General features: G+C 46.2%; 1 pseudogene; it reads right to left on the reverse strand.

Moving 5' to 3' along the window:
* Positions 1-19,376: 19,376 nt before the first annotated feature.
* LOC128687813 (uncharacterized) lies at positions 19,377-36,470 on the reverse strand (annotated as a pseudogene).
* Between the last annotated feature and the right edge of the window lie 35,619 nt (positions 36,471-72,089).

Raw genomic sequence — 72,089 nt, forward strand, 5'->3', positions numbered from 1 at the left:
GCACGCTCTTGAGCATTTGATGCAGCTAGTGAGTGCAGGTGTTGCACGCTCTTGAACATGTGTTGCAGCTAGTGGGTGTAGGTGTTGCACGCTCTTGAACATGTGTTGCAGGTAGTGGGTGCACGAGTTCACTCTCTTGAACATGTGTTGCAGGTAGTGGGTGCAGGTGTTGCACGCTCTTGAACATGTGTTGCAGGAAGTGGATGTAGGTGTTGCACGCTTTTGAACATGTGTTACAGGTAGTGGGTGCAGGTGTTGCACGCTCTTGAACATGTGTTGCAGGTAGCAGGTGCAGGTGTTGCACGCTCTTGAACATGTGTTGCAGGTAGTGGGTGTCGGTGTTGCACGCTCTTGAACATATGTTGCAGCTAGTGGGTGCATGTGTTAAACGCTCTTGAACATGTGTTGCAGGTAGTGGGTGCAGGTGTTGCACGCTCTTGAACATGTGTTGCAGCTAGTGGGTTCAGGTGTTGCACGCTCTTGAACATGTGATGCAGTTAGTGGGTTCAGGTGTTGCACGCTTTTGAACATGTGTTGCAGCTAGTGGGTTCAGGTGTTGCACGTTTTTGAACATGTGTTTTAGGTAGTTGGTGCCGGTGTTGCACGCACTTGAACATGTGTTGCAAATAGTGAGTGCAGGTGTTGCACGCTATTGAACTTGTGTTGCAGGTAGTGGGTGCGGGTATTGCACGCTCTTGAACATGTGTTGCAGGTAGTGGGTACAGGTGTTCCACGCTCTTGAACATGTGTTGCAGCTAGTGGGTGCAGGTGTTGCACGCTCTTGAACATGTGTTGCACGTAGTGAGTGCAGGTGTTGCACGCTCTTGAACATGTGTTTCAGCTAGTGGGTGCATTTGTTGCACGCTCTTGAACATGTGTTGCAAGTAGTGGGTGCAGGTGTTGTACGCTTTTGAACATGTGTTGCAGGAAGTGGGTGCAGGTGTTGCACGCTTTTGAACATGTGTTGCAGCTAGTGGGTGCAAGTGTTGCACTCTCTTGAACATGTCTTGCACGTACTGGGTGCACGTGTTGCACGCTTTTGAACATGTGTTTCAGCTAGTGGGTGCACGTGTTGCACGCTCTTGAACATGTGTTACAGGTAGTTGGTGCAAGTATTGCACGGTCTTGAACATGTGTTGCAGCTAGTGGGTGCATGTGTTACACGCTCTTGAACATGTGTTGCAGCTAGTGGGTGCAGGTGTTGCACGCTCTTGAACATGTGTTGCAGCTAGTGGGTGCATTTGTTGCACGGTCTTGAACATGTATTTCAGCTAGTGGGTGCACGTGTTGCACGCTCTTGAACATGTGTTACAGGTAGTTGGTGCAAGTATTGCACGTTCTTGAACATGTGTTGCAGCTAGTGGGTGCAGGTGTTACACGCTCTTGAACATGTGTTGCAGATAGTGGGTGCAGGTTTTGCACGCTCTTGAACATTTGTTGCAGGTAGTGGGTGCAGGTGTTGAACGCTCTCGAACATGTGTTGCAAATAGTGGGTGCCGGTGTTGCACGCTCTTGAAAATGTGTTACAGGTAGTGGGTGCACGTGTTGAACGCTCTTGAACATGTGTTGGAGGTAGTGGGTGCAGGTGTTGCACGCTCTTGAACATGTGTTGCAGCTAGTGGGTGCACGTGTTGCACGCTCTTGAACATGTGTTGCAGGTAGTGGGTGCAGGTGTTGCACGCTCTTGAACATGTGTTGCAGCTAGTGGGTGCACGTGTTGCACGCTCTTGAACATGTGTTGCAGCTAGTGGGTGCAGGTGTTGCACGCTCTTGAACATGTGTTGCAGGTAGTGGGTGTATGTGTTGCACACTCTTGAACATGTGTTGCTGCTAGTGGGTGCAGGTGTTGCAGACTCTTGAACATGTGTTGCAGTTAGTGGGTGCAGGTATTGCACGCTCTTAAGCATGTGTTGCAGCTAGTGGGTGCAGGTATTGCACGCTCTTGAACATTTGTTGCAGTTAGTGGGTGCAGGTATTGCACGCTCTTGAACATGTGTTGCAACTGGTGGGTGCAGGTGTTGCACGCTCTTGAACATGTGTTGCTTGTAGTTGGTGCAGGTGTTGCACGCTTTTAAACATGTGTTGCAGGTAGTGGGTGCAGGTGTTGCATGCTCTTGAACATGTGTTGCAGATAGTGGGTGCAGGTGTTGCACGCTCTTGATCATGTGTTGCAAATAGTGAGTGCAGGTGTTGCACGCTCTTGAACATGTGTTGCAGGTAGTGGGTGCAGGTGTTGCACGCTCTTGAACATGTGTTTCAGCTAGTGGGTGCAGGTGTTGCACGCTCTTGAACATGTGTTGCAGCTAGTGGGTGCACGTGTTGCACGCTCTTGAACATGTCTTACAGGTAGTTGGTGCAAGTATTGCACGCTCTTGAACATGTGTTGCAGCTAGTGGGTGCATGTGTTACACGCTCTTGAACATGTGTTGCAGGTAGTGGGTGCAGGTTTTGCACGCTCTTGAACATTTGTTGCAGGTAGTGGGTGCAGGTGTTGCACGCTCTCGAACATGTGTTGCAAATAGTGGGTGCCGGTGTTGCACGCTCTTGAAAATGTGTTGCAGGTAGTGGGTGCAGGTGTTGCACGCTCTTGAACATGTGTTGCAGCTAGTGGGTGCACGTGTTGCACGCTCTTGAACATGTGTTGCAGGTAGTGGGTGCAGGTGTTGCACGCTCTTGAACATGTGTTGCAGCTAGTGGGTGCAGGTGTTGCACGCTCTTGAACATGTGTTACAGGTAGTGGGTGTATGTGTTGCACACACTTGAACATGTGTTGCTGCTAGTGGGTGCAGGTGTTGCAGACTCTTGAACATGTGTTGCAGGTAGTGGGTGCAAATGTTGCACGCTCTTGAACATGTGTTGCAGGTAGTGGGTGTATGTGTTGCACACTCTTGAACATGTGTTGCTGCTAGTGGGTGCAGGTGTTGCACGCTCTTGAACATGTGTTGCAGGTAGTGGGTGTATGTGTTGCACACTCTTGAACATGTGTTGCTGCTAGTGGGTGCAGGTGTTGCGGACTCTTGAACATATGTTGCAGTTAGTGGGTGCAGGTATTGCACGCTCTTGAGCATGTGTTGCAGCTAGTGGGTGCAGGTGTTGCACGCTCTTAAACATGTGTTGCATGCAGTTGGTGCACGTGTTGCACGCTCTTGAATATGTGTTGCAGTTAGTGGGTGCAGATATTGCACGCTCTTGAACATGTGTTGAAGCTAGAGGGTGCAGGTGTTGCACGCTCTTGAACATGTATTGCAGCTAGTGGGTGCAGGTGTTGCACGCTCTTGAACATGTGTTGCAGCTAGTGGGTGCAGGTGTTGCACGCTCTACAACATGTGTTGCATGCAGTTGGTGCAGGTGTTGCACGCTCTTGAACATGTGTTGCAGGTATTGGGTGCAGGTGTTGCACTCTCTTGAATTTGTGTTGCAGGTAGTGGGTGCAGGTGTTGCACTCTTGAACATGTGTTGCAGGTAGTGGATGCAGTTGTTGCACGTTCTTCAACATGTGTTGCAGCTAGTTGTTGCAGGTGTTGCACGCTCTGGAACTTGTGTTGCAAATAGTGGATGCTGGTGTTGCACTCTCTTGAACATGTGTTGCACCTAGTGGGTGCAGGTGTTTCACGCTCTTGATAATTTGTTGCAAATAGTGGGTGCAGGTGTTACACGCTCTTGAAGATGTGGTGCAGGTAGTGGGTACAGGTGTTGCACGCTCTTGAACATGTGTTGCAGCTAGTGAGTGCATGTGTTACACGCTCTTGAACATGTGTTGCATTTAGTTGGTGCAGGTGTTGCACGCTCTTGAACATGTTTTACAGCTAGTGAGTGCAGGTGTTGCACGCTCTTGAGTATGTGTTGCAATTATTTGGTGCAGGTGTTGCACGCTCTTGAACATGTGTTGCAGCCAGTGGGTGCAGGTGTTGCACGCTCTTGAACATGTGTTGAAGGTAGTGGGCGCAGGTGTTGCACGCTCTTGAACATGTGTTGCAGCTAGTGGGCGCAGGTGTTGCACGCTCTTGAACCTGTGTTGAAGGTAGTGGGCGCAGGTGTTGCACGCTCTTGAACATGTGTTGCAGCTAGTGGGTGTAGGTGTTGCACGCTCTTGAACACGTGTTGCAGGTAGTGGGTGCAGGCGTCGCTCGCTCTTGAACATGTGTTGCAGCTAGTGGGTGCAGGTGTTGCACGGTCTTGAACATGTATTTCAGCTAGTGGGTGCACGTGTTGCACGCTCTTGAACATGTGTTACAGGTAGTTGGTGCAAGTATTGCACGCTCTTGAACATGTGTTGCAGCTAGTGGGTGCATGTGTTACACGCTCTTGAACATGTGTTGCAGGTAGTGGGTGCAGTTTTGGTGCATTTGTTGTAGTTGCACGCTCTTGAAATAGTGGGTGCATGTGTGTTACAGGTAGTGGGTGCACGTGTTGAACGCTATCATGTGTTGGAGGTGTGGGTGCAGGTGTTGCACGCTCTTGAACATGTGTTGCAGCTAGAAGATGCAGGCGTTGCACGCTTTTGAACATGTGTTGCAGGCAGTGGGTGCAGGTGTTGCACGCTCTTGAACATGTGTTGCAGCTAGTGGGTGCAGGTGTTGCACGCTCTTGAACATGTGTTGCAGCTAGTGGGTGCAGGTGTTGCACGCTCTTGAACATGTGTTGCAGCTAGTGGGCTAGCAGGTGTTGCACGACTCTTGAACATGTGTTGCAGGTAGTGGGTGCAGGTGTTGCACGCTCTTGAACATGTGTTGCAGGTAGTGGGTGTATGTGTTGCACACTAGTGGGCTGCAGTGGGTGTTGCACACTTTTGAACATGTGTTGCAGGTAGTGGGTGCCGGTGTTGCACGCTTTTGAACATGTGTTGCAGCGAGTGGGTGCAAGTGTTGCACTCTCTTGAACATGTCTTGCACCTAGTGGGTGCAGGTGTTGCACGCTCTTGAACATGTGTTGCACTTAATGGGTGCAGGTGTTGCACGCTCTTGAACATTTGTTGCAACTAGTGGGCAGGTATTGCACGCTCTTGAACATGTTGCACAGCACGCTCTTGAACATGTGTTGCAGGTAGTGGGTCTTGCAGGTGTTGCACGCTCTTGAACATGTGTTGCAGGTAGTGGGTGCAGGTGTTGCACGCTCTTGAACATGTGTTGCAGTGAGTAGTGGGTGCAGGTGTTGCACGCTCTTGAACATGTGTTGCAGCTAGTGGGCTAGCAGGTGTTGCACGCTCTTGAACATGTGTTGCAGCTAATGGGTGCAGGTGTTGCACGCTCTTGAACATGTGTTGCAGGTAGTGGGTGCAGGCGTCGCACGCTCTTGAACATGTGTTGCAGCTAGTGGGTGCACGTGTTGCACGCTCTTGAACATGTCTTACAGGTAGTTGGTGCAAGTATTGCACGCTCTTGAACATGTGTTGCAGCTAGTGGGTGCATGTGTTACACGCTCTTGAACATGTGTTGCAGGTAGTGGGTGCAGGTGTTGAACGCTCTTGAACATGTGTTGCAGGTAGTGGGTGCAGGTGTCGCACGCTCTCGAACATGTGTTGCAGCTAGTGGGTGCAGGTGTTGCACGCTCTTGAAAATGTGTTGCAGGTAGTGGGTGCAGGTGTTGCACGCTCTTGAACATGTGTTGCAGCTAGTGGATGCACGTGTTGCACGCTCTTGAACATGTGTTGCAGGTAGTGGGTGCAAGTGTTGCACGCTCTTGAACATGTGTTGCAGCTAGTGGGTGCAGGTGTTGCACGCTCTTGAACATGTGTTGCAGGTAGTGGGTGTATGTGTTGCACACTCTTGAACATGTGTTGCTACTAGTGGGTGCAGGTGTTGCACACTCTTGAACATGTGTTGCAGGTAGTGGGTGCATGTGTTGCACGCTTTTGAACATGTGTTGCTGGTAGTGGGTGCAGGTGTTGCACACTCTTGAACATTTCTTGCAGCTAGTGGGTGCAGGTGTTGCACGCTCTTGAACATGTGTTGAAGTTAGTGGGTGCAGGTATTGCACGCTCTTGAGCATGTGTTGCAGCTAGTGGGTGCAGGTATTGCACGCTCTTGAACATGTGTTGCAGCTAGTGGGTGCAAGTGTTGCACGCTCTTGAACATGTGTTGCAGTTAGTGGGTGCAGGTATTGCACGCTCTTGAACATGTGTTGAAGCTAGTGGGTGCAGGTGTTGCACGCTCTTGAACATGTGTTGCAGCTAGTGGGCGCAGGTGTTGCATGCTCTACAACATGTGTTGCATGCAGTTGGTGCAGGTGTTGCACGCTCTTGAACATGTGTTGCAGGTATTGGGTGCAGGTGTTGCACGCTCTTGAATTTGTGTTGCAGGTAGTGGGTGCAGGTGTTGCACTCTTGAACATGTGTTGCAGGTAGTGGATGCAGTTGTTGCACGTTCTTCAACATGTGTTGCAGCTAGTGGGTGCAGGTGTTGCACGCTCTGGAACATGTGTTGCAAATAGTGGGTGCAGGTGTTGCACTCACTTGAACATGTGTTGCACCTAGTGGGTGCAGGTGTTTCACGCTCTTGAACATTTGTTGCAACTAGTGGGTGCAGGTGTTGCACGCTCTCGAACATGTGTTGCACTTAATGGGTGCAGGTGTTGTACGCTTTTGAACATGTGTTGCAGGAAGTGGGTGCAGGTGTTGCACGCTCTTGAACATGTGTTGCAAATAGTGGGTGCAGGTGTTGCACGCTCTTGAACATGTGTTGCAGGTAGTGGGTGCAGGTGTTGCACGCTCTTGAACATGTGTTGCAGGTAGTGGGTGCAGGTGTTGCACGCTCTTGAATGTGTTGTAGTGAGTGCAGGTGTTGCACGCTCTTGAGGTGCAGGTGTTGCACTCTCTTGAACATGTGATGCAGGTAGTGGGTGAATGTGTTGCACGCTCTTGAACATGTGTTTCAGCTAGTGAGTGCAGGTGTTGCACGCTCTTGAACATGTGTTGCAGCTAGTGGGTGCAGGTATTGCACGCTCTTGAACATGTGTTGCAGCTAGTGGGTGCAGGTGTTGCACGCTCTTGAACATGTGTTGCAGCTAGTGGGTGCAGGTGTTGCACGCTCTTGAACATGTGTTGCAGGTAGTGGGTGCAGGTGTTGCACGCTCTTGAACATGTGTTGCAGGTAGTGGGTGCAGGTGTTGCACGCTCTTGAACATGTGTTGCAGGTAGTGGGTGCAGGTGTTGCACGCTCTTGAATATGTGTTGCAGTTAGTGGGTGCAGATATTGCACGCTCTTGAACATGTGTTGCAACTAGTGGGTGCAGGTGTTGCACGCTCTTGAACATGTGTTGCAACTGGTGGGTGCAGGTGTTGCACGCTCTTGAACATGTGTTGCTTGTAGTTGGTGCAGGTGTTGCATGCTCTTGAACATGTGTTGCAGATAGTGGGTGCAGGTGTTGCACGCTCTTGATCATGTGTTGCAAATAGTGAGTGCAGGTGTTGCACGCTCTTGAGGATGTGTTGCAGCTAGTGGGAGCAGGCGTTGCACGCTCTTGAACATGTGTTGCAGGTAGTGGGTGCAGGTGTTGCACGCTCTTGAACATGTGTTTCAGCTAGTGAGTGCAGGTGTTGCACGCTCTTGAACATGTGTTGCAGCTAGTGGGTGCAGGTGTTGCACGCTCTTGAACATGTGTTGCAGGTAGTGGGTGCAGGCGTCGCACGCTCTTGAACATGTGTTGCAGCTAGTGGGTGCAGGTGTTGCACGCTCTTGAACATGTGTTTCAGCTAGTGGGTGCACGAGTTGCACGCTCTTGAACATGTCTTACAGGTAGTTAGTGCAGGTGTTGCACGCTCTTGAACATGTGTTGCAGCTAGTGGGTGCAGGTGTTGCACGCTCTTGAACATGTGTTGCAGGTAGTGGGTGCAGGTGTTGCACGCTCTTGAACATGTGTTGCAGGTAGTGGGTGCAGGTGTTGCACGCTCTTGAACATGTGCTGCAATTAGTGGGTGCAGGTGTTGCGCGCTCTTGAATATGTGTTTCAGCTAGTGGGTGCAGGTGTTGCACGCTCTTGAACATGTGTTGCAGCTAGTGGGTGCACGTGTTGCACGCTCTTTAACATGTGTTGCAGGTAGTGGGTGCAGGTGTTGCACGCTCTTGAACATGTGTTGCAGCTAGTGGGTGCAGGTGTTGCACGCTCTTGAACATGTGTTGCAGGTAGTGGGTGTATGTGTTGCACACACTTGAACATGTGTTGCTGCTAGTGGGTGCAGGTGTTGCAGACTCTTGAACATGTGTTGCAGGTAGTGGGTGCAAATGTTGCACGCTCTTGAACATGTGTTGCGGGTAGTGGGTGTATGTGTTGCACACTCTTGAACATGTGTTGCTGCTAGTGGGTGCATGTGTTGCACGCTCTTGAACATGTGTTGCAGGTAGTGGGTGTATGTGTTGCACACTCTTGAACATGTGTTGCTGCTAGTGGGTGCAGGTGTTGCAGACTCTTGAACATATGTTGCAGTTAGTGGGTGCAGGTATTGCACGCTCTTGAGCATGTGTTGCAGCTAGTGGTTGCAGGTGTTGCACGCTCTTAAACATGTGTTGCATGCAGTTGGTGCACGTGTTGCACGCTCTTGAATATGTGTTGCAGTTAGTGGGTGCAGATATTGCATGCTCTTGAACATGTGTTGAAGCTAGTGGGTGCAGGTGTTGCACGCTCTTGAACATGTATTGCAGCTAGTGGGTGCAGGTGTTGCACGCTCTTGAACATGTGTTGCAGCTAGTGGGTGCAGGTGTTGCACGCTCTACAACATGTGTTGCATGCAGTTGGTGCAGGTGTTGCACGCTCTTGAACATGTGTTGCAGGTATTGGGTGCAGGTGTTGCACGCTCTTGAATTTGTGTTGCAGGTAGTGGGTGCAGGTGTTGCACTCTTGAACATGTGTTGCAGGTAGTGGATGCAGTTGTTGCACGTTCTTCAACATGTGTTGCAGCTAGTTGGTGCAGGTGTTGCACGCTCTGGAACTTGTGTTGCAAATAGTGGATGCTGGTGTTGCACTCTCTTGAACATGTGTTGCACCTAGTGGGTGCAGGTGTTTCACGCTCTTGATAATTTGTTGCAAATAGTGGGTGCAGGTGTTACACGCTCTTGAAGATGTGGTGCAGGTAGTGGGTACAGGTGTTGCACGCTCTTGAACATGTGTTGCAGCTAGTGGGTGCAGGTTTTGCACGCTCTTGATCATGTGTTGCAAATAGTGGGTGCAGGTGTTGCGGGCTCTTGAACATGTGTTGCAGCTTTTTGGTGCAGATGTTGCACGCTCTTGAACATGTGTTGCAGGTATTGGGTGCAGGTGTTGCACGCTCTTGAATTTGTGTTGCAGGTAGTGGGTGCAGGTGTTGCACTCTTGAACATGTGTTGCAGGTAGTGGATGCAGTTGTTGCACGTTCTTTAACATGTGTTGCAGCTAGTTGGTGCAGGTGTTGCACGCTCTGGAACATGTGTTGCAAATAGTGGATGCTGGTTTTGCACTCTCTTGAACATGTGTTGCACCTAGTGGGTGCAGGTGTTTCACGCTCTTGATAATTTGTTGCAAATAGTGGGTGCAGGTGTTATACGCTCTTGAAGATGTGTTGCAGGTAGTGGGTACAGGTGTTGCACGCTCTTGAACATGTGTTGCAGCTAGTGAGTGCATGTGTTACACGCTCTTGAACATGTGTTGCATTTAGTTGGTGCAGGTGTTGCACGCTCTTGAACATGTTTTGCAGCTAGAGAGTGCAGGTGTTGCACGCTCTTGAATATGTGTTGCAATTATTGGGTGCAGGTGTTGCACGCTCTTGAACATGTGTTGCAGCCAGTGGGTGCAGGTGTTGCACGCTCTTGAACATGTGTTGAAGGTAGTGGGCGCAGGTGTTGCACGCTCTTGAACATGTGTTGCAGCTAGTGGGCGCAGGTGTTGCACGCTCTTGAACCTGTGTTGAAGGTAGTGGGCGCAGGTGTTGCACGCTCTTGAACATGTGTTGCAGCTAGTGGGCGCAGGTGTTGCACGCTCTTGAACCTATGTTGAAGGTAGTGGGCGCAGGTGTTGCACGCTCTTGAACATGTGTGGCAGCTAGTGGGCGCAGGTGTTGCACGCTCTTAAACCTGTGTTGCTGCTAGTGGGTGCAGGTGTTGCACGCTCTTGAACATGTGTTGCAGGTAGTGGGTGCAGGTGTTGCACGCTCTTGAGCATGTGTTGCATGTAGTTGGTTCAGGTGTTGCACGCTCTTGAACATGTGTTGCAGGTAGTGGGTGCAAGTGTTGCACGCTCTTAAACATGTGCTGCAGGTAGTGGGTGCAGGTGTTGCACGCTCTTGAACATGTGTTGCAGCTAGTGGGTGCAGGTTTTGCACGCTCTTGATCATGTGTTGCAAATAGTGGGTGCAGGTGTTGCGCGCTCTTGAACATGTGTTGCAGCTTTTGGGTGCAGATGTTGCACGCTCTTGAACATGTGTTGCAGGTAGTGGGTGCAGGTGTTGCACGCTCTTGAACATGTGTTTCAGCTAGTGGGTGCAGGTGCTGCACGCTCTTGAACATTTGTTGCAACTAGTGGGTGCAGGTGTTGCACGCTTTTGAACATGTGTTGCAGGTAGTGGGTGCATGTGTTGCACGCTCTTGAACATGTGTTGCAGGTAGTGGGTGCAGGTGTTGCACGCTCTTGAACATGTGTTGCAGGTAGTGGGTGCAGGTGTTGCACGCTCTTGAACATGTGTTGCAGGTAGTGGGTGCAGGTGTTGCACGCTTTTGAACATGTGTTGCAGGTAGTGGGTGCATGTGTTGCACGCTTTTGAACATGTGTTGCAGGTAGTGGGTGCATGTGTTGCACGCTCTTGAACATGTGTTGCAGGTAGTGGTGCAGGTGTTGCTGCTACCTTCCTTTTCATCATAACTCTTACACTGCTACGATCATTTTTTGTTTCTTATGGAAATTAATATGTGAGACTTTCCTTCTTCCTCTCTCTCTTCATCTCACTCTCTCTTTCTCTGTCTCTCTCTCACTCTCTCTCTCTCTCTCTCTCTCTCTCTCTCTCTCTCTCTCTCTCTCTCTCTCTCTCTCTCTCTCTCTCTCTTTCACAGGGTTGGACAAGGTTAGGTTAAGAATCCCTAGCTTCATTGACAACCTATTTACAAGTTAAAGATTCTTAACTTTATTGGCAAGCTAAGAGCTGTTACCTACATCAGCTCATTTGAAAGCATTTTTATTGTTATGAAACATACAAGTTGGGTACAGGATGAAGTTGGAGCCATCTGTGGGCCAGCATTTTCATTTAATCAACTGACTTTGTCTCGTTGACATCATAATGTTGTACGAATGTGTTCCATACTCGAGTTATCCTGGTGTTAAATGATCTCAGATGAAGTGATGTTCTGGAGAAGGATACAGCCAGAGTGAAGTTGCTGCTTTCTGCCCGTCTTGTGGTATAGAAGCTTGCTTTACGCTGTCCTCGATGTGGACAATATTGGTTTTGTACATAACAGTAAGGCCACCCACATCCCTCCTGTGTTGAAGGCTCTGCTGAAATGACAGATCTATCCTGGATGGGTCCAGGCGAAAGATGAGACGTCTTGCTCTGGTCTCTACTCTGTCAAGCAGTCTCAGATGAGGGGGGGGGCTGGCAAACCAAGAAAGTGGAGCATACTCAAGGAGTGAGCGTAGTTGTGCCTCCTACAGAATCTTGCAACCCCTACTGTCAAGCAGATGCGATATACGGCGAAGTGCTTTCTCTTTCTTTCTCTCTCTCTTTCTCTCTATCTCTTTTTCTTTCTCTCTCTCCTATCGCTCTTCCTCTTTCTTATCCTAATTCTTTCCCAACTCTTCCATTTTCTTTATCTGTTTCTCCTGTTCCTCCAGTTATATTATCAAAATATGTGACAAACTAAGAGGTATAATCTTAATGCAATTAATAATAATAATATTAATAATAGTAATATTATTACTATTAATTTTACAAAATTAAAAATATTCACCACTAAATGGACACCTTAAAATATACAAGAACGACTGGAGGATCAAGAAGTATAGAGAGAATGGCTGTATCAAGGATCACAAGGAATAAAGAGTGGATCAAAACTCAAGAGGCTTAGTTTGAATGGTTGGGTCCAGGAGCTGGTGCTCACCCTCCTCCTACTCCCTCCCATCCACCTCAACACTTCTCTTTGTCTGCTCCTCCGTCAGCGTACCAGCCTCCAGAGTTCCGCGAACCTTCGCTAGGTGGGTGGCAGTGTGCGTCAGTGGGCGACGGTGATCAACAGTGGGCGGTGATGGGTGGCAAGTATGCCATGGGTGGTGGGAAGGAGAGCCAGGGTGAATTATGCGTTGTGTCGTGGTTACTTGTATTAAGCAAGTCGTGCTTGCGGCTATAAAAAAAGTTTTTTGCCATGTCGTGGTTGCTGGTGTGAAAGAAGTCGTGCCTTGTGTCGTGGTTGCTGGTGTGAAAGAAGTCGTGCCTTGTGTCGTGGTTGCTGGTGTGAACAAGTCGTGCCTTGTGTCCTGGTGTGAAACAAGTCGTGCCTTGTTGCTGGTGTGAAACAAGTCGTGCCTTGTGTCGTGGTTGCTGGTGTGAAACAAGTCGTGCCTTGTGTCGTGGTTGCTGGTGTGAAACAAGTCGTGCCTTGTGTCGTGGTTGCTGGTGTGAAACAAGTCGTGCCTTGTGTCGTGGTTGCTGGTGTGAAACAAGTCGTGCCTTGTGCCGTGGTTGTTGGATTGAAACAAGTCGTGCCTTGTGTCGTGGTTGCTGGTGTGAAACAAGTCGTGCCTTGTGTCGTGGTTGCTGGTGTGAAACAAGTCGTGCCTTGTGTCGTGGTTGCTGGTGTGAAACAAGTCGTGCCTTGTGTCGTGGTTGCTGGTGTGAAACAAGTCGTGCATTGTGTCGTGGTTGCTGGTGTGAAACAAGTCGTGCCTTGTGTCGTGGTTGCTGGTGTGAAACAAGTCGTGCCTTGTGTCGTGGTTGCTGGTGTGAAACAAGTCGTGCCTTGTGTCGTGGTTGCTGGTGTGTACAAGTCGTGCCTTGTGTCGTGGTTGCTGGTGTGAAACAAGTCGTGCCTTGTGTCGTGGTTGCTGGTGTGAAACAAGTCGTGCCTTGTGTCGTGGTGGGTGGTGTGAACAAGTCGTGCCTTGTGTGGTGGTTGGTGGTGTGAACAAGGCGTGCCTTGTGTCGTGGTTGCTGGTGTGAAACAAGTCGTGCCTTGTGTCGTGGTTGCTGGTGTGAAACAAGTCGTGCCTTGTGTCGTGGTTGCTGGTGTGAAACAAGTCGTGCCTTGTGTCGTGGTTGCTGGTGTGAAACAAGTCGTGCCTTGTGTCGTGGTTGCTGGTGTGAAACAAGTCGTGCCTTGTGTCGTGGTTGCTGGTGTGAAACAAGTCGTGCCTTGTGTCAAGTCGTGCATTGTGTCGTGGTTGCTGGTGTGAAACAAGTCGGCCTTGTGTCATGGTTGCTGGTGTGAAAGAAGTCGTGCCTTGTGTCGTGGTTGCTGGTGTGAAACAAGTCGTGCCTTGTGTCGTGGTTGCTGGTGTGAAACAAGTCGTGCCTTGTGTCGTGGTTGCTGGTGTGAAACAAGTCGTGCCTTGTGTCGTGGTTGCTGGTGTGAAACAAGTCGTGCCTTGTGTCGTGGTTGCTGGTGTGAAACAAGTCGTGCCTTGTGTCGTGGTTGCTGGTGTGAAACAAGTCGTGCCTTGTGTCGTGGTTGCTGGTGTGTACAAGTCGTGCCTTGTGTCGTGGTTGCTGGTGTGAACAAGTCGTGCCTTGTGTCGTGGTTGCTGGTGTGAACAAGTCGTGCCTTGTGTCGTGGTTGCTGGTGTGAACAAGTCGTGCCTTGTGTCGTGGTTGCTGGTGTGAACAAGTCGTGCCTTGTGTCGTGGTTGCTGGTGTGAACAAGTCGTGCCTTGTGTCGTGGTTGCTGGTGTGAACAAGTCGTGCCTTGTACCATGGTTAACAGTGTAAAGCAAGTCGCATGTGTCGTTGTTGGCAGAGTAAAGCAAGCAGTGCATTTTGTCGTGATTATTTGTGTAAGAGAATGTGTGTGTTGTGTCGTGGTTGTTACTGTAACACAAGTGTCATGGTTATTAATTTTTTTAAACTAACGACTACGTCTAAACGCCCGACTTCTTTTTTAAGTCGGGTGCTGTGTCGTAAGCGTGTAGCACAAGTCGTTCCTCGGATCGTGGTTGTTGGTGCCTTGTGTCGTAGTTGTTTGTGTAACGGAAGTCATGCCTTGTGCCGTGTTACTAATGTAACACGAATCTTGCGTTGTGTCGTGGTTGTTGATATTGTGCAAGTCGTGCCTTGTCTCGTAGCCGCTAGTGTAATATAATTCGTTCATTGTGTCGTGCTTGCTGATGCAACTCAAATCTTGTGTTGTGTCATTGTTGCTTGTGTAACACAAGCCGTGTTTTGTGCTTTCATTGCTGACGTAAAGCAAATTGTGCCTTGTGTCGTTGTTGCTTGTTCAACACAAGTCGTGTGTTGTGTCATGGTTGTTGGTGTAATGGAAGTCGCACGTTGTGTCGTGGTTACTGGTATAAAACACGTCGTGCCTTGTGTCGTAGCTGCTCGTGCAAAGCAATTTCGCAGTGGATGGGCGGTAAAGGAATTAGGAACCACAATTTCATCCCATTTCGAAGAGGCCAGAAAGTTGACAAAGAGCGGCGCCCAAGTTAGGCAGGTCCGGGGAATAATTTCCGTGATGGCAATAGTAACGAGAAATCTTAATGAACGAGTCGCTGGTGCTGCCAGTGACTGAGATGATTCTGATAAACGAGTGTATCACAGCGTCGAGCCAACTACTTTGATGCAGCACTCTACTGTTGGTAAACTATTCTGAATCAGCACTCTGGTGTCAGTACGCTGACTAACCTACTTTGATTCAGTGTTCTGGTGTCTCTAAGCACAGAGTAAGCTACTTTGATTCGCTGCTACACTTCTTAATACTTCTGGTATCAAGGGACTAACCTACCTAGACTTCTTAATACCTCTGGTATCAGCATTCTACCTTAGCTACGTATTTCGACACTTCTAGCATCGCTACTGGCTGGTTGGTCAGTTGCCTAGCAGGCAGGGTGCAGGCAGGGTGCAGGCAGGGTGCAGGCAGGGTGCAGGCAGGGTGCAGGCAGGGTGCAGGCAGGGTGCAGGCAGGGTGCAGGCAGGGTGCAGGCAGGGTGCAGGCAGGGTGCAGGCAGGGTGCAGGCAAATAAGCAGGTAAGCAGGCAGGCAGGCAGGCAGGCAGGCAGGCAGGCAGGCAGGCAGGCAGGCAGGCAGGCAAATAGGGAAACAGGCAAAAAGTGTGTAAAGAAGGTAGACAGGTCGGCCAGATAGGTGAGCTGGGAGCAAGAATGCTGACAGATAAGCAGACAGGCTCACAGGGAAGCAGGCAAGACAAGCAGGCAGGGAAGCAGGCAAGACAGGCAGGCAGGGAAGCAGGCAAGACAGGCAGGCAGGGAAGCAGGCAAGACAGGCCGGCAGGCAAACAGGTAAGACAGGCAGGCAGGCAGGTATGCAGGCAAGACAGGCAGGCAGGCAAGACAGGCAGGCAGGGAAGCAGGAAAGACAGGCAGGCAGGGAAGCAGGAAAGACAGGCAGGCAGGCAAGACAGGCAGGCAGGGAAGCAGGAAAGACAGGCAGGCAGAGAAGCAGGAAAGACAGGCAGGCAGGGAAGCAGGAAAGACAGGCAGGCAGAGAAGCAGGAAAGACAGGCAGGCAGGGAAGCAGGAAAGACAGGCAGGCAGGGAAGCATGAAAGACAGGCAGGCAGGCAAACAGGTAAGACAGGCAGGCAGGCAAACAGGTAAGACAGGCAGGCAGGGAAGCAGGAAAGACAGGCAGGCAGGGAAGCAGGAAAGACAGGCAGGCAGGGAAGCAGGAAAGACAGGCAGGCAGGGAAGCATGAAAGACAGGCAGGCAGGCAAACAGGTAAGACAGGCAGGCAGGCAAACAGGTAAGACAGGCAGGCAGGGAAGCAGGAAAGACAGGCAGGCAGGGAAGCAGGAAAGACAGGCAGGCAGGGAAGCAGGAAAGACAGGCAGGCAGGGAAGCAGGCAAGACAGGCAGGCAGGCAAACAGGTAAGACAGGCAGGCAGGCAGGTATGCAGGCAAGACAGGCAGGCTGGCAAGACAGGCAGGCAGGGAAGCAGGAAAGACAGGCAGGCAGGGAAGCAGGAAAGACAGGCAGGCAGGCAAGACAGGCAGGCAGGGAAGCAGGAAAGACAGGCAGGCAGAGAAGCAGGAAAGACAGGCAGGCAGGGAAGCAGGAAAGACAGGCAGGCAGGGAAGCATGAAAGACAGGCAGGCAGGCAAACAGGTAAGACAGGCAGGCAGGCAAACAGGTAAGACAGGCAGGCAGGGAAGCAGGAAAGACAGGCAGGCAGGGAAGCAGGAAAGACAGGCAGGCAGGGAAGCAGGAAAGACAGGCAGGCAGGGAAGCAGGCAAGACAGGCAGGCAGGCAAACAGGTAAGACAGGCAGGCAGGCAGGTATGCAGGCAAGACAGGCAGGCTGGCAAGACAGGCAGGCAGGGAAGCAGGAAAGACAGGCAGGCAGGGAAGACAGACAGGCTGGCAGGCATAAAGATTTGCAATCACAGAGCAGGTGGGCTCGAATTCGTGTCAGTCAATTCCTAAAACTCGCAGACCCGTTCTGAGAATTGTTTGCAATCGTGTTAGCACGATTTCACAAGTCAAAAAGTATGAAGCCAGAATGGCAGGCAAGCGGACATTCAGGCTCTCAGGCAGGCAAGCAGGCAGGTAGACAGGCAGGCAGGCAGGCAGGCAGGCAGGCAGGCAGGCAGGCAGGCAGGCAGGCAGGCAGGCAGGCAGGCAGGCAGGCAGGCATAATCAGGATAAATCAAGGTATGCGGCAGTTAATTGGATAATTCATGAGATTTTCCGCAATATGCTGGTGTAAGACCAACACTTCACCCAGGAACCACCCGACACTTCACCCAGGAACCACCCGACACTACACCCAGGAACCACCCGACACTACACCCAGGAACCACCCGACACTTCACCCAGGAACCACCCGACACTTCACCTAGGAACCACCCGACACTTCACCCAGGAACCACCCGACACTACACCCAGGAACCACCCGACACTTCACCCAGGAACCACCCGACACTACACCCAGGAACCACCCGACACTTCACCCAGGAACCACCCGACACTACACCCAGGAACCACCCGACACTACACCCAGGAACCACCCGACACTACAACCAGGAACCACCCAGGAACCACCCGACACTACACCCAGGAACCACCCGACACTACACCCAGGAACCACCCGACACTACACCCAGGAACCACCCGACACTACACCCAGGAACCACCCGACACTACACCCAGGAACCACCCGACACTTCACCTAGGCACCCAGCATATATTATTCTAATTATATTATACACAATTATTAATGTCAAATCTGTCTGGCGCGGCTGGCCCTGGCTAGCACTTTCTGGCTCTGGTTGGCACTCTCCCTGGCTCTGGCTGGCACTCTCCCTGGCTCTGGCTGGCACTCTCCCTGGCCCTGGCTCTTACACTGGCCCTCTTTCTCTGATAAACTCAAACGCTTCTGACGAGTACGCTTGCTGAGTGATCATTATATCGTCCCAAGCTCTAGTGATTTAATAATAATAATTTTCACTAGTATTATTAGCATTTCTATTATTGTCTACACTCAACTTTCAAATGGCAAGTACACTAGAGACATTAATCGCTATGTTCCCTCATGAGAGAACACTGTACCTTGCAGTCGTATTAAGTGAAGCTTCCGTGTTCATGATACACTCTGCTCCCCTCCTACAGTTATTAACAACATTCAGCAACATAGAGCCGTTGATCAAATTCATCCTAGAAGCAGATTAGGTGTTCAACTAATTTCTTCGCCTTCTACTGAGTAAAGCCGACGGTCAGTTGTGTAAAGGCTGTAACCTACTAATCAGGATGATAAAAACTACTACTACTACTACTACACCAATATACCAAAACCAAGACAAGTCATAATAAGGTTTTTCTTGAGAGCTTGGGGAACCTGAAGTCCGGCTTTCCTCAGGTAGGAATGCTCCTACATTGAGAGTACATTCATTTATCTCCAGTTCCCTTCCTACTTTATTAAACAATGCAAGAGGAGAGCGCAGAACATAATGAAATCGGTAGCTTCAGTTAACACAGTGTCCTCCCATGTGAGGAAGTAGCTACTAACATATCCTGTGCACTTACCATTTGTGAGATGGGTTCTTCATTATCATGTATTAAGCGAGCAATACAGCTAGGCCTTAAAAAATCATATAAAGTACACATTACTTGCCTTGAAATATTTCAGTCCTTAGGTTATAGTGAGTGGTGAATATATTTATTGTAAGAAGTCTGAATAAATGAAGAATGGCTATAATTGAAAACTCCTGCATTAGCAAAACGCTGTAAAACGAAGCACTGTAAAGCGAGGCCCTACTGTATATATTTTGTAAATCTCTGACGTCACTGATTGTACTGGTAAATATATCCGAGTGAAACATTTCTTAATACAATATTCAGTCAATATCGTGTTAAGAGGCTTCACGGAATCTGAGGATAATTTATAGCTTAAATTACATAATATTAAGTGGGTTTTGTGACAGAGATTTATATATGATGGAAGAGAGTAAGTAAAACATGGCATCCTTTTCCCTTAGAGTTTAAAAAAAAATGGAGTGGGTTTAGTTGGGTTATATTGGGTTAGCTCGAGTTGGGTTACAACCCAATCTAACTAAACCTATCCTAGCCTATCCAAACCTTAAAAAACGTACATTTTATAACAATCTGCACAATAATACGTTATCTCCATTGACAGACCGATTAAATATAGTGTATAATTTAGTCTATAAATTATTAAAAAAAAATTCTGAGGATAATTCATTTTGACCGAATGTTCTATAAAGAGCTCCTGGTCAATGGAAGACAATCAGACTCCATACAATAAAGGGGAAGACAAGTCTAACTCCTTGGATCAAGGGTCCCTCACCACCATCAAGATCAAGCCCCCACCCCCTTCATAAAGGGTTTATATACAAACTGAGACTACTCTATGTCAGTGCCTAAACATATGAATAAACAATCTCTTAACTGACAAACATCAACTTATATGTTTCCAGTGCTGACAAAGGATACAAGAAAAACACAACAAACAAGGTAATATTCCATCTTTAAATGAATCCCTTTAACATTTTACCTATCTTATGCATTTCTTATGGAAATACTACTCCTGAATTACTAATTTATATATTTTATACAGAGACTTAGATTTATTCACTCATATTTTCATGGAATGAGGAGGAAGGAAGAAAAAGAAAACGTGGTTTTCCAATTTAGTAATGTTAGTAGTGAATATGGGCGAGGACAGCATCTTTTGAAGAAGTCACGTGCAGTGGTGTTTCGGATAATGGAGACTGACAGTGTCCCTGGTATATGACGTTTCTTATGTAGCCTCCAGAATGTCACCCTTTAGGTGTTTCGTCGTGCCAAATATCCGGAAGCGCTTTATCTGGATCAATAGCTGATCATCACAGATTGCATATTTTTTATTCTTATGATCCGGCAATTCCCGTTCCTTAATGAATGGCCGTAGATTTCAACAACTTGATGACGAAGCACCACATCTGAGCGCACATCATCAGTCAGTTCTGGAGATAATTTGATGGAGTTGGTAAAAGAATTTTTTTTTTTGTTTTACCACTATCACCGCCGCAGCCACCAACACATTTCTTTTTAGGGACGCTGTCTTTCTCTTCCCCCATTCTTCATCTGGGTCGTCGTTGTCGTCTTCAACTTAACGTTTCCTTGGACGCGTCTTAGGCTTTCTTGCAGATGTTTGGGAATCTAGATTATATAATCATGATCACTACACTTTCCCTCTGATTCTGGGTCTGACTCGGAAACCTACTTAGCTCTGGTAGCTTCCTCATCTGAAACCTTCTAGAAGTGGGAGTTTACCTGATCCTCTACATCAATCATGATGATTGTGATTGCTTCCATTTCTTTTTCGATGTGAAACATCAGAATCAACCTGCTTCTCAAGCTGCAGAAGAAATGATTAAATTTTTAAGATCTGCACCTTTAATGATTGCGGATATTTCTCACTTTAGAATTATCCGGCTGATCTGTGCCACTGTCTTGTAGAGTGAATTACATGTATGTCCTGTCAATTTCTTCAGCAGTTTTCTGTGTGGGACTTTATCGAAAGATTTAATTAATTCCAAGCGGACAATATCTTATACTTTATCATAGACCAATGCCTCAAATGCCTTACTAAAGAAAGTCAGGAAATTAGTTACTCATGAACGACCTCTTATAAAACCGTGTTGAGTCTCATTTATTAAATTATTTTCATCAAGGTGGCTTTAATTATATCTGCAAGTAGGAATTCCAATAATTTTCCCACAATTGAGGTCAGGCTGATTGGGCAGAAACTTGATGATATGATATAAAAAGAGATATTTATACAATATTAGGTAACTATAATGGGAATGTATTGCCCAAGAGAGACTTTATCAACTAAAAACAGAAGCACAAAAACAAGGTCACTTGTAGTGTAGGCGAGGTGCACAAAATGGTTAATGGCGCTACCCGACGGATGTGTCCTGACGTCCTTAAAAAAAAGTCAGTTTAGCCAAAATTGTGTTCAGCACAACTGTGTTGAGACAAATGACTGCACATTCGTAACAACGGCGTTTACGTAAATTCCCTTCCTTAACGAGAAATTTGACATCTTTCCATTTAATCAAGTGGTCGTGACTATTACTATGAATAACACAGGTATTATTAACATTGCTGGTACGGCAGACGTATTTATGCTCACTGACAGGTAAATCTACACATGTTTTTCTCGCATCCAATGCATATTATAAACTCCAGGTTTTGTTTTAACTAAACTTTTGGGTTTCTTGCTGGTTAAGTCTCCAGTGGTAGTAGTAGTAGTACCAATAGTAGTAGATACTGTAATATTTGCATAATCTCCTCTGTTTAAAATCTGCAGTCATTTGTCTTGGCAATACAGTTGTACACATCACAACGAGCTTTAATATCGCCAGCATTTTAGCTAAAAGGATTTTTTACGGTAATAGCCTTCACATCTTGTGCTGTCATTAACCATTTTGTGCACCACGTCAATGGTAAAACAGACCTCCACCCTTCTATATATTTTGTGGAGAATTTTTTTCCTGGAGGGGGGTATTAGCCCCCTTCGGCCCTTTTCAGCCCTGAGGGGCCCAGCCCTCTCAGAAGGGGCAAGCAACTTGTTTACTGCTACATCAAGTAATTACCAACAGATGTTTAACCAGCATGTACCAGTACGAGCATGTGACATGGTCATGCGGCTCTTTGCAAGAGACCAGTGTTGCAATTAGTGTAGTTTAAATAAGAGACAATCAATCTCTCACCTTAGCAGGACAGTTAAAGAAATCCTGCACCCACTTTATTACCAAGTTAAAGATGTACGTTGTTGTCTATGCTTAAGACAGCAAGAATCAAGCATTCTGCATTGCTTCCTGGTGAAAGTTTGGCAGGGAAGGGAAATATGCTATGTCAGCTTTTCCTTTATGTGGCTGTGGGCAGTGGCGGCGTAGGAGGCTGTGGCATCGTCATATTGCTTTTAACCCTGCTGGGGGACACACTGACGCCGGGATAACCAACAAAGAACACTGATCCATGCGTTTTTGTTCATAAAAGTATCTCAAAGACCATATCAAGACACAGAGAAGTGTGATCAGCTTTAGTGACATTATGGTGAACAACTTGATGAACAGTGTAATAACGAGTGTTGCGATCCTAATAGAGTGAAGTGCGACATTCTTCAAAGAACACTATTCTTCAATCAAGACACCGATACCCGGGAGTAAGGGTCCGATACACAAACCCAGATAAGTTTCTTTAGTGTGTGGTGATTCCATTGACTGTTAAGTTAAGAACTCTGTACGCTGAACAGATCACCATAAACCCGGTGAGGTGCGGGCTTTTTAGCCCACACGTGAGTATTGGATCCAGTCAGCAGTCAGTTTCTGAGATACACTGACATAATACCCCCTAGGGGTAATTGTATTCACCCATAATAATTTATTTTCCAACCCTTGAGGAAGTGCCTACGATAGCTTCTCAAGACATCCCCTGCAGGGACGGCTCTGTAGGCAAAAGCTGTCTATCAAGCTAAGTTCCCCTACAGTCCACTATTTAATCTTTGACTTAGCAGTAGCATTATCCTCAGCATATTTCCCATGTTTATGTTTCTGTGGTGAATTGACAAAGCTCCTGGTGAGGGAGAAATTTCCATTATAAAGCTACCTCACGTTGCTAAAGTAACTCTTTCAAACATTTTTTGGGACTTATCTTCCTTGCTGTTGATAGGAATTACATTAGCTAGTTTCTGCATATCAGATACGATATATGTTTATAGTGATATATTCAAAAGACTAATTAGTAACTCACCAGTCTATCGTGCATTCTTTTTAACCCTTGGAAATAAATCTTTGAGGCCCAGAGACTTAGTCTGTTATAATCGGTTCACTTGTTTAATAACAATCTCTACAGTAATAGTGATATTACACAATTCTTTTCCTTGGGTCAACTCTAATAATTAATTACTTGGATTTCTTATCCAGGTAATTACTTGTTTTCTTATCGGTAAAGACAGATAAGAAAACATTAAAAATTTAGCACAGTAAGCTGTTCTTCGTGAGGTTTTAAGTGAACTTTTCTCTAATCTTCGTTTAATATACTGTAAAAAAATGGAATTTGGCTTTGATTCCTTGGCGACTTTAATTTCATAGATTTATTTAACTTTTCTTATCTCTATTTTGGTTCTTGCGATGGTTCTCTCTTCCGCTGATACACCTAAGAAACTCCTTCCTCCTAGAAAGGTTTTAGTTTCCTGTTCATCCATTTTAGATCATATTTATTTGATCTCACTTTTCTACATAGACTGTTATCAATGGAGTATAAACACGGAAGTATATCAGTAAGACAGAAAAAGAAACCCCAGATAAGCGAAACGTTTCCTGAATAAGCGAAACGTTTCCTGAATAAGCGTTATCTATACATTGCTAATGTGTCTTTATATTAATCTGAATTTATCCATCCTAAATCTATTATTACGAGTTCTTTCTTGGTTTCATATTTTAATACGCTACTTATATCTTCTTTACTTAAACTTGTCTTGCACTTTCATATTTCATTGTATCTTTCTTCATAGGTTCAGGTTCCTCAGTCTGTCTTTTTAAGGAAGGTGCCTTAAACGGTGGATTAATTTTGTCATCCTTCTCAGTCTAGGTCTCCATACTACAGAATGGATATAAGTGCATTGGAGAACATACCTGAAGAAGGAAGGCCTTCCGGTATCCTTCTTCAGGTATGTTCTCCACTGCATTAGCAGTACATCCATTCTGTAGTTTGGAAGTCAAAACTGAGCTGCATAACCTAAGCGACACCTTACTAATGCCGTAAACAGGTTTAAAATAACTTTTGGACTCTTGATATTTATACCTGAAGCTCCTCCTAGATGAGGGTGGGAGCGAGTGTGAGAAGAATTTAGCTAGTAAGGAGGAAATGGCCACTAGCATTGATAGTGGCAGCCGCTTTAAGTCGCAAGTGGTTCACAGTTCAGGAAGAAGGAAGATAAGGAGGGTTAACAGAGAAGATGTGAAGGTAGGAAATCGATTCTCTGTTCTCCAGAACGAGTGCACTTCAGTGGTTAGTGAGGTTGAAGGTATCAATGATTCCCCTGCTAATCAAGGTAAGAATATTTTAATAGTAGCAGATTCTCAGGTAAGATATATGGACCGTGCTTTTTGTAACAGAGACAGAAAAGTCAGACAGAGGGTGTGCCTTCCTGGAGCTGGTGTTGGTGACATAGTCAGCAGGTTGGATATGTCAGGTAATGGGAACAAGCCCATTATCTGTCGTAGTGCTGGAGGTAATGACATTGGGAAGGGCAGGAGACAGGAGCTGCTGGATAAGTACAGGTCAGCCATAGAAGTAGATAGGTCTAAGAGAGGGATCCCAGTCATATGTAGCATCTTGCCTAGGAAGGGAGTGGGCAATGAATGGATGTCTAGGGCAACTGGTATAAATTGCTGGCTAGACAGGTACTGCAAAGGAACTTGCAATCCCATTCATTGATAACTGGGACCTATTCTTTGGCAAACGTTATATGTATGCAAGGGATGGGGTTAATCTCTCTGGAGATGGAGTGGTTGCATTAGCCAATTCGAATGATGACTTGTCTTGGAATTTAAACTGATAGATTATAGAGGTATGGGTGTTTGTGGGAAACAATCAGGCTGCAGTATTAGGATTAAAAACAGCAGTTATTACCAGGATACCTCAGGGATTTGTTTAAAAGACAATATTCAAAATAAAGTTGCTAATAATGGCAAATCAAGTGATCAACAAACAAAGAGAGATAGCAGAGGGCAACGAGTGACTAGCTCCCTTAAAGTTTACTATACAAATAGTAGGAGTCGAAGAAATAAGATAGATGAGCTAAGATTGCTTGCAAGTGTAGGTAATATAGATATTGTTGGTATAACAGAGACCTGGTTCAACCTGAAAGATGGAGAAATGCCTTCTGAATGCAACATACAGGGTTATGAACTATTCCACACTGATAGGGTCAACAGGAAGGGTACTGGAGTGGCGATGTATGTTAGAGAAAATTTAAATTGTTGTCTTAGACATGATATAAGATTAGAAACATCGAATACAGAATCTGTTTCGCTACAGTTTCTCGAGGGTCGTGACAAATTAATTTTGGGTGTGATTTATAGGCCCCCAAACCTTGATAGGGAGTGCAGTAAGCTGTTATGGGACGAAATTCATAAGGCATCTAGATATGAAAATGTTGTGATAATGGGAGATTTTAACTTCAGACAAAATGATTGGAACAATATGACAGGAAATCTTGAGTCTAGTGACTTTCTTGATACGGTTCAGGTTTGCTTTTTAGAACAGGTTGTGACAGAACCAGCTACAGGAAACAATCTGCTTGACTTGGTTCTTGGCAACAAAGATTCACTAATTAATAATCTTGAGGTTAATGAAGAGCTTGGGGAAAGTGACCTAAATCACTTAGTTTCAATGTATCATGGAATTACCCAGATAACTGCAATCAAATATCTGTCCCAGATTTTTGCTTGGCCGACTTCATAGGACTGAAAAATTACCTGGGTGGGCTAAATTGGGATGTCCTAACTATGGGTCAGGTAGGTGATCTTGGTTGCCAATATGACGTTTTTCAGAGCATAGTTCTAGCTGCCAAGACAACTTTTTTTCCGAGTAGGGAAATTAGATCTAACAAAAAAGAGAGGCATATATAGGCGTTTCAAAAGAGGGGATGGGGAGTTAAGAAATCACTATATTCAGTTAAAGAGAGAAATAAAGAAAGGAATAAGAAAAGCAAAAAAGGGATTATGAGGCTGAGGTCGCAAGGGATTCAGACTAACCCAAAAGGGTTCTTTCAGGTATACAGAAATAAGATTAGGGACAAGATTGGCCCACCGACAGTGATAGGGATATGTGAGAAATTCTCAATACCTACTTCCTATCAGTTTTCACTCAGGAAAATACTAGCGATATTCCTGAAATAATAGATTATGTAGAACAGGACGATAATAAACTATGCACGATTGCGGTAACTAGTGACATGGTCCTCAGACAAATAGAGAAACTAAAAAATAACAAATCCCCAGGTCCTGATGAACTGTTTGCAAGGGTGTTAAAGGAATGTAAAAAGGAACTTAGCATATCTTTGGCTAATCTTTTTAACATATCACTACAAACTGGCATAGTGCCTGATAAGTGGAAAATGGCAAATGTAATACCTATTTACAAGGCAGGTGACAGGTCCTTGGCTTCGAACTATGGACCAATAAGCCTTACCTTCATAGTGGGAAAATTTAAGGAATCAATAATTGCCGAAGCAATTCGTAGCCATCTTGATAGGCACAGATTGATTAATAAATCTCAACACTGTTTTACAAAGGGGCGTTCCTGTCTTACGAATTTGCTAACATTTTTCACTAAGGTGTTTGAGGAGGTAGATCATGGTAATGAATATGATATTGTGTATATGGACTTCAGTAAGGCTTTCGATAGAGTTCTACATCAGAGACTATTGAGGAAACTTAAGGCACACGGAATAGGAGGAGAATTTTTTTCCTGGGTAGAGGCATGGCTGACAAATAGACAGCAGAGAGTTTGCATAAATGGGGAGAAATCAGAATGGGGGCACGTCACAAGCGGTGTTCCTCAGGGGTCAGTGTTGGGCCAGTTGTTGTTCACAATTTACATAAACGACATAGATGAGGGAATAAATAGCGACATAAGCAAATTTGCTGATGACACCAAAATAGGCCTTCCAATTCATTCTAATGAGGACACTAGAGCACTCCAGAATTATTTGAATAGACTGATGCAATGGTCGGAGAAGTGGCTGATGCAGTTTAATATAGACAAATGCAAAGTTCTAAATGTTGGACAGGAAAATAACCATGTGACATATAAACTAAATAATGTAGATCTTAATACTACTGATTGCGAAAAGGATTTAGGAGTTCTGGTTAGCAGTAATCTAAAACCAAGACAACAGTGCATTAGTGTTCACAATAAAGCTAACAGAATTCTTGGCTTCATATCTAGAAGTATAAATAATAGAAGTCCTCAGATTGTTCTTCAACTCTATATATCCTTGGTTAGGCCTCATTTAGACTATGCTGCTCAGTTCTGGTCACCGTATTACAGAATGGATATAAATGCTCTGGAAAACGTACAGAGGAGGATGACAAAGATGATTCCATGTATCAGAAATCTTCCCTATGAGGATAGACTGAGGGCCCTGAATCTGCACTTTCTCGAAAGGCGTAGAATTAGGGGGGATATGATCGAGGTGTATAAATGGAAAACAGGAATAAATAAAGGGGATGTAAATAGCGTGCTGAAAATTTCCAGCCAAGACAGAACTCGTAGCAATGGTTTCAAGTTGGAAAAATTCAGATTCAAGAAGGATATAGGAAAGCACTGGTTTGGTAATAGAGTTGTGGATGAGTGGAACAAACTCCCGAGTACAGTTATTCAGGCTAAAACGTTGTGTAGCTTTAAAAATAGGTTAGATAAATACATGAGTGGGTGTGGGTGGGTGTGAGTTAGACCTGACTAACTTGTGTTGCTGGGTCTGGTGCCGTGCTCTTTCCTTGAGTGGAGGTGACCAGACTGGGTAGGTCATTGGGCTAATCCAGGGTGGGAGGACATGGACCTGCTCCGCATGGGTCAGTGGGCCTGTTACAGTATTCCTTCTTTATGTTCTTGTGTTCTTATATTAGATAGACGATCAGAAATTTGTTGGAAGGAATTTATCACGTTTGTGGCGTTCGCCAAGTATGTTACATTTTATTCGACATTCGTCACACAACTATTTGGCATTTCCTCTCGACCAGTGAGCTGGCCATTCTGAGTGCTGCAGTTCCGGGGCCCCACTGTTGCACTGATTGTTGTCAGGGAATGGAACCCAGGAATGCGGGTATCATCTTAAGTTCCTTCCTTTATAAACAAATATAGAAAAAATATAAATTCAATTGATAATCAAAGACGAGGATATGAAACTGTAGAAAAAAATGCGTTTATTATAATAAATAGAAACATATGAAGTTAAATAACTGACAATCAAAATTGAAAAAGAGAAAAAATAAACTACAAATTTTATTGTACTACTGAGGTGATGAGGACAGTCGAGTTGACTAGGATGACAGTATCGTAGATAACATTGCAGATATACGATTTTCCTAGAGTCACCTAGGTGACATGGAGGCTAGTAGAGTCGGACAGAATATCCGAATCGTAACTCAAGCATTCGACTGGGATGGAACTCTGGTCAAGAAACAGACACAGAGCCTTTCAATGCAGACAGTCTCTCGTGGTCTGCAAATTGGAGAGATCCGATTCCAATCCTACGGGCGGAAGGAGAGTCAGGAGTAGAGTGGCACTACTGGCTACGAGGTGAACTCCAGTAGTTCTCCCCGGTGATGTTGGGGCTGCGGACTGTTACAAACCCCGAGTAGTTTGGCGGATAACTCATCTACCTATAAAATTTGTACTAGCTGTTCTTATTTCTCACAACTGTCCAGTTCAATTCTACCAATCACATGGAAGCCGGCTACTTAAACCAAGGTGACGTCACCTCAGCTTATCTGGCTGGATGGCAGATTTCCACAGACACTGGTCGTGACCACTTCTGATTTGAGTGGCTCTGAATTGTACCTTTTAAGTCTGACTTCTCTTACCATTAACATTGTACATAATGTAAATATTGGTGAAGGAATACATGGGAAAAGACTCCTACCCCTGTTTGTTTGCCTTGCCCTTGTTCTGCCCTGGTGAGTGCTTTGTTTGCTGACTTAGTTACGACCAGGTGCTACAGGGCATTAGACTACCACCTATGTTCGTAATAACGTTCCACATAAGAAATACGACTTTTGTCTACAGTAACATAATAAAAGTACTGGTTGGGAGCTCAATAGGTGCCAGTATACATTCTTTTGGAGCCCTTGAAAACTACATAGTTGGTGGAACCTGAGGCTAAAAACTTGGGTAGCTTTAAAAATTAGGTTGGACAGATATGAGTGAGAAGGGTTTAATTTAAGAAGAATCTTCCTCTGGAGATATAATGTGTGAAATATTGAACCGGTACTCACGAATTCTTCTAGAGGAATTGACGTCCCTAACCTTCTAAACAGTCTCAACCTGGTCGAGCCTTCCATTCAATTTGCACTTGAAGTAGTTGACAACACTCCCTTTCTTCGACGTTTAACTGCAAATCTTACCGTGAGCCACGTTTCGAAAGTCTACCGCAAATCCACCTCCAATATTACCTACTCGACATTTACTCACATCATGACACCAGGACCAAATGTGGGGGTCATCACAGGCCTTTTTCAATAATCTTTCCGTATCTACAGTATCGAATATCTCAAAGAGCAATCCTTCCTTGAGCTAGTTTACTAAGAGTCAATATTCCGTGATTGCAGACGTTGTACACAACATTGTCAACTCTGATGTTGATAAATTAGACACATGTGCAACTCTTGGGTATCTTTATTGAGGAAACGTTTCGCCACACAGTGGCTTCATCAGTCCATACTATGACTGTTTCACCTCTCCTGCCAACGGTTTATAAGCTCCTTCTCAGCACGTATGCCGTATTCTATTCAAGATTGATGGACTGACCACATCGACTCAAGGTTGAGGGAATTACCCATCTCTCCTTTGTAATGATCTCTCTTCAACATCTAAATCAACATGTCCGAGTAGTAACGAAAGAATGTACAAGGTCCTCCCTGAAAACTATTGTTAAACCCATCTCAATTCTCTCTTCAACATCAAATTCCGAGTAGTCACCACTGGCTCTGATACCATCAAGGGCATCAAAAAGATGGGACACCAACGAAATTAAGCCACTGCAAAAGTATACACAAATCTTTGCAACAAATGTGACAAAATATATTTATATGAAACATCCAGAAACTTTCAATAACGCATTTCTCAACACCAGTAAGTAATAAGAATAAAGCCGGCGCTTTACACAGACTCCCTCAACCACTTGAATAACTACACAGGCGCACTACTCACTGCCAAGGAAGAAGAGGAGCAGGATCCAAGAATCAACACTCATCAGCATATTCAACACTTTCAATACCAGAACTGCTTCTTCACCATAGCTGAGCATTTTGCCAGGAAGCGTCTAGATCGGTTTCCTACACAGCAAGAAATGAGAGGACCTGCCAACCCAAGCTAGAATGATTCCATAACTACACCTGACAAGCCTCGTCATCCACTACGTCCCTTGGGTTTATATTCACTCCGTTGGGGCAGGTACAATGTCAGGACCTTCACGGCAGAACCAGTTCGCTGTTTCAAATGCCAGCGTTACGGACACCTGGGTGCACTCTGTCCGAACAGAGTAATCTGCGGTGTCTGCAGCCAGCCCCACCCTACCGAGGAATGCATCACCAAGCTGAAGAATGCATCGCCACCCACTCCACGATGCCCGAATTGCAGGCAGAAACACCATGCCTGGAACCCTCGATGCCCTGAGAGGCTCACTAGAATTCGTGAGGCCTGGAAGACACCAACGACGAGACAGCAGGCTACGGCAGAGCATCACCCTCAGTAGACGATGGGTGCAGAGAATCCTGCTGTTGCGGCCCCCTTCCAAACTAGCGGTTAAATGGTTAACCTGCCGGCCGGCAGTACCACTGGGTACGTCATCAAACCCATTGTGGGGACTGCTGAGCCGGCCTTAGAAGAAGTACGTACCTAAACACCTCACGGTACACATCTACTGGCCTTAGAGTAGTAGGTACCTGAACACCTAATGGTACATATCTACTGGCCTTAGAGCAGTAAGTACCTGAACACCTCACGGTACGCACCGCAGCAGTAATTACCAGAACGCCTTACAGTATAGATCTACTGGCAGTAGAGAATATTCTCCTGCCTATCTTTTGGTATTCTACTGGCTTCTACTGATTTTAGAAGAACTGCTCACCGCAGCTCACTGAGTCTGATGGCCTCAGTTACTTGACGGCCGCACTCAGTGAGCTCGCAGTGTGGTGTTCTACTAGTAATTCATCGGACCACCTTGCGGTGTGTTAATTGGTCTTGAAGGCGGTAGATAGTACTCGCCAGACCATCTTACGGTGTACTTCTACCGGCCTTGGAGAGTATTTACAGGACTACCGGTGATGTCTGCGGACTCACCGCCTACGCTGGTCAACTGTGGGCCGGAGTCTTCTGATGCTGTTTTAGTGGGACATTACATGAAGAAAAGGTTGGAGTGTTACACTGAACTGGGCTAGGACCGTAGTGTGACACTTAGGGAAGTATGATGAGTGGAACACTGAGATTTGCTACAGGACCGTAGTGGAACACTGAGAAGAAAAGGGCGTCGTGTGACACTGTAGTGTACATTGAATAGTATCATGTGACTGGCCTCGAGAAAGACGCTGTGGGTGATAGTGTGCGACGCAGAGACAAGGGTGTCAAGAGTGACACAGTAGAGATATTGTGTATGACGCAGAGAAAAGGGTGTCGTGTGACACGGAGAGTAGGAGTGTCGTGTGACACAGAGAAAAGTGTGTCTAGTGGACACGGTTGAGCAGGAGCGTCATTACACGGAAGAAAGGGTGTCAAGTGACACAGTTGAGAGGGAGCGTCACAACACACCACGGATAAGTGTCGTGAGAGACACGGAGCCTCATAGGGAGTTGATTGTAATTTATTATTGTAAATATGTTACGTATAATTTATTATTTTAGCATAGATATATATATATATATATATATATATATATATATATATATATATATATATATATATATATATATATATATATATATATATATATATTAATTTATATTAATATATATATATATATATATATGACACAGTAGTGTCAAGGAAGTTGTACCCTGTGTAGGGTCACGAATTATTTATTATTTTAGTAAAATGCTAATTATAATTTATTATTGTAACATATATATATATATATATATATATATATATATATATATATATATATATATATATATATATATATATATATATATATATATATATATATATATTAAATACCTCTAGACCAAAGATTGATTTTTACATAATACTAAAGATTAATTGATTTTAATGTTGTATTTATGTATCCCCGAACTCTTTATTACAAAATGAGTAAAACTACCATCTTAAATATCACTTTTTTTGTAATACCTATCATACTGCAGAACTCTCATCAGGCAACCCAACTCAATGCCCAGGAATTTCCGACCCTTGAAGACTCAACCAGGCGTCATGAACAGGAGCATCCTCCACCACTACCGCAACGAAGAAACAAAAACATGAGGAACAAGCGGCGCCAACAGGAAACATCTGGGCAACGCAATCAGCAGACGGCACTACACGAGCCCCCACCGGCCTCCCTGCCAGGCACAGACACTATGCAGGCTGTGGCCGCACCTCACCAGCAGATGCCGGGTACACAACTTGGCATACAGAAATAGGCCACGGTGTGCACAGTGAAGAAATACAACCCTCAGCAGTCCCAACAGATTACAACAGCCCAGATAATATCCACTGCTTCGAACCCACCGACAACGCAGGCCCTCAACAGAGAGGATCTCTTAACACTCATCAAGGCATTAACGGATATTATCTGCAACACAATCACCTCCACGGAACAACAGAGCATGTTCCGGCAGATGGTCAGCACACTCCTGAGGGTGTGCTTACTGACAGAGCAGGAAACAGTGGATGCCATGAATCTGCAGATTATCAGAGCGGACAGAGCCCAGTCCCCAGCTCAGGAAACAGCTGAGATGGAGTAACCTCAGTCGCTTATGAGGCACACTAGCTGAACTGTCCGGAACAGTGCTTGAGCAGCATATGCTGCAACAGTGAAGAATCAATTCTCCTTCAGGAGCCAGAGACGGGTCATCTCAAGATTAAGACCCGTGCCAGGACCCTGGTCTTGGCGAACATTATACATACATACGTCCAGGTTTATTTGCTTGTGACTTGATAAACCCACTGTCTCGTGCCAAACACTTGCCCAACATGGGCCAGCAACTGTTGCAGCGGTGTTGCACATCACCTGTTGCAGTGGTGTTGCACATCGCCTGCTGCAGTGCTCCTGTATATCTATTGCACATTACCTTGTTTATAAGCGAAATGGTTATTGTTGTTAACAAAGATTAAAAGACTTCGCACTTTTCCACACCGAACATCATCAGTCACTTTTAGAGCACAAAATTAGTTGGCCAAACTTCCTGAACTTCAGCCATATCTTCCTCCGAAACTATTATTTGTCCTATATTTACGATGTCGGAGAACTTAGTTATGTCAGTTTTTATTCCCTCGTCAAGGGCATTAAAGAAAATTTATATTGCATCCAACACCCCTTAACAAAACCCACAAGTACCCCAGAAAGACCCACTTGCAAGACCCTACAGGAACCCACACGACTCCCACCACAGTACCCCTTTAAAGACCCCCTCAACACTCCCTACAAGACTTCCATTCAATACTGCCTGCATGACTTCCCTGCAAGACCTCCCTGCAGAGCATCTCTGCTAGAGCCCCAACAAGACCCCTCCAATATCTTCTACAATACCCTCAACAAAACTTCCCTACAAAGCCTCTCTGGAAGATACCTCTGTTCGAAATACACGTTAAACAACCAGTGTTTGTGAATGCGACACATACAACGACTTAGGAAACGCTGCACATGTGTCTCATTTACACACATAATATAATACACCTTTTTTTTTTACTATTACGAATTGCTGGAGGACATGGTATATACCAGTGAACAAAACGTAATAAGTTATGATGCAAGTGAGGAGAACATAAAAACTTCGTAAAATATATATTTAATATAACGTATATTACGTTATGATCTTAAGGTATTTTAATGGTACCTTTTGCTTATTAATTAGATACAAACACTTACCAGATTTATAAATTATATACAGTTTACAATGACATCCATTCTGCCTGTATGGGTCTTTATACATAGAAGTGATAAAGTTATAGTCTCTCTTAGCCCAGAGACGATCAAAGTTTAACAACTTATAATCCGACCAGAGTGATAGAAGTCTCTTAAACACAGGAGAGCTTCTGCTAAGTGAAAGTGTCACAAGTACTCACACTTTCTAGAGACTGAGAATAATACTGTACTTAAGATAGTTTCTCAGTCAAAGTAAACGAGCAAGCAAGGAAGACTTCGAGACCGCGAGAGGTGTCGTTCTCCCTAACTCACACTACTCACACCTGGCGTCAGGCGAGTAGTGCAGAGGTGAATGGCCACACAATCATTAATTGGTCGTCACCCGTGGTAAACGATCCATTTCCTAACCAACATAATTCATCATATAATGATAATGGGAAAGAAGAAAATGAATATGTATTATAAAGCTGATTATCCTAATTTTAGCTATTAACGAAGATAATCGCAATGTAATTAATATTAGAAAGATGAATAAATATGAAAATTATACTTTACAAAGCCGCATTTCGGCGTAACATTTACTGAACATAATGTTAGTGATGCGGAGTGGCTTGTTAGTCGTTTTATACAAAGAAAGGAATTGTCATCCAGTCGGGGATTTGTTCCTCGGACTTGTGTGACTAAAGTCATGACTCTCGACGTTAAGGTAAGAGCTGTTAATAAAGGAGAATAAAGGTGGAAGCACACGGACAAATCTCTTCAGATACGCAAAGATCTTAAAAACTTATCTATGTAGAGTCAGGTGGAATAAGGTAAGGAAATGAAGCAAGCGGACTGCGACTTATTGTACGTCACCCTCAAGGAGACTCCTGCTGTTATCTCGTCTCGCACAGCGTCACATCAGTTACATGTGAATGGTGAATTGTGGCACCAAGTTGGGTATGTGGTGAGGGAAACTGACCTTAACAGAAGTCCAACATGGCTACAGATGAAGAGAATTTGTCTTAGCAGAAGCTGAACATAGGTACTATAAAAGGTTATTGATTTTAACAGAAACAAAAAAACACGAAGTGTTTAATATAGCTCTGTTAGAAGGAAATAGCCTCAACAGAAATATAGCATTGCTCTGTTGAAAAGAGCTCTCCTCACTAGAAGCACGACATAGCTCTGTTGAAGGAACCTGGCCCCAGAACCGAGCTCTCTTAGAGGAACTGCCTTTAACCTTCTTGTCACATTAAGAACTAAGCTGGTCGGGTGGCCCAAGGCTGGTCGAGTGGTCCAAGGTTGGCCGAGTGGCCCAAGGCTGGTCGGGTGACCCAAGGCTGGTCGGGTGGCCCAAGGCTGGTCGGGTGGCGCAGATTCGATACCTCGCTCACTAATCATGTCAGCTAATTGCTTCTGAGCAAACAATTTGAGGCGTAATCCCACAGTAACGAAATTAACCAAAGATGGAATTTCAAATTCTTTCTTTACTCGATACTTTGATGCGGGTGATAAACTGAGTCATTAATTATATCACACGAATTTCGGTAAAAAAAAATCTTATTCGTTATTTCCTCTCATACACTCCATTCACGCAAGAAAAAAAAAACTTGGTAAACAAGTCAAAAAAAATAAAATTCGATCAAGCTGCTCATCTCTTGTATTCTTCCTGACTCTCTCCCTTTTTCACCCCCTCCCTTCCACTACCATCCCTCCCGCTTCCATCACCACCCCTCCCTTCTTATCCTCTACCACTCTTTCTTCTCTCCACCATCCTTCTTTCTTCCTTCCTCCACCACCATGCTTCCTCCTCCCTTCTCCTACTCCCCACCCCCCTTACCTTCTCCCTCCACCAATAACCTCTCAGGTACTGACAGAAGGAAGCAGAGTAATAAGTTTATGCATCTCGGTTCTCGGCTTCCCGGAGAAAATTCTTCTTCGACTAAGTAATCAACGCTTAGCTGTGTATGCTTTATAAAGTGTACACATTAATGAAATTAATGAAAGAATTACATGTCGCCACAGAGATCCACTTCCTTATTCAGGGCCTCCTCTGTACTGTTATCCGGATCCTTTCTTATACATAGAGACAGCAGGTACTGCTATTTATGGTAACTAGGTCCTGCTCAGTACCTGGAGCAGAGAGTAGGCACCACTGTGCTGCCAGGACCTGCTCAGTACCTGAAGCAGAGTATAACTCTACCTCTGATATACCATTGAAGAGTTTCGAAAGTTTCACTACTCTCGGAGTCCGGCCATGGGCCAGGCTCGTCTGGTGCTTGCCTGGTCAACCTGGCTGTTGCGGCTGGAGCCCTGCTGCCCAACATATTCGTCACAGCCTGGTTGATCTGACACCTGGTGAAGATATTTGTCTAGTTTCCTCTTGTAGGCTTCTGCACTTGTTCCAGCCGTGTTTCTGATATCTTCTGATAAGATGTTAATAGTCTGGGACCCCGGATGTTGATACAGTGTCCCCTTATTGTGCCCACCACACCCCTGCTCCTCACTGGGTTTATTTTACACTTCCTCCCATATCTCTCATCCTAGTATGCAGATTTGGGACCAAGCCCTCGAGTACTTTCCAGGTATATATTGTCATGGATCTCTCTCTCCTCCGCTCCAATGAGTACAAGTTCAAGACTTGAAGGCGTTCCCAGTAATTTAGGTGCTTTACTGGCTCAGTGTGACCCGTAAACGATCTCTGTATTTGTTCCAGCTCCGATATTTCTCCTGCTTTGAACGGGGCCGTCAGCACTGAGCAATATTCTAAATGAGGGAGCACTAGCGATTTGAAGAGTATCACCATCGACATTATTTCCCTTTTTTTTTGAAAGTTCTCAATACCCACCCAGTCATCTTCCTGGCTGTCGTGATCTTTGTTTTGTTATGGTCTTTAAAAGAAAGGTCCGCTGACATAATTATTCCCAGGTCGTTTACGTGTTCCTTTCGTTCTATTTGGTGACCCTCTTGAGTTTTGAATATAGTGTTCCTTATGAGTTCTCCATTCTTTTCATACCTAAGCAGCTGGAACTTATCACCATTGAACGTCATGTTCTCCCACTGGAAAACCCTGCTTATGTCTTCCTATAATTTTTCAGTGTCCTCTACCGTAGAGACTTTTATGCTTATTTTAGTGTCATCTGCAAATGATGATACAAAAGTGTGCCTTTTTTTTATCTATGTTTGCTATAAGGATGAGGAACAGCAGAGGTGCCAGGACAGTGCCTTGGGGCACTGAACTTTTAACCTCACTAATGGCATCTTGCTACAAAAGAGAAAACACCTTGGACAAATTTTTCAAGTGAGAATGGTTGGATCTGAGAGGGACATGACCACTCAGTGACCATTCTTTCTTCTGCTACTTTACACCTCTCCTTCCTACAGCAATTCTCCACACTGTCGCTTGATCTTCGCAGTGTTTGACTATTGAACAGAACTCTTCTCCATGATGAGAGACTGACAACCTCAAATCTACGTCTTCAAGGGCGATGGACTGATTATATCGTCTTCACATCTGTACTGCTCCTGCCTATATTCTGTATTCGACTGAAGAAGCCTACTGTGTAGGCGAAAAGTTTCGGAATAAAGTTGCCTAACTGTTGCCTATGTGTCTTACTTACCAACCTGTCGGTATTGTGTACCATTTCGATATTTCTCTAGGCACTGGTAGGGATTTAGGGCGCTCATGTCTGATTCCCAGGATATGTCTGATAACTCTTGCTTTATTTTTTCCCGATCAGCTCTATGATTGTTAAAATTAAACGTACTAAACATTCCGTCTCTTACATTAGTGGTGCAGTTCCCTAACACTGAGTTAATACTTGTTTGAACTTACGATGTTGTGATTCGAGTATGTTGTTTTTGTAACTTCTCTTTATTAGTTCCTCGTTGTTTGTGAATATCAAACCCAGGGTATTTTCATTTCTAGTGGGATCAATTACCTGTTGGTTTAAAGAGTACTTTTCACAAAGCGTCATCAGTTCCCTGGTATGTGCCTGTTGAGCCAGGATGCTTCCCGGAGATATTTCTGCTATAACATTAAGTTGCGCCATCTTCCATTTTACATGAATATTATTATTATTATTATTATAATCAAGGGTAAGCGCTAAACCTGTAGGATTATGCAGCCATTTTACATGAGGAAGACTAAAATCTCCAAGGAGAAAAATATCTGGTGTAGGATTTTCCAGCCTAACCAGACAGCTATCTATCTTCTCTAACTGATCTGTGAATTCCTCAGCAGTTGCTGATGAAGGTTTATATAATAGGATAATTACCAAATTTATTTTCAACTTTAATGCCGAGGATTTCTACTACATCACTCGTAGAGTGCAACACAGTATCTTTTATATATAGAGTCCTACTCCCCCCTGTGACCTATTAATTCTATCACATCTGTACATGTTGTAGTTTTCTATCTATCTTTCTGTCCAAAACATCCCTTGTGTGTTTGTGCTGTATGACCCTTGATTATAATTGTTTTTGTAAATGCTCTGAACATGGCATTCGCTTCTGATAGAAGTCCACTGGCATAACTAACTTTGTTGTTTTTATTTGATTTCATACCCTGAATATTTGCAAATATGAAGTAGGAATTACCATTTGGGATTATTTTGTTTTGCCGTGCTTCGTTAGTATGACTGGTGATGTACTACCTGGTATGGCCCCTGGTGTACATACCCTTGGTTTCTCCAGTACTGATTTTGCATTTGATTGTGTACTCTGTCATGATGGGCTGATGCCTGCTTTGGTATGTCCCATTGTGCTGCCCATCTGTCCCGTCTGTAGCATTTCCCCTCTTTGCCTCTTTTAGTCCAGTCATTTCACTTTGTGTCTAAAAAAGATTGCTGTTCATTTTCCCTTTCTCTGTTTTCTCTGCAGCACCGCGTTCCTTTTACATGATAGTCTGGGCAGCTCAGGTCATAACATTCTCTGAGCTGTGTTGAAGCTTAGCACATCACTGATGTGCTAAGCATATTCACATATTTTCTGTTGTGTGTATTCCAGGAAGCTCTGCCATATAGGCACATACCTTTTGCATAGTATCTGCAAATGTTCTGCCTGCCTATGTTTACTGACTTTGTGTCTTTCCCAAGTTCTGCCACCCGATCTGTATTCTCTTGTTTTCTTTCATCTAGGTATATTTCTTCCCTTTTTCATTTTCTTTTGTTCCTACTCTAGCTTGCTTTTCCTTCCTTTCCTCTTTTTCTATGTTATGTGCCCCTTGTTTTCCACTCTTCGTATATATCTGGCAAGCTCCTTAAGAATTTTCTTACGCTTTCTAGGTTTTCACTTTTCAGCACTTCTCTTACGCCCGACCAGCTTTCCACCTCACTTGGGAAAATCCAGAAACGTCTTTCTTGTTTTAGGTCATTTCTCATGGCTCTCCTCGTTGAATTAAGCTTTGTACATGATATATGGGATGTTTTACCACATATTTCATAATCAATGCCCTTAACATGTCTCCCAAGATTTTTTTCACATATACAACAGATCTTATATCTGGCGATGTTCACTTCCATTTATCTTACCCTGGGTAGTTTTATGTGGTGTGTTATTTTGGGTGGTGGGCTGGGGTTGTAGATGTTGGGGATCCGTGGAATGAGCGTAGGGGTGCGAGTGGGGGGAACCTCCCCACTGTGTGGGAAGGGATGGGGGACACTTCACACAGTAAGGTCATTTGGCTTATTCTTTTTCCTTTACATTATGTTCACTTTGTAATTAGCCATAATTTAAGATCACTATATCCCTGCACATCAATGCCCTTATCACTTGTTATATTACCTATGTCGATAGTTTAATACTCATCCGATTGTTTATTTCCACTTCTCTGTCGACATCTGGAAATAATTCGCTAGTGCCACTCGACCGTAATTTATTCCTCCATATTACACCATATATTGTACACAATGCACTGGGGATTAATTAAGATTACTCTTAGCCACAATTTCAGTTCACTATATCACTGCACATTCATATCCTCATCCCTTGGTATATTACTTATACGATAGTTCAATATTCATCAATATTCAATATTCACCCTTTGTCATGACCCAGGCAGCAGCAACAACGGCTGCTCCTATATCTTTACCATCTCCTGGGCCGATCCAAGCTCCAGTGATGGCCTAATTGCAAGTACTGCTGCAACTACATACAAGGGACTTATACTGGCAAGAAAACTGATGGTGACGACAACGAAATGGACCAAATATGGTCAAAAGAGGACGACTGACATTCAAATACCAGACCCGCTACCAGACGTACAACCAGACGTGCGACTTTTTCCAGCACACTTAAGTAACTGACCTCCACATCAACTGCACCAGTGTTAATGGGAGGGAAACACAGGAGAAACCGCCAAATCTACAAAAAAAACTCCACGGAAACTATCAAGTTGCAGCGGCGGTTTTTTTCCCCTCAGTGCCAAATCTCGGGAAGGAAGTGAACAGTTAAACAGCCAATGGTGTTTTTTTCAGTAACTAACCTCCATATCACCTGACCAGTGTGCACCGGAAGGGAAACAGGAAAAAAACACTAAATCTAACGACAAAACTTCATGGAATCTGTCAGGTTGCAGTGGCCATTTTTTCCCTCAGTGCTTTAAAAATGGCTGAAACATCAACTGTACGAGGACCAGTCAACAACACGACGCAGCTCCGCTAAATGGGATTGATGAGACTTTGGACGGATAACATCATTGATTAAAACTTTTTTACCCTGACAGGATGGAATTGAGTTAGAAGTGTGATAGGTGAAGCCGGACTGTGAAGTGAGGAGTGAAGGGGGTTTGTGAAGTAAGATAACAGGAAATCTACTAGTAATCAGTGGTGATTGCTAGAGTAGCTACTAGGCCACTACTAGGTGACTGATAGCGATCACTTGTTTTTCTTATTTTTTAAGAAAACAGTTTTTGTTGTGAAAGGATAAAAAGAGTGAAGAGTGAACATGGCTGGCGTTAAAGAGGTACTGGCTGCCATAATTATATTTATCTTTATACCGCAATTCTCTGAAGAAGGAAATCAGTCATGGGGACTGGAAAAGGCGAATGGGGACTAGCACCCTGGACAGTGAAAACCCAACAGTTGCCATCCTACTAGAAACGTAAATGTCACTATCGCCGTAAGGTATGGCAACACCGCATACCTAAACAAACACAGTGGCGCACAGCTCTTATAGTGGCGCTACTAAGTGGTGATATCCAAACTAATCCAGAACCTCAAACTATAGTGTAGTTGCAAAACAGGCAGATAAGTGACTGTGATAATGACGGTCTAGTAGCTAGGAATGATAACCTTAACTCTGTATGTAAGGCATACATAGGTCAGTGTGAGACAATAGAACCATTCTTATTATCTCAGACACCACCAGACATATGTATACACAGTATTAAGGCACGAAAAAAGAACAGTAAATATACCTTATGTAAAATGTGTAAGGGGTGGGTGCATAATGGATGTGTGTTCTATTATGGTAATGATACCAGATTTCATTTTGTTTGTAACAAATGCACTTTGGCATAGTTACCCTTTAGTAGTGATGACATTGATTTACCTAATTTTAGTACAAATGACCCCTTGCCATATATTGATGATTATCATTGTTTTATGAAAACAGGCCTTCACTTTATTCATGTCAACGCAAGATCACTTTTCCAAAATTAGCAGAGATTAGGATTCTAGCTAACAGAACTAGGACGTCAGTTATATCCATCTCTGAATCCTGGTTGGATGATACGATGACTGACGACGAGGTCAAAATGAAAGGTTACAATATAAATCACTTAGAAATAGGAAAGGGGCGGGGTATGTGCCTACATAAGAAATGACTTAGCCTGCAACCCAAGACCTGATTTACATGACAATAAACCGAACAGTCTATGATTTGAAGTGTTGCTTCCTAAGATCAAACCTATCTTAGTAGGAACTAGTTACCGCCCTCCCACCCAGGACCAGTTCTTAGAAGACTTTTCGAGAGTCTTGTCCGGACTTGATAACAATTGCGAGACAATAATACTGGGAGACTTCAATATCTGTTTTCAGCAGCAAAATAACGGGCTATGCAAAAAGTATAAGCAAATCCTAGCTTTCAATAGTTACACTCAACTAATTAATACACCAACCAGGATCACACAGTTCTCAGCCACCCTAATTGACCACATACTTTGTAACCGCGCTGAGAATATTAGTCAGTCAGGAGTCATTACCACAGGTCTTAGCGATCATTTCATCATTTACTACACTAGGAAAATAGCTAGGGTATGGATAGACCTACACAGGACAATAAAAATGAGGTCACCTAGAAACTACAGTAAAGAAACACTGGTAAATTGGCTACGAAATTGTGACTGGACAGTGATAAGTTGCACGGACGTATATGATGCCTGAGAAAAATTCAAAACAATGTTCACTACCATCCTTGATAATACTGCACCAGTTAAAGAGGTTAGGATTAAAGGAAGAACCGAACCCTGGATGACTACTGAGATATCAGATAGTATGAAATTCAGAGACCAGCTAGTAAAAAGACAGGATATTGCAGTGCTAAATGAATTCCAAAGGGTGAGGAACACACTGTAGAGGCTTGTAAAAGGAGCAAAGGCAAGGCACTATTGGTTAAAAATCGAAGAATACAAGAATAACCCCAGAAAGTTCTGGCAACAACTAAGTAGATAGCTCTAGCACAGTACTAAGTATCGATAACGAGGTGTGCCACGAAACAACTAGTGGCAAATTGTTTTAATTCACGCTACACAACTGTCGCATCAACACTAGTAAGTAAGCTACCAGTTGCGTTAAATACCTTGAACACAGAATCTGACATGTTTAAAACATGCTATACAAATAAAGGGGAATCCTGAACAGTTGTCAACTAATAAGTGTATTTCACGACTTCGTGCAAAAAGAACTAAGCAGGTTAGAGTCAACTAGGAGCACGGCCCAGATAACATCCCATCTAAGTTCCTATAAGATGGTGTCTCTGAACTGCTAATCCCCATTGCTCACATAATAAGTTTGTCCACCACCTCTAATACCGTACTGGAGGGGTTCAAGGGGGCCAGAGTTACTCCTATCTTCATGAAAAATAGTAGGTCTGATGTAAGCAACTATAGGCCTGTTAGTATACTCAGTGTAATACCCAAAATTCTAGAGAGGGCTGCATACCGTTGTGGCACGCAGAGAGTAGGTTACATTTATTCGGTGTATGTATACACTCCCATATAGGCTGCCTCCCAACCAGTGGACATGAACCAGGTGCTAAGGGTTTGACGATTAAGGGGGTCCCATCGTTAAATCAGTACCCTGGTTCAGCAATCATAAGGTGGGTCGGACAATTATTAAGGTGATGTGGTAGCACTCACCATTAGTTCTTGTCAGATTCATGCAGCTGCTGGTTGCTCTCGGTTGTCTCTGTCTCTGGCTGTTGTTTGCCTTTTGACTACCGTGATACACTTATTTTCCAAACTCTTGTACATAGTGTACATAAGTGTAAATACCTATAATCATACTTGGTGAAGGAAAATACAATTTAAAGACTTCTGCTGTTTTTATTTTGCTCCAAGTCCAATTACGACTCAGGTTAACAGGCCTTCCTCACCTGGGTGTGTAACATGGGAAGTCTGTCTGAGAGCTGCAGCTGAAGCAGGAGCTAGTCTTGTATTGTTTAGATAGCTTGCTATCTGGCATTGTGTGTCAGCTTTGCCATCTCTTCCGTTATTGCATGTCAGCCTTGCAATCGCTTCGCTATTGCGTGTCAGCCATGCTATTGTGTGTATGTGTATTCTGCAGTCGTACTGTTCATTGTTTGTTGCATGTATTGCAAATAGCGTGTTATGATTGGGTTAATGCCACCTATACGAGTCAGGCAATTGGTACCTGAGCTCACTCTACTGAACCTTCCCAAACTTTCTCTTCAGCATTGCTGGCGAATTGCTTGTTCCAATGGCATAGAATATCAAAATACTCTTACTGCTGCGTAGCTTCGTGACATTATTCATACAAAGTTGAAAACTGAAGCAACTATGGCACACCAGATTGGCATATCTCCCTCTACATGAGCTGTTAGTCACAGATGTCTGCTTAGGTTCCTGCAGAATAATGGGAGAGAGACAACACCAGAACACTCAGATCAGCAGTTCAGTGAAGCAGCAGGTGCATCGGGTTTGTCTAATGGCGATTCCACTTCATTGGCGTTTGAGTCAGCCAGGGAGCAGTGAGCATATACTAGGGATGAGTTTGATAGAGAAAGAGAGGAGGCAGTTTAAACAAATGGTAGATGACTTTAGTTTGCAAAAGGTAGTACAACTAGTTCCTCGTTTTGTTGAAGCTGAATCTACATAGTTTTCCGAGGCATTTGAAAACCAGCCTCGAGCATTAAGGTGGTCTGAGGTGCAATGGGCAGCATTGATGCATACAGCGTTGTTTGGTAAGGCACACCAGTTTACATCTGTGTTAACCAATGACGATTTTGGCAACTATCGGGTAGCGAAAACCACGGTTCTTAGGGCCTATCAGTGTATTCCTGCCAAATAAAGTAAAGAATTCAAGCTAGGCAAACAACAGCTGGGTTAGTCTTATGTCGACTTTGTAAGACAGCATACAAAAGCCTTTACCAAGTGGTATAAGGTAAGTGGTGTTGCTAACTTCTCAGACCTGGTCCAGTTAATCTTGGTGGATAACCTTCTGGAATCTGTTGGACCAGAGGTTCGAGGTTTTCTGCAAGATCATTCGTTGGAAGCAGCCAGGTTGGCTGATGCTTTTGAAACTAACTGCTCTTTGTGCGAGCGGCCTTATCTTTCTTCTCAACAGCCTGGCAGAGATCATCAAAGAAGAGTTCCTGATTGGAAGACGAAGTGCCAGGACGAAGGTGAATTACGACGTCAACCAAGTCACCTGGTGAGCCACGTTACTCAACTCACGGTCAACCTGGTGAGAGACATCAAACTACTCAACATGGTGAACCACGACGTCAGTACCCAGAGTGGCGCCAGCCACAAATTCAGCATGGAGCCAAAGTTAAAACCGATGTAGTATGTTACATTTGTCATAAACCTGGCTAAATCAAGCCCAACTGCCCAATTAGGCCCCAACCCTTGGGGAAAATTACTAATCTCCTTAGTGAAATGAATGAGAAACATTGAGTATGGGATGGCTCCATACTACAGTACTTGTTTTATCTCCCTTCAGGAGAATTCAAAGAAAACTAAAGTGAGAACATTTAGGGATACTGGAGCTTAGTGCTCCCTAATAAGAGAGGTAGTACTTCCCCTTTCTGAACAAACATCATTGCAATCATTGGTCCTTTTAGAAGCTTTAGGAGGAGCAGTATTTTCTGGATATTTGACTGTAGGTGTTTCTGACGGATTTCCTATGAAAGATGCCTTGTTATTACTGGGTAATAACATTAATTCTACTAAGTGTCCAGAGCCTATAATGACTAATTCTTCTCCGATGTTGGCCATAACTCGGGAAAATCCAAATGGATGTTTGATGAGAATGCTAACTCATCCTTGGACGACTCTGATCTCGGAATAGCCAATTTGTTTTATGAGGAAAACTGTCCAGGGACTCGTAAATTTAGTGAACAGACCCAGACCAAGCCTTCCTACTCCAGGGTTGCAGGATTCCCAGATATCACTGTTTCCATGCCTGAGGGACTGTTCATTTAGGAAAAACAGCGACAAGACCCTTCCATGAATTTCGCTTTTCAGGCAGCCATGGGTGAATCCCCCTCAGATCACCTAGTCAAATATGAAATTAAAAACGACTTCATAATCTGCACTGATACAGTTAAGATCACAAATACTAAATATTTCTCATAACTCTTCGCTAGGAGGCCACTTAGGAATTACTAAAACCATGTATAGAATACTAAAAGAATTTTTTGGACCAAAGTTTAGGCAAGATGTGGAGAATCATATCCGCTGTTGTAGAGAATGTCAGCAAGTAGAGAAGCCTGGACACCCCATTAAACCTGCACCTCTCCATCCCATACCCGCAGATGGAGAACCTTTTGCAGCGTTAATCATAGATTGTGTAGGTCCATTACCTAAGTCTAAATCCGGAAACCAGTATTTATTTACTATTATGGACAGAGGTACTAGATATCCAAATGCAATCCCAGTGCGCAGTACTAAAGCTATTCTTAGGCCCTTAACTAGGTTTATCTCCTGCTTTGGCATTCCTAAGTCTATTCAAAGTGCTCAAGGTACTAATTTAACTGCCAAAGCATTTAGGGAAGCATTAACTAGGCTAGGAATAACTCATAAATTATCCACTGCCTATTATCCTCAGTCCCAAGTCGTCTTGAAAAGATTCCATCAGACATTAAAAACCATAATGAGAACTTTTTGCATGCATTTTCCTACAGACTGGGATGACTCACTTCCTCTGTTGCTGGGTACAATGAGAGAAAATGTGCAGGAGTCCACAGGGTACAATCTGTTTGAGCTGATCTTTGGGCACCTTTCTTCAAGGTTGCAGGCAGCACGCCAGTTGGCTAAGGCTAACCTAAAAGCATCTCAAAATACAATGAAAGAAAGGTATGAAAGAAACTCAAAGTTTCGCTACCTCCACCCAGGAGACAAGGTGTTGGTACAGGAACCTATACCTGGCCACACCTTTAAAGCTAGATTTACGGGACCCATGCAAATTGTAAGTAAATTATCTGGTGTAAATTATGTGGCAGCTCCCCTTGACAAGCTCTCAAAGATTTAAACATATCACATTAATCAGATTAAGGCATTTAATACTCCAAATAAAGTCCCAGTAATAACACTGTCCTCTGCCTCTGTAGACGACCCTGACTGGTTGCACTCTATTCCTGAAATCTAAGTAAAGCTTCCCAATTTTGTCCTCCTCAAGGACCCTAGCCCTTTAATGGTGGTGCTGTCTAGGAATCAATTAACAAGTTTAACTGCACTCCTACAATCTTACCCTGATATCTTTTCGGATGTTCCGAAGAAAATGTACATTAGGATATCATGATGTAGATGTTGGAAACTCTAAACCTATTAAACTCTCCCCTACAGAGCTAACCCTGAAAAACAGAGGTTACTTCAGCAGGAGGTAGACTTTCTATTAGAGCATGGGTTAGTGCAGGAGTCATCTAGTCTGTGGGCTTCTCCATGCATCCGTGTTGAGAAAGCTGATAAAAGTTTTCGAATGTGTACAGACTACTGTATGGTGAATGAGGTCACGATTCCAGATGCTTACTCTCTGCCACATTTAAATGACGTAATCTACTTCGTGGGTAAGGCTACCTTTCTCTCTAAATTAGACCTCCTTAAAGGTTACTATCAGGTACCTTTAACAGATAACATGAAGGAAATCTCTGCCATCGTAATTCCAGGAGGTCATTATCAATATACAGTAACACCCTTCGGAATGAAAATCTCGCTGGCATCTTTCCAAAAACTGATCCATCAAACTATTAAAGAACTTGAAGGCACGGCCGCTTACCTAGATGATATTGTTGTTGTGTCAGGTACTTGGGACCAACATGTGTTTAGACTTAAAGCTCTCTTTGAGACTTTTCAGAGTTTCCACTAAACTGTTCATTTGTCTAAGTCATCCTCTGGCCAATCTACTGTCAATGTTTTGGACCATGAAGTAGGTAGTGGCTAAATTGCCATTAAAAATTATCCAGTACCTTATGATACAAAATCCCTCCAACGTTTTCTAGGTATGGTAGGATTTTATAGAATATTCTGTAAGAATTTTGCAGATGTGGTAGCCCCCATAACCTCACTTACCAGTCACAAATTCCTTTTTAAGTGGACCCCAGAGTGTCAAGATGCCTTTACAAAAGCAAAAAACATACCTTGTACTGCACCCATTCTTCTATCTTTTGATTTCTCAAAAACTTTTACATTACAGATTGATACTTGTGAGTCAAGGGTGGGGACAGTACTTCTACAACCTGGGGATGAGTGTTTGCAGCCTGTGGCTTATTATTCAGCTAAATACCAAACACATCAGAGGGCCTACTCCACAACTGAAGAAGAAGCCCTCGCTCTGATACTGGCAATGGAGCATTTCGAGGTCTACATAAGTCAGTCATCTCAGGTGGTCGCAGTCTACAGTGACCACAACCCTCTGGTGTACTTGAATGTTATGAAGAATCACAAGATGAGGTGGAGTCTCAGGCTGCAACCATATCATTTACGTATAATTCATTATTATTTTTTTTTTATTATCACACTGGCCGATTCCCACCAAGGCAGGGTGGCCCGAAAAAGAAAAACTTTCACCATCATTCACTCCATCACTGTCTTGCCAGAAGGGTGCTTTACACTACAGTTTTTAAACTGCAACATTAACACCCCTCCTTCAGAGTGCAGGCACTGTACTTCCCATCTCCAGGACTCAAGTCCGGCCTGCCGGTTTCCCTGAACCCCTTCATAAATGTTACTTTGCTCACACTCCAACAGCACGTCAAGTAATAAAAACCATTCGTCTCCATTCACTCCTATCAAACACGCTCACGCACGCCTGCTGGAAGTCCAAGCCCCTCGCACACAAAACCTCCTTTACCCCCTCCCTCCAACCTTTCCTAGGCCGACCCCTACCCCGCCTTCCTTCCACTACAGACTGATACACTCTTGAAGTCATTCTGTTTCGCTCCATTCTCTCCACATGTCCGAACCACCTCAACAACCCTTCCTCAGCCCTCTGGACAACAGTTTTGGTAATCCCGCACCTCCTCCTAACTTCCAAACTACGAATTCTCTGCATTATATTCACACCACACATTGCCCTCAGACATGACATCTCCACTGCCTCCAGCCTTCACCTCGCTGCAACATTCATCACCCATGCTTCACACCCATATAAGAGTGTTGGGTGTGAAGCATGGGTGATGAATGTTGCAGCGAGGTAGATTGGTAAAGCACTGCGTACCTTGCCCCAAGGTTCGTAGGTTCGAGTCTCCTTCAGCCAGAGATCAGTGTTTGTGTATATTTCTCCTGCTCTTGCGAATTCCTTATATATATATATATATATATATATATATATATATATATATATATATATATATATATATATATAATGTTTAATTTAATTGATTTTTCTTAGTGAGGGGGATATTCTGCTACCATCTGCAGGTGTCTTGAATATACGTTACCCCAACTGTCTATTGTCTCGCTCTAAGTTTAGTTCTATCTAATGAGTTGGATGGTTGAGAGGAAAGGCAGTTCCATTATTGTAACATGCCATGGCAGCACTCTACCAATGGAGGTGGAAGCCTAGTCCTGGCCATTAAAGCCCTTTTGGGGTGGGAGTGTGGCATACAGAGAGAATGTTACATTTATTCATTTTATGTACACACGCCCATATAGGCTGCCTCCCAATCAGTGAACCGGGTGCTAAGGATTTAACGATTAAGGGGGTCCCATCATTAAATTAGTACCTTGGTTTGGCCAATCATAAGGTGGGTCGGACAATTGCTAAGATGAAGTGGTAGCACTCACCGTTAGCTCTTGCCAGATTCATACAGCTGCTGGTTGCTCTCGGTTGTCTCTCTGTCTCTGGCTGTTTGCCTTTTAACTACCGTGGTACACTTATTTTCCAAACTGTTGTAAATAGTATACATAATTGTAAATACCTATAATCATACTTGAAGGAAAATGCAATTTAAAGACTTCTGCTGTATTTATTTTGTTCCAAGTCCAATTACGACTCAGGTTAACAGGCCTTTCTCACCTGGGTATGTAATAACTGTCAAGTAGTTAAGTATCTTAATGACAACATTCTTCATAGTTACCACTCAGGCTTTAGGAGATCTTAGTCATCCGACACCTCCCTAATTAATCTGATGGATTACATGAGAACTTTAATGTCGATAGGGAACCTAATAGGAATTGTAACCTTAGACTTGCAAAAGGCCTTCGATACTGTCAGCTACAATATATTATGTATGAAACTTCAAGCTATCTGCATTGGTTCCATAGACTGGGTTAAGTCCTATCTTAGCAACAGGAAACAAATTGTCAAAATCAACATAACAGAATCATAACTCCTGCCGATAGCAAGTGGAGTTCCCCAAGGTAGTATTCTGAGTCTCTTGTTAATCTTATAAGAACAATGGAACATAAAGAAGAAGGAACACTGCAACAGGTTTACTGACCCATGCAAAGCAGGTCCATGTCTCCCCCCGCCAATGACCACCTAGTCAGGTCACTTCCACTTAAGGAAGGAGCACGGTACCAGACCTGGTAGCACAAGCTAGCCAGGTCCAACTCGCATCCACCCACACCAACTCATGTATTTATCCCACCTATTTTTAAAACTAAACAAGGTCTTAGCTTCTATGACGGTACTCGGGAGTTTGTTCCACTCATCCACAACTCTATTACCAAACCAGTGCTTTCCTCTGTCCTTCCTGAATGTGAACTTTTCCAACTTAAAACCATTGCTGCGAGTCCTGTCTTGGCTGGATATTTTCAGCACGCTATTTACATCCCCTTTATTTATTCCTGTTTTCCATTTATACACCTCAATTATATCCCCCCCTAATTCTACGCCTTTCTAGAGAGAGTAGATTCAGGGCCCTCAGTCTATCCTCATAGGGAAGATTTCTGATACATGGGATCAACTTTGTCGTCCTCCTCTGTACGTTTTCCAGAGCATTTATATCCATTCTGTAATACGGTGACCAGAACTGTGAGCATAATCTAAATGAGGCCTAACCAAGGACAGAGTTGAAGAACAACCTGAGGACTTTATTATTTATACTCCCTTATATGAAGCCAAGGATTTTTTTAGCTCTATTGCGAACACTTATGCACTGTTGTCTTGGTTACAGATTACTGCTAACCAGAACTCCTAAATCCTTTTCGCAATCAGTAGTATTAAGATCTACACTTTTCAGTTTATAAGTGGCATGGTTATTGCCCTGTTCAACATTTAGAACTTTGCATTAGTCTATATTAAACTGCATCTGCCACTTCTCCGCCGAGCACTGCATCAGTCTATTCAAATCATCCTGGAGTGCACTAATGAATTGGACGGCCTATTTTGGTGTCATCAGCAAATTTGCTTATGTCGCTATTTATTCCCTCATTCATACCGTTTATGTAAATTGTGAACAACAAGAGGCCCAACACTGATCCCTGTGGAACACCGCTTGTGACGTGCCCCCATTCTGATTTTCCCCATTTATGCGAACTCTTTCCTGCCTATTTGTCAACCATGCCGTTACCCAGGAAAAAATTTCTCCTCCTATTCCGTGTGCCTTAACCTTCCTCAAAAGTCTCTGATGTGGAATTCTATCGAAAGCCTTACTGAAGTCCATATACACAATATCATATTCAATACCATGATCTACCTCCTCAAACACCTTAGCGAAAAAAGTTAGTAAATTTGTAAGACAAGAACGCCCTTTTGTAAAACCGTGTTGAGATTCTTTTATCAATTTATGCCTATCATGATGGCTACGAATTGCTTCAGCAATTATTGATTCCATAAATTTTCCCACTATGGAGGCAAGGCTTATTGGTCTATAGTCCGAAGCTAACGACCTGACACCTGCCTTGTAAATAGGTATTACATTTGCCATTTTCCACTTATCAGGCACTATGCCAGTTTGTAGCGATATGTTGAAAAGATTAGCCAAAGGTATGCTAAGTTCCTCTTTACATTCCTTTTAAAACCCTTGCAAACAATTCATCAGGACCTGGGGATTTGTTAGGTTTTAATTTCTCTATTTGTTTGAGGACCATGTCACTAGTTACTGCAATCGTACATAGTTTATTATTATCCTGTTCTACATAATTTATTATTTCTGGAATTTCGCTAGTATATTCCTGAGTAAAAACTGAGTGGAAGTAAGAATTGAAATTTCACACATATATCTATCACTGTCAGTGATCTGACCTGAGCTACTCTTAAGTGGGCCAATCTTGTCTCTAATTTTACTTCTGTATACCTGAAAGAACTCTTTTGGGTTAGTCTTCGAATCCTTTGCGACCTTAGCCTCATAATCCCTTTTTTTATATTCTTATTCCTTTTTTCTCTCTTTAATTGAATATACTGATTTTTTAACTGCCCATCCCCTCTTTTGATACGTCTAAAAATGCCTCTCTTTTGACCAATGAGATGTTTAAATGTATTGTTCATCCATTTGGGATGATTTTTGTTAAATCTAATTTCCCTACTCAGAACAAAAGTTGACTGAGCAGCTAGAACTATGCTATGAGAATCGTCATATTGGCAACCAACACCAGCTACGTGGCACCTTAGTCAGATCATCCCAATTTAGCCCACCCAGGTAATTTTTCATTCCCATGAAATCAGCCAAGTGGAAGTCTGGGACAGAGACTTGATTGCTGTTTATTGGGTAATTCCATAATATATTGAAACTAAGTGATTTGTGATCACTTTCCCCAAGCTAATCATTAACCTTAAGATTATTAATTAGTGAATCTTTGTTGGTAAGAACGAAGTCAAGCAGATTGTTTCCTCTAGTTGGTTCTGTCACAAACTGTTTTCAAAAGCAATCCCGAACTGTATCAAAAAAGCCACTAGACTCAAGATTTCCTGTCAAATTGTTCCAATCAATTTGTCTAAAGTTAAAATCCCCCATTAACACATTTTTATATCTAGACACCTTATGAATTTCGTCTCATAGCAGCTTACTGCACTCTCTACCACACACCCCTCGAGAAACTGCAGCCAAAGAAATTCTGTGTCCGATGTTTCTAAACTTACATCATGTCTAAGACAACAATTTAAATTATCTCTGACATACATCGCCACTCCACCACCCATCCTGTTGACCCTATCAGTACGGTATAGTTTATAACCCTTTATGCTGCATTCAGAAGGCATTTCTCTATCCTTCAAGTTGAACCAGGTTTCGGTTATATCAATAATATTTATATTACCTGCACTTGCGAGTAATTTTAGCTCATCTATCTCATTTCTTAGACTCTTACTATTTGTATAGTAAACCTTAAGGGAGCTAGTCACTCGTTGCCCTCTACTATCTCTCTTTGTTTGTTAATCAGTTGCTTTGCCTTTATTAGGAACTTTATTTTGAATATTGTCTTTTAAACATATCCCTGAGGTATCCTGGTAATATCTTATGTTTCCAACAATAATACTGCAGCCTGATTGTTCCCCACAAACACCCATACCTCTATAATCTATCAGTTTAAATTCCTAGACAAGTCATCAGTCGAATTGGCTAATGCAACCATTCCAGCCCCAGAGAGATGAACCGCATCCCTTGCATACATATCACGTTTGCCATAGAATTTGTCCCAGTTATCAATGAATGGGAGTGCAAGTTTCTTTCAGTACCTGTCTAGCCAGTAATTTATACCAATTGCCCTAGACATCCATTAATTGCCCACTCCCCTTCTAGGTAAGATGGTACATATGATAGGGACCCCTCCCTTAGACCTGACTACTTCTATGGCTAACCAGCACTTATCCAGTAGCTCCTGTCTCCTGCCCTTCCCAATGTCATTTCCACGAGCACTATGACAGATAATTGGTTTGTTCCCATTATCTGACATAATATTATCCAACCTGCTGACTATGTCACCAACACCAGCTCCTGGGAGGCACACCCTCTGTATGACTTTTCTGTCTCTGTTACAAAAAGCATGGTCCATATATCTTACCTGAGAGTCTCCCACAATCAGAATATTCTTACCTTGATTAGCAGGGGAATTAGAGGTACCTTTAACCTAACTAACCACTGAAGTACACTCGTCTTGGAGAACAGAGAATCGATTTCCTACCTTCACATCTTCTTTATTAACTCTCCTTATCTTCCTTCTTCCTGAACAGTGAACCACTTGCCACTTAAAACGGCTGCCATTCTCACTGGTGGTAAGCATTTCCTCCTTACCAGCACCAACTATCTCACACTCACTCCCAAACACATCTAGGTGAAGCTTCAGCCTCCTATTTTCATCCTGAAGAAGTAGAACCTCCTTCAACACTAACCTGAGATTTTAAAACACTACAACAAGACATGGTACTTTGTAACACTCCACGCTAATACCCAGACAGCTCAGAACAGGTATAACCACACGTGACCACTGACCTCAGCTATGTAAACGACATGCCCATCAGTGTCAAGTGCAAACTCCTACTGAATGCAGATGACAGTGCTCTGTTAGTGTCAGGTAAAGACATACAAGATATAGCTAATGTAATAACACTGGAACTGAAGTCCTGCAGCAGATGGTTAGTAGACAACAAACTATCGTTACACCTTGGGAAAACGGAAGCCATTCTCTTTGGTACAAAACAAACTGAGAAGGGCAAATTATTTTAATGTCCGGTGTAATGGGGAATCCATCACTTCAGTTTCCTCAGTAAAATATCTAGGAATCCCATTTGACATATGCATGTCAGCATCGACACCATGCCCAGCCCTTCTAGGGTAGGGTAGGTGCCTGAGCCGGAGCTTTTAGCTCATAAGACTGTCATTCCCATTTGCCCCCTTGGGGCGGGGATGGCAGACCAGAGAGGCCTAGCTTGTGGCTAGGCCTGGGGACAGTTGGTCCCAAAGATGAGGAGGTACTTGTGCCTCCTCCCATGGGAGACTTAGGTCTCAGACACTCCCTAAAGAGGGAGCCAAGGCCGGGCCACCACTTGGAAAAGGCCCGGGCCGGGAAAATACCGGCTAATCTTTAATAATAATAATGCATGTCAGGAGAATTGATAGGGAATAGTGTAGTAAAGAAAGCGAATGCCAGACTGAAGTTCCTCTTCAGACAAGCACAGTGTCTACATACTGATGTTGGCCGAACCCTATGTCTAACCCTTATACAATGTCATATGGACTACGCTTGCTCATCATGGTACTCTGCCCTGCCAAAAAAAAAAAAAAAAAGCTGAAAGATAAATTACAAATCATCCAGAACAAAATGGTAAGCTTCATCCTGGACCTGGGACCAAGAGAACATGTAGGCCAGGATGAATTACAACAACTGGATATGCTGAATGTTGAAGACAGATTAAAACAACTGAAGTTAAATCATGTTTATAAAATTGCTCACAAACAGTGTCCAGAATATCTTGCTGCCAATTTTGTCAAGGTTGAGAACCAAAGCAATCATAGTACTAGCGGGAGAGAGCACAACTTTGCAGTACCCACAGTCAGTGGCCAGGCTTCAAACAGACTGCCTGTACATGTCAGTCAGTCATATCATGAACCAGTTCAAGAAGAGAGCCAAAAGGGGCCTAATGAATGTAGCGACACAACAGGAGGAGAATGATTATTTTTCTTTAGCTAACACACATGTAAATAAATAACTCATTTTACCTTATTCCTAGTATATCTCCTTTACAGTATAATAAGGTATTATCTCCTTAATAATATAGTATAATAAGATATTATCTTGTTAATAATAAGGTATTAAAAGGACCCCAATGGAAATAAGTCACTGAATTTCTCAGGTTATCCTAGGTTCTCTACACATATGCTGCTATGTATGATAATCTATGTAACTGTATTTGTGTATACCTGAATAAACTTAATGTGTTTGTTTATTTCCTCTGTCGACACCTGGCAATAATTCGCTGGTGCTGCTCGACCATATATATATTTCATACATTATACACTATGCACTGGGAATTTGCAAGATTGTTGCAATCCACAATTTAAGATCACTATATCACTGTACATCAATACCCTCATCACTCGCTATATTACGTTTGGAGATATGAGTAACAATCCTTCAGTATACGATAACACGACCCATCGTGTGGGAACACCTTGACGCCTAGATCCCACCGTTCCCCTTCTAGCATTTATTTCTAATAATCTGATCATATTTTTCCTGCGGTTTTAAAAAAGTCTTTTTTTTTCGTCTCTTGGAATTTGTGCTAGTCCCTGACCTTCCTTATTTCCCCTCATTAATCAACGTTCACTGCTAGTCACGAACCATTTCCTACAATGGCGCCATACAGTGACAGCCGTCATTCTGAGGCCGGCACTCTACACTTGACACTATAATGATTATACTATAATCTATATTTTTCTCTTCAGTATTCACTGATAATTCCTTTAAGTAGATCAAAGTTTTTTTTTACACGTTTTCAAATGTAAAAAAAAAAAGATCTACTTTTTTGAAAAAAAAAAAAAACGTAGATCTACGTTTGGACAGTTTAAGGGTTTAATAAGTATATGCACTTCGTGGTTTGCACACGCCTATTTCCCGCGCTCTGTCCTCTCTGGGACTGTCAGAGAAACGCAAATTTGACGGAGCTCAAACACGCGTGACCTCTTCACCCATTCTCAATGTTAGTAAGACACTAACATTTTGAGAAGAATTTGTCCACCAGGGAGGATAAAGTCCCTGGTGGTCGGTAAGGCTTCCTAATAAAGTGACATCAACCGCATATTATGACTTATTTATCATTCTATCAATGATATACTCCACTCTCAATAACAGGTTACCGGGGCGGGTCATTCACGGCCACTTGGAAGCTGGACAAGTTCCCGTGAAATTGCTCATGTTGCAATATGTATTCCTAGGTTTCAACGTTGCTTTTTTTTACAATATAGTTCAAAGGCAATTTTGCTACGTTCATTGCTACAGATTAAGTTTGGAAAGCTTAATGATAATCACAATTTTCTAATCTATAACTTTATGTAACACAAATACTTGAAAAACTGCATTAGTAATTAGTTATTCTGTCGAAGTAACAGAAACCGGAGGAGTTAAATTCATACAAAATTAAGACTCAGTGGTCTTAACATGTACGATAAATCTAACGCTGTCTTAGAGGATAGGTCGTTGGAGGGAAGCTGGTAGTTGTACTCCAGAAGAGACAGTGAGTGATCAGGGTGTACCTCCAGTAGAGACAGTGAGTGATCAGGGTGTACCTCCAGTAGAGACAGTGAGTGATCGGGGTGTACCTCCAGTAGAAGACAGTTCTAGGACCAGTGCTGTTTCTGGTATATGCGAATGATATGACGGAAGAAATACACTCAGAAGTATCTGTTTGTAGATGAAGCGAAGTTAAGGAGGAGAATTCAATCGGAAAGGACCAGTCAGGACTACAAAGTGATCTGGACAAGCTGCAGACCTGGTCTAACAACTGGCTCCTGGAGTTCAACCCCGCTAAGCGCAAAGTCATGAAGATTGGGGAAGGGCAAAGAACACCGCAGACACAATACAGCCTAGGGGGCCAAAGACTACAAACGTCACGTTAGGAAAAGGAGTATGCAGCACCAGTTTGGAATCAACACCTGGACAAGCACATCAGGAAATTAGGTTGCAGAGGTTTGCAACGACACTATTCCCGGAGCTAAAGCGTATATTCTATAAGGAGAGGTTAAGGGAACTCAACCTGGCGACACTGAAGGACAGGAAATAGGGGGGAATATGATAACGACATATAAAATACTGAGAGAAATCGACAAGATATACAGAGATACGATGTTCCAGAGATGGGACACAGTGACAAGGGGTCACAATTGGAAGCTGAAGAGTCGGATGAGTCACTGATGTTAGGAAGTATTTCTTTAGTCACAGAGTTGTGGGGAAGTGGAACAGTCTAGAAAGGGAGGTGGTGAAGGCAACATCCATACATAGCTTTAAGAAGAGGTATGATAAAGCTCACGGATCAGGGAGTGACCGACCTAGTAACGACCAGTGAAGAGGCGGGGCCAGGAGCTATGAATCGACCCCTGCAACCACAAATAGGCGAGCTGCCGGACATACAGTGACAGAACAGTGACAAAACAGTGACAGGACAGTGACAGGACAGTGACCTCTGGTAATAACTGGCACTGCTGTCTAATAATTGCGACTCATGTTTTATAAACGAAGTCGATCATATAAATTGAAAAACCATTTAAACATATTTTAAAAATTTTATCTTGATTGACATACATATTAAATTTTCACGATATCTTCATAATTATCCTCCCTCAAGGAAGGTTCCTTGATGTTGGTGAGGGGCTCTTGATTTAGGGAATTGGATCTGTGCTCCAGTTCCCCGAATTAAGCCTGAATGCCTTCCACATCCCCCCCCCAGGCGCTGTATAATCCGCCGGGTTTAGCGCTTCCCCTTTGATTATAATAATAATAATTCATAATTATCCACAATATTATTTTTTCCCTCAGTTCCCTTTATCCGTTAAGAAGATATTAATTTTGGTAATATATTTCAAATTTTATCCTTTTAAATTTTTAACTATATATTTTTAAGTATTACCTCATTACATAGAGCAACACCTGTTGCCTGGTTCATAGAGCAACACCTGCTGCCTGGTTCATAGAGCAACACCTGCTGCCTGGTTCATAGAGCAACACCTGCTGCCTGGTTCATAGAGCAACACCTGCTGCCTGGTTCATAGAGCAACACCTGCTGCCTGGTTCATAGAGCAACACCTGCTGCCTGGTTCATAGAGCAACACCTGCTGCCTGGTTCATAGAGCAACACCTGCTGCCTGGTTCATAGAGCAACACCTGCTGCCTGGTTCATAGAGCAACACCTGCTGCCTGGTTCATAGAGCAACACCTGCTGCCTGGTTCATAGAGCAACACCTGCTGCCTGGGTCATAAAGCAACACCTGCTGCCTGGTTCATAGAGCAACACCTGTTGCCTGGTTCATAGAGCAACACCTGCTGCCTGGTTCATAGAGCAACACCTGCTGCCTGGTTCATAGAGCAACACCTGCTACCTGGTTCATAGAGCAACACCTGCTGCCTGGTTCATAGAGCAACACCTGCTGTCTGGTTCATAGAGCAACACCTGCTGCCTGGTTCATAGAGCAACAACTGCTGCCTGGTTCATAGAGCAACAACTGCTGCCTGGTTCATAGAGCAACACCTGCTGCCTGGTTCATAGAGCAACAACTGCTGCCTGGTTCATAGAGCAACAACTGCTGCCTGGTTCATAGAGCAACACCTGCTGCTTGGTTCATAGAGCAACACCTGCTGCCTGGTTCATAGAGCAACAACTGCTGCCTGGTTCATAGAGCAACACCTGCTGCCTGGTTCATAGAGCAACAACTGCTGCCTGGTTCATAGAGCAACACCTGCTGCCTGGTTCATAGAGCAAGAACTGCTGCCTGGTTCATAGAGCAACAACTGCTGCCTGGTTCATAGAGCAACACCTGCTGCCTGGTTCATAGAGCAACACCTGCTGCCTGGTTCATAGAGCAACACCTGCTGCCTGGTTCATAGAGCAACACCTGCTGCCTGGTTCATAGAGCAACACCTGCTGCCTGGTTCATAGAGCAACAACTGCTGCCTGGTTCATAGAGCAACAACTGCTGCCTGGTTCATAAGCATCAGATTATCAATTTCCGCGATATATATGCGAAATTAACTAACCGGGAAACTTGTGTCACAACGGTCTTCGCCTGAATGGGATCATTATATTTTCGCCGGTCCAAGACCTGGATCTTTCTAGGGAGGAAGACGGGTTGAACTTCAGCTGGTGTGTCTCCTCTAAAGATTCAGTCACAGAGAGGAAACATGTAACTCCTCTGCCTATTGAAAGGATTGAGGTGCTTCTGCTCTACCTCCTCGCATGGGTTGAGGTACAGGAGGCTGGAATAACGTGATACGAGGGATATTTCTTTCTGGTCGCGCATCAACCGTAACACAGGTAGTTACAATGATCAAAATACCCTCGACTTATCTAGCCAACCACTGATGACCGAATACGGCAAGTCAAGAATGTCTGGCTGAAAAGCACAGTAACTCTATCACCCATGACAGTGGAAGAATATAGTGGAATTATTTATGCCAAAGAAAATCCTTCAAGAACAGGACACGTTGTGAATCTCTCAGTATATATACCATGAGAGTTTACTTCAATATATTTTTGGGGGAATTAAAATACTGTTACTGGAGGCGTTAAGCCACCGTAACGCCTACAATAAGAGTATTTTAATTCAGTAAGAATATTGTAATGACTCTCATACAGTTGTTAGACTTCAAACGTAATGAATAAAAAAAATAGCCTTAAGAACATATAGTATAGACATTATTCGTGCAGTTTTTTAGTGCTTCACAAGACGCAGTTTCACACTAAAAAGTATGGAGCAGAAGGAGAGCAGCAGAAGTGTCTGTGAGAGACAACAACGGTCAGTTAACGAGCGAGGTTTTCAGGTCAGCTATCATTGATCTCTACCCTACCCTTCGTCAGGGTGCGAAGCTCACTCCTCCCCTTCGTCAGGGTGCGAAGCTCACTCCTCCCCTTCGTCAGGGAGGGAAGCTCACTCCTCCCCTTCGTCAGGGTGCGAAGTTCACTCCTCCCCTTCGTCAGGGAGGGAAGCTCACTCCTCCCCTTCGTCAGGGTGCGAAGCTCACTCCTCCCCTTCGTCAGGGTGCGAAGCTCACTCCTCCCCTTCGTCAGGGTGCGAACCTCACTCCTCCCCTTCGTCAGGGTGCGAAGCGCACTCCTCCCCTTCGCCAGGGTGCGAAGCTCACTCCTTCCCTTCGCCAGGGTGCGAAGCTCACTCCTTCCCTTCGTCAGGGTGGAAAGCTCACTCCTCCCCTTCGCCAGGGTGCGAAGCTCACTCCTCCCCTTCACCAGGGTGCAAAGCTCACTCCTTCCCTTCGCCAGGGTGCGAAGCTCACTCCTCCCCTTCGCCAGGGTGCGAAGCTCACTCCTTCCCTTCGCCAGGGTGCAAAGCTCACTCCTTCCCTTCGTCAGGGTGCAAAGCTCACTCCTTCCCTTCGTCAGGGTGGAAAGCTCACTCCTCCCCTTCGCCAGGGTGCGAAGCTCACTCCTCCCCTTCGCCAGGGTGCGAAGCTCACTCCTTCCCTTCGTCAGGGTGCGAAGCTCACTCCTTCCCTTCGCCAGGGTGCAAAGCTCACTCCTTCCCTTCGTCAGGGTGCGAAGCTCACTCCTCCCCTTCGCCAGGGTGCGAAGCTCACTCCTCCCCTTCGCCAGGGTGCGAAGCTCACTCCTCCCCTTCACCAGGGTGCGAAGCTCACTCCTCCCCTTCGCCAGGGTGCGAAGCTCACTCCTTCCCTTCGCCAGGGTGCGAAGCTCACTCCTTCCCTTCGTCAGGGTGGGAAGCTCACTCTTCCCCTTCGCCAGGGTGGGAAGCTCACTCCTCTTCTTCATCAGGGAGGGAAGCTCACTTCACCCCTTCGTCAGGGAGGGAAGCTCACTCCTCTCCTTCATCAGGGAGGGAAGCTCACTCCTTCCCTTCGTCAGGGAGGGAAGCTCACTCCTCTCCTTCATCAGGGAGGGAAGCTCACTCCTCCCCTTCGTCAGGGAAGGAAGCTCACTCCTCCCCTTCGTCAGGGAGGGAAGCTTACTCCTCCCCTTCGTCAGGGAGGGAAGCTTACTCCTCCCCTTCGTCAGGGAGGGAAGCTCACTCCTCCCCTTCGTCAGGGAGGGAAGCTCACTCCTCCCCTTCGTCAGGGAGGGAAGCTCACTCCTCCCCTTCGTCAGGGAGGGAAGCTCACTCCTCCCCTTCGTCAGGGAGGGAAGCTCACTCCTCCCCTTCGTCAGGGAGGGAAGCTCACTCCTCTCCTTCTTCAGGGAGGGAGGCTCACTCCTTCCCTTCGTCAGGGAGGGAAGCTCACTCCTCTCCTTCATCAGGGAGGGAAGCTCACTCATCCCCTTCGTCAGGATGGGAAGCTCACTCCTCCCCTTTGCCAGGGTGGGAAGCTCCCTCCTCCCCTTCTCCAGGGTGGGAAGCTCACTCCTCCCCTTCGCCAGGGTGGGAAGCTCACTCCTCCCCTTCGTCAGGGTGGGAAGCTCACTCCTCTCCTTCGTCAGGGAGGAAAGCTCACTCATCCCCTTCGTCAGGGAGGGAAGCTCACTCCTCTCCTTCGTCAGGGAGGGAAGCTCACTCTTTCCCTTCGTCAGGAAGGGAAGCTCACTTCTCCCCTTCGTCAGAGAGGGAAGCTCACTCCTCCCCTTCGCCAGGGTGGGAAGCTCACTCCTCTCCTTCTTCAGGGAGGGAAGCTCACTCCTTCCCTTCGTCAGGGAGGGACGCTCACTCCTCTCCTTCATCAGGAAGGGAAGCTCACTTCTCCCCTTCGGCAGGGTGGGAAGCTAACTCCTCCTCTTCTCCAGGGTGGGAAGCTCCCTCCTCCCCTTCTCCAGGGCGGGAAGCTCCCTCCTCCCCTTCTCCAGGGCGGGAAGCTCCTTCCTTCCCTTCTCCGGGGTGGGAAGCTACCTCCTCCCCTTCGTCAGGGTGGGAAGCTCCCTCCTCCCCTTCGCCAGGGTGGGAAGCTCCCTCCTCTTCGCTAGGGTGGGAAGCTCCCTCCTCCTCCATCTCCAGGGTGTGAAGTTCCTTCCTCTTCGCCAGGGTGGGAAGCTCCCTCCTCTTCGCCAGGGTGGGAAGCTCCCTTCTCTTCGCCAGGGTGGGAAGCTCCCTCCTCTTCGCCAGGGTGGTAAGCTCCCTCCTCCTCTTCGCCAGGGTGGGAAGCTCCCTCCTCTTCGCCAGGGTGGGAAGCTCCCTCCTCCTCTTCGCCAGGGTGGGAAGCTCCCTCCTCTTCGCCAGGGTGGGAAGCTCCCTCCTCCTCTTCGCCAGGGTGGGAAGCTCCCTCCTCCTCTTCGCCAGGGTGGGAAGCTCCCTCCTCTTCGCCAGGGTGGGAAGCTCCCTCCTCCTCTTCGCCAGGGTGGGAAGCTCCCTCCTCATCGCCAGGGTGGGAAGCTCCCTCCTCCTCTTCGCCAGGGTGGGAAGCTCCCTCCTCCTCTTCGCCAGGGTGGGAAGCTCCCTCCTCCTCTTCGCCAGGGTGGGAAGCTCCCTCCTCTTCGCCAGGGTGGGAAGCTCCCTCCTCCTCTTCGCCAGGGTGGGAAGCTCCCTCCTCTTCGCCAGGGTGGGAAGCTCCCTCCTCCTCTTCGCCAGGGTGGGAAGCTCCCTCCTCCTCTTCGCCAGGGTGGGAAGCTCCCTCCTCCTCTTCGCCAGGGTGGGAAGCTCCCTCCTCTTCGCCAGGGTGGGAAGCTCCCTCCTCCTCTTCGCCAGGGTGGGAAGCTCCCTCCTCTTCGCCAGGGTGGGAAGCTCCCTCCTCTTCGCCAGGGTGGGAAGCTCCCTCCTCCTCTTCGCCAGGGTGGGAAGCTCCCTCCTCTTCGCCAGGGTGGGAAGCTCCCTCCTCCTCTTCGCCAGGGTGGGAAGCTCCCTCCTCCTCTTCGCCAGGGTGGGAAGGTCCCTCTTCTTCGCCAGGGTGGGAAGCTCCCTCCTCTTCGCCAGGGTGGGAAGCTCCCTCCTCCTCTTCGCCAGGGTGGGAAGCTCCCTCCTCTTCGCCAGGGTGGGAAGCTCCCTCCTCCTCTTCGCCAGGGTGGGAAGCTCCCTCCTCCTCTTCGCCAGGGTGGGAAGCTCCCTCCTCTTCGCCAGGGTGGGAAGCTCCCTCCTCCTCTTCGCCAGGGTGGGAAGCTCCCTCCTCCTCTTCGCCAGGGTGGGAAGCTCCCTCCTCCTCTTCGCCAGGGTGGGAAGCTCCCTCCTCCTCTTCGCCAGGGTGGGAAGCTCCCTCCTCCTCATCGCCAGGGTGGGAAGCTCGCCAGGGTGGGAAGCTCCCTCCTCCTCTTCGCCAGGGTGGGACGCTCCCGCCTCCTCGTCGCCAGGGGGGGATGCTCCCTCCTCCTCTTCGCCAGGGTGGGAAGCTCCCTCCTCCTCTTCGCAAGGGTGGGAAGCTCCCTCCTCCTCTTCGCCAGGGTGGGAAGCTCCCTCCTCCTCTTCGCCAGGGTGGGATGCTACCTCCTCCTCTTCGCCAGGGTGGGAAGCTCCCTCCTCCTCTTCGCCAGGGTGGGAAGCTCCCTCCTCCTCTTCGCCAGGGTGGGAAGCTCCCTCCTCCTCTTCGCCAGGGTGGGAAGCTCCCTCCTCCTCTTCGCCAGGGTGGGAAGCTCCCTCCTCCTCTTCGCCAGGGTGGGAAGCTCCCTCCTCCTCTTCGCCAGGGTTGGTAGCTCCCTCCTCCTCTTCGCCAGGGTGGGCAGCTCCCTCCTCTCTTCGCCAGGGTGGGAAGCTCCCGCCTCCTCTGTGCCAGGGTGGGAAGCTCCCTCCTCCTCTTCGCCAGGGTGGGAAGCTCCCTCCTCCTCTTCGCCAGGGTGGGAAGCTCCCTCCTCTTCTCTTCGCCTCTTCGCCAGGGTGGGAAGCTCCCTCCTCCTCTTCCTCCTCTTCGCCAGGGTGGGAAGGTCCCTCTTCTTCGCCAGGGAGGGAAGCTCCCTCCTCCTCTTCGCCAGGGTGGGAAGCTCCCTCCTCTTCGCCAGGGTGAGAAGCTCCCTCCTCCTCTTCGTCAGGGTGGGAAGCTCCCTCCTCTTCGCCAGGGTGGGAAGCTCCCTCCTCCTCTTCGCCAGGGTGGGAAGCTCCCTCCTCTTCGCCAGGGTGGGAAGCTCCCTCCTCCTCTTCGCCAGGGTGGGAAGCTCCCTCCTCTTCGCCAGGGTGGGAAGCTCCCTCCTCCTCTTCGCCAGGGTGGGAAGCTCCCTCCTCCTCTTCGCCAGGGTGGGAAGCTCCCTCCTCCTCTTCGCCAGGGTGGGAAGCTCCCTCCTCCTCTTCGCCAGGGTGGGAAGCTCCCTCCTCCTCTTCGCCAGGGTGGGAAGCTCCCTCCTCCTCTTCGCCAGGGTGGGAAGCTCCCTCCTCCTCTTCGCCAGGGTGGGAAGCTCCCTCCTCCTCTTCGCCAGGGTGGGAAGCTCCCTCCTCCTCTTCGCCAGGGTGGGAAGCTCCCTCCTCCTCTTCGCCAGGGTGGGAAGCTCCCTCCTCCTCTTCGCCAGGGTGGGAAGCTCCCTCCTCCTCTTCGCCAGGGTGGGAAGCTCCCTCCTCCTCTTCGCCAGGGTGGGAAGCTCCCTCCTCCTCTTCGCCAGGGTGGGAAGCTTCCTCCTCCTCTTCGCCAGGGTGGGAAGCTCCCTCCTCCTCTTCGCCAGGGTGGGAAGCTCCCTCCTCCTCTTCGCCAGGGTGGGAAGCTCCCTCCTCCTCTTCGCCAGGGTGGGAAGCTCCCTCCTCCTCTTCGCCAGGGTGGGAAGCTCCCTCCTCCTCTTCGCCAGGGTGGGAAGCTCCCTCCTCCTCTTCGCCAGGGTGGGAAGCTCCCTCCTCCTCTTCGCTAGGGTGGGAAGCTCCCTCCTTCTATTCGCCAGGGTGGGAAGCTCCCTCCTCCTCTTTGCCAGGGTGGGAAGCTCCCTCCTCCTCTTCGCCAGGGTGGGAAGCTCCCTCCTCCTCGCCAGGGTGGGAAGCTCCCTCGCCAGGGTGGGAAGCTCTCTCCTCCTCTTCGCCAGGGTGGGAAGCTCCCTCCTCCTCTTCGCCAGGGTGGGAAGCTCCCGCCTCCTCTTCGCCAGGGTGGGAAGCTCCCTCCTCCTCTTCGCCAGGGTGGGAAGCTCCCTCCTCCTCTTCGCCAGGGTGGGAAGCTCCCTCCTCCTCTTCGCAAGGGTGGGAAGCTCCCTCCTCCTCTTCGCCCGGGTGGGAAGCTCCCTCCTCCTCTTCGCCAGGGTGGGAAGCTCCCTCCTCCTCTTCGCCAGGGTGGGAAGCTCCCTCCTCCTCTTCGCCAGGGTGGGAAGCTCCCTCCTCCTCTTCGCCAGGGTGGGAAGCTCCCTCCTCCTCTTCGCCAGGGTGGGAAGCTCCCTCCTCCTCTTCGCCAGGGTGGGAAGCTCCCTCCTCCTCTTCGCCAGGGTGGGAAGCTCCCTCCTCCTCTTCGCCAGGGTGGGAAGCTCCCTCCTCCTCTTCGCCAGGGTGGGAAGCTCCCTCCTCCTCTTCGCCAGGGTGGGAAGCTCCCTCCTCCTCTTCGCCAGGGTGGGAAGCTCCCTCCTCCTCTTCGCCAGGGTGGGAAGCTCCCTTCTCCTCTTTGCCAGGGTGGGAAGCTCCCTCCTCCTCTTCGCCAGGGTGGGAAGCTCCCTCCTCCTCTTCGCCAGGGTGGGAAGCTCCCTCCTCCTCTTCGCCAGGGTGGGAAGCTCCCTCCTCTTCGCCAGGGTGGGAAGCTCCCTCCTCCTCTTCGCCAGGGTGGGAAGTTCCCTCCTCCTCTTCCCCAGGGTGGGAAGCTCTTTCCTCCTCTTCGCCAGGGTGGGAAGCTCCCTCCTCCTCTTCGCCAGGGTGGGAAGCTCCCTCCTCCTCTTCGCCAGGGTTGGAAGCTCCCTCCTCCTCTTCGCCAGGGTGGGAATCTCCCTCCTCCTCTTCGCCAGGGTGGGAAGCTTCCTCCTCCTCTTCGCGAGGGTGGGAAGCTCCCTCCTCCTCTTCGCCAGGGTGGGAAGCTTCCTCCTCCTCTTCGCGAGGGTGGGAAGCTCCCTCAGCATATCACCAACCATGCCTCGTACACCTAAGTACCGTACCTAACAACAGTCAGCATACCACCAACCATGCCTCGTACACCTAAGTACCGTACCTAACAACAGTCAGCATGCCACCAACCATGCCTCGTACACCTAAGTACCGTACCTAACAACAGTCAGCATATCACCAATCATGCCTCGTACACTTAAGTACCGTAACTAACAACAGTCAGCATATCAACAACCATGCCTCGTACACCTAAGTACCGTACCTAACAACAGTCAGCATACCACCAACCATGCCTCATACACCTAAGTACCGTACCTAGCAACAGTCAGCATGCTACCAACCATACCTCGTACACCTAAGTACCGTACCTAACAACAGTCAGCATACCACCAACCATGCCTCATACACCTAAGTACCGTACCTAACAACAGTCAGCATACCACCAACCATGCCACATACACCTAACAAGTACCGTGCCTAGCAAGAGTCAGCATACCACCAATCATGCCACATACATCTAAGAAATTCCGAGACTAACAGTCAGCATACCACAAAACAAGGTATGGTGCTTATTGCAAGCATAGAGCTTAAGTGTGTGGGGTTGTTTCATACATTTTACAAGCCCTATGCCTGCGAACAAGCAACATAACCTTGCCTACATGCACTATACCCAGAACCGGATTAAGATTTTGTAGGTCCCTGGGATACAGGTACTGTGAGGGGGCCCCGGGATACAGGTACTGTGAGGTCCCTGTGATACATGTACTGTGAGGAGCCCTGGGATACAGGTACTGTGAGGTCCCTGGGATGCAGGTACTGTGAGGTCCCTGGGATACAGGTGCTGTGAGGTCCCCGGGATACAGGTAATGTGAGGTCCCTGGGATACAGTTACTGTGAGCTCCCTGGGATGCAGGTACTGTGAGGTCCCCGGGATGCAGGTATTGTGAGATCCCCGGTATACAGGTACTGTGAGGTCCCTGGGATACAGGTACTGTCAGGTCACTGGGATACAGTTATGCGAGGTCCCTGGGATACAGGTACTGTGAGGTCTCTGGGATACAGGTACTGTTAGGTCCCAGGGATACAGGTACTGTCAGGTCCCTGGGATACAGGTACTGTCAGGTCCAAGGGATACAGGTACTGTCAGGTCCCTGGGATACAGGTACTTTCAGGTCCCTGGGATACAGGTACTGTCAGGTCCCCGTGATACAGATACTGTCAGGTCCCTGGGATACAGATACTGTCAGGTCCCTGGGATACAGGTACTGTCAGGTCCCTGGGATACAGGTACTGTCAGGTTCCTGGGATAGAGGTACTGTCAGATCCCTGGGATACAGGCACTGTCAGGTCCCCGGGATACAGTTACTGTCAGGTCCCTGGGATACAGATACTGTCAGGTCCCTGGGATACAGGTACTGTCAGGTCCCCGGGATACAGATACTGTCAGGTCCCTGGGATACAGGTACTGTCAGGTCCCTGGGATACAGGCACTGTCAGGTCCCCGGGATAGAGATACTGTCAGGTCCCTGTTATACAGGTGCTGTCAGGTCCCTGGGATACAGGTACTGTCAGGTCCCCGGGATACAGATACTGTCAAGTCATTGTTATACAGTTGCTGTCAGGTCCCTGGGATAGAGGTACTGTCAGGTCCCAGGGATACAGATTCTGTCAGGTCCCTGTTATACAGGTGCTGTCAGGTCCCTGGGATACAGGTACTGTCAGGTCCCCGGGATACAGATACTGTCAGGTCCCTGTCATACAGGTGCTGTCAGGTCCCTGGGATACAGGTACTGTCAGATCCCCGGGATACAGATACTGTCAGGTCCCTGTTATACAGGTGCTGTCAGGTCCCTGGGATACAGGTACTGTCAGGTCCCTGTTATACAGGCGTTGTCAGGTCCCTGGGATACAGGAACTGTCAGGTCCCCGGGATACAGATACTGTCAGGTCCCTGGGATACAGGTACTGTCAGGTCCCCGGTATACTGATACTGTCATGTCCCTAAGATACATGTACTGTCAGGTCCCTGGGATACAGGTACTGTCAGGTCCCTGAAATACAGGTACTGTCAGGTCACTGGGATACAGGTGCTGTCAGGTCCCTGGGATACAGGTGCTGTCAGGTCCCTGGGATACAGGTACTGTAAGGTCCCTGGGATACAGGTACTGTCAGGTCCCTGTTATACAGGTACTGTCAGGTCCCTGGGATACAGGTGCTGTCAGGTCCCTGGGATACAGGTGCTGTCAGGTCCCTGGGATACAGGTGCTGTCAGGTCCCTGGGATACAGGTACTGTCAGGTCCCTGGGATACAGGTGCTGTCAGGTCCCTGGGATACAGGTACTGTCAGGTCCCTGAGATACAGGTACTGTCAGGTCCCTGGGATACAGGTACTGTCAGGTCCCTGTTATACAGGTACTGTCAGGTCCCTGGGATACAGGTGCTGTCAGGTCCCTGTTATACAGGTACTGTCAGGTCCCTGGGATACAGGTGCTGTCATATACAGGTGCTGACAGGTGTACAGGTCTGACAGGTCCCTGGGATACAGGTGCTGTCAGGTCCCTGGGATACAGGTGCTGTCAGGTCCCTGGGATACAGGTACTGTCAGGTCCCTGAGATACAGGTACTGTCAGGTCCCTGGGATACAGGTACTGTCAGGTCCCTGTTATACAGGTACTGTCAGGTCCCTGTTATACAGGTACTGTCAGGTCCCTGGGATACAGGTGCTGTCATGTCCCTATTATACAGGTACTGTCAGGTCCCTGGGATACAGGTGCTGTCAGGTCCCTGGGATACAGGTGCTGACAGGTCCCTGGGATACAGGTGCTGACAGGTCCCTGGGATACAGGTACTGTCAGGTCCCTGGGATACAGGTGCTGACAGGTCCCTGGGATACAGGTGCTGTCAGGTCCCTGGGATACAGGTACTGTCAGGTCCCTAAGATACAGGTACTGTCAGGTCCCTGGGATACAGGTACTGTCAGGTCCCTGGGATACAGGTGCTGTCAGGTCCCTGGGATACAGGTACTGTCAGGTCCCTGGGATACAGGTGCTGTCAGGTCCCTGGGATACAGGTACTGTCAGGTCCCTGGGATACAGGTGCTGTCAGGTCCCTGGGATACAGGTACTGTCAGGTCCCTGGGATACAGGTACTGACAGGTACCTGGGATACAGGTGCTGTCAGGTCCCTGGGATACAGGTACTGTCAGGTCCCTGGGATACAGGTGCTGACAGGTCCCTGGGATACAGGTGCTGTCAGGTCCCTGGGATACAGGTACTGTCAGGTCCCTGGGATACAGGTACTGACAGGTACCTGGGATACAGGTGCTGTCAGGTACCTGGGATACAGGTGCTGTCAGGTCCCTGGGATACAGGTACTGACAGGTACCTGGGATACAGGTGCTGTCAGGTCCCTGGGATACAGGTACTGTCAGTTCCCTGGGATACAGGTGCTGACAGGTCCCTGGGATACAGGTGCTGTCAGGTCCCTGGGATACAGGTACTGTCAGGTCCCTGGGATACAGGTACTGACAGGTACCTGGGATACAGGTGCTGTCAGGTACCTGGGATACAGGTGCTGTCAGGTCCCTGGGATACAGGTACTGTCAGGTCCGTGGGATACAGGTGCTGTCAGGTCCCTGGGATACAGGTACTGTCAGGTCCCTGGGATACAGGTACTGTCAGGTCCCTGGGATACAGGTATGTGAGGGCCTCCAGTGATATTTGCTAAAGGAAAATAATTTTATTTTTACAAGGTCTAACCACAATTAAAATTCAAACATTTTCTCTGTGTAATTTCTTGGAAACATAGTTAACAATTACCATGGGAGCTAGTGTGTTGAGTCGTTCTTGTGCCATTGTTGATCTGTGTAGTGTGTTGAGTCGTTCTTGTGCCATTGTTGATCTGTGTAGTGTGTTGAGTCGTTCTTGTGCCATTGTTGATCTGTGTAGTGTGTTGAGTCGTTCTTGTGCCATTGTTGATCTGTGTAGTGTGTTGAGTCGTTCTTGTGCCATTGTTGATCTGTGTAGTGTGTTGAGTCGTTCTTGTGCCATTGTTGATCTGCGTATGTGTTGAGTCGTTCTTGTGCCATATCTGTGTAGTGTGTTGAGTCGTTCTTGTGCCATTGTTGATCTGTGTAGTGTGTTGAGTCGTTCTTGTGCCATTGTTGATCTGTGTAGTGTGTTGAGTCGTTCTTGTGCCATTGTTGATCTGTGTAGTGTGTTGAGTCGTTCTTGTGCCATTGTTGATCTGTGTAGTGTGTTGAGTCGTTCTTGTGCCATTGTTGATCTGTGTAGTGTGTTGAGTCGTTCTTGTGCCATTGTTGATCTGTGTAGTGTGTTGAGTCGTTCTTGTGCCATTGTTGATCTGTGTAGTGTGTTGAGTCGTTCTTGTGCCAATGTTGATCTGTGTAGTGTGTTGAGTCGTTCTTGTGCCATTGTTGATCTGTGTAGTGTGTTGAGTCGTTCTTGTGCCATTGTTGATCTGTGTAGTGTGTTGAGTCGTTCTTGTTGTTGATCTGTGTAGTGTGTTGAGTCGTTCTTGTGCCATTGTTGATCTGTGTAGTGTGTTGAGTCGTTCTTGTGCCATTGTTGATCGGGGTAGGGTGGTGAGTCGTTCTTGTGCTTGTTGATCTGTGTAGTGTGTTGAGTCGTTCTTGTGCCATTGTTGATCTGTGTAGTGTGTTGAGTCGTTCTTGTGCCATTGTTGATCTGTGTAGTGTGTTGAGTCGTTCTTGTGCCATTGTTGATCTGTGTAGTGTGTTGAGTCGTTCTTGTGCCATTGTTGATCTGTGTAGTGTGTTGAGTCGTTCTTGTGCCATTGTTGATCTGTGTAGTGTGTTGAGTCGTTCTTGTGCCATTGTTCGACTGTGTAGTGTGTTGAGTCGACTGTGTAGTGTGTTGAGTCGTTATTGTGCCATTGTTGATCTGTGTAGTGTGTTGAGTCGTTCTTGTGTGTGTAGTGTGTTGAGTCGTTCTTGTGCCATTGTTGATCTGTGTAGTGTGTTGAGTCGTTCTTGTGCCATTGTTGATCTGTGTAGTGTGTTGAGTCGTTCTTGTGCCATTGTTGATCTGTGTAGTGTGTTGAGTCGTTCTTGTGCCATTGTTGATGTGTGTAGTGTGTTGAGTCGTTCTTGTGCCATTGTTGATCTGTGATCTGTGATCCCGTCTCACCACTCTGAAGACACTGCATCAAACTCCAGGTGTAGCCTCTGGCATGGCTTAACTTATTTATGTAAATATCATGAGCAGTTATAGGTATGTAGGAGCTAATTTACAAGTCCAGAACAGTAATAAATACAGAAGAGTTAATTTACAAGCAAGGACCAGCTGTATATATGAAGTATTAACGAATAACCCGCAAAATCTGATGACGTATCGGCCCACTCTAGACGACTGTCAGGTCACAACCTGACAATGAACCGTCATAAGTTTCCTCTCCAGAATGTTGGTTAATCAGGAAGAGAGTAAGATAACACAACACTGAGCCCACTGCTAAACATCTCCACTCAAACATCCAAATATCCTCCGTGCGTCTTTATCAAGTCTAGAAGTACTGAAACTTTTCGTTGATCAACTCTACACATGCAGTCACCATTCTTCAACTTTCTAGGTGAAATGGTGAGTCGCTTTTCTCTAAACTTCTAGTTTCAACTTGCAATCTGCTTTCTGAAACTTGTGTAACCCAAGTAAAATTTGAGTTGCTTGTAGTATGCAGTGAAAAGTGTGACAGTGGTGAAATTCACTCCAGTGGTCGGATACACATGGAATATTACCGTCGGTAAAGAAGACACGACACACGTTGTGGAACTTTATCAGATTATCTGATAAAGTTCTACAAATGACTTGATAAAGTTCAGATGAACTTTATCAAGTTCTTCAGAGTCGTCGTCCCATTAAACCTTTCTTAAGAAAATACTGAAAATTAACTCATTTTTTTACTGATAATTATTAAAAAAAATAATAATGAGAGAAAAAAGACATCTACTTGGTTACTCATCACCACCACCTGCCTACTCATCACCACCACCTGCCTACTCATCACCACCACCTGCCTGCTCATCACCACCACCTGCCTGCTCATCACCACCACCTGCCTGCTCATCACCACCTGCCTGCTCATCACCACCTGCCTGCTCATCACCACCACCTGCCTGCTCATCACCACCACCTGCCTGCTCATCACCACCACCTGCCTGCTCATCACCACCACCTGCCTGCTCATCACCACCACCTGCCTGCTCATCACCACCACCTGCCTGCTCATCACCACCTGCCTGCTCATCACCACCACCTGCCTGCTCATCACCACCACCTGCCTGCTCATCACCACCACCTGCCTGCTCATCACCACCACCTGCCTACTCATCACCACCACCTGCCTGCTCATCACCACCACCTGCCTGCTCATCACCACCACCTGCCTGCTCATCACCACCACCTGCCTGCTCATCACCACCACCTGCCTGCTCATCACCACCACCTGCCTGCTCATCACCACCACCTGCCTGCTCATCACCACCACCTGCCTACT

Source organism: Cherax quadricarinatus, chromosome 10 (genome assembly GCF_038502225.1).
Source record: "Cherax quadricarinatus isolate ZL_2023a chromosome 10, ASM3850222v1, whole genome shotgun sequence".
Taxonomy (NCBI): Eukaryota; Metazoa; Arthropoda; class Malacostraca; order Decapoda; family Parastacidae; genus Cherax; species Cherax quadricarinatus.